At 28.0% G+C, this 53,100-nt stretch overlaps 1 protein-coding gene and 2 long non-coding RNA genes across 6 annotated transcripts; 1 reads left to right on the forward strand and 2 right to left on the reverse strand.

Annotated features, from left to right (window-relative positions):
- The first annotated feature begins 3,995 nt into the window (after positions 1-3,995).
- On the forward strand, positions 3,996-6,084 carry LOC136084090 (uncharacterized). 2 transcript variants are annotated; one of them, XR_010640324.1, is made up of 4 exons: positions 3,996-4,243; positions 5,122-5,145; positions 5,484-5,526; positions 5,903-6,084. It is a non-coding gene; the product is annotated as an uncharacterized LOC136084090 (long non-coding RNA). The 2 variants fall into 2 exon arrangements; XR_010640323.1 differs by lacking the exon at positions 3,996-4,243 and having other exon boundaries at positions 4,250-5,145.
- Positions 6,085-17,425: 11,341 nt separating this feature from the next.
- LOC136084092 (uncharacterized) lies at positions 17,426-46,535 on the reverse strand. 3 transcript variants are annotated; one of them, XR_010640326.1, is made up of 7 exons: positions 46,032-46,535; positions 30,565-30,667; positions 19,266-19,610; positions 19,079-19,135; positions 18,793-18,892; positions 18,239-18,380; positions 17,432-17,748 (listed from the first exon to the last, which is right to left on the reverse strand). It is a non-coding gene; the product is annotated as an uncharacterized LOC136084092 (long non-coding RNA). The 3 variants fall into 3 exon arrangements; XR_010640327.1 differs by lacking the exon at positions 46,032-46,535 and adding an exon at positions 41,095-42,753 and having other exon boundaries at positions 17,426-17,748; positions 18,239-18,892; XR_010640325.1 differs by having other exon boundaries at positions 17,427-17,748; positions 18,239-18,892.
- On the reverse strand, positions 23,931-26,360 carry LOC136084091 (uncharacterized). The gene is made up of 2 exons (XM_065804240.1): positions 25,533-26,360; positions 23,931-25,392 (listed from the first exon to the last, which is right to left on the reverse strand). Exon 2 carries the CDS (start codon positions 25,024-25,026, stop codon positions 24,166-24,168), a length of 861 nt encoding a protein of 286 aa, XP_065660312.1. The 5' UTR covers positions 25,027-25,392; positions 25,533-26,360; the 3' UTR covers positions 23,931-24,165.
- Positions 46,536-53,100: the final 6,565 nt, after the last annotated feature.

A 53,100-nucleotide genomic window follows, 5' to 3' on the forward strand; every position in this document is an offset into this window, starting at 1 on the left:
AAATATAAATGTATATTATAAGTAAATATATTATACATAAATATAGATGTATAATTTTATATTCAATATTAGTCTCTTAAAACTCCATATAAGTCTTGCATTATACAACCATATACAAGTTAGTTAGGTAATTCATGACATATTATTTTAATAAAACTTTTATTTGCATTGCAGTATTAAACTAATAGTATTACACTAATATTGAGTATTTGAAAAGCTTTTTCTTTTTTTTTTGTAGATTTTTAAAATCTTATAACTAAGATTTATTTTATTTAGATCATCTGTAATTAAAATATATATAAACCATAAATGAATTTAAAATTTCTTCGAAGTTATTGTTTTTATGCAATACAAAATATAACTTGAAATTAAATTGTAAATATTGTTCAATATATACGCTGATTAAACTATATTTTTCTGCCTCACTCTACGTCATAAAGGTAAAGTTTGCCCGGCTTCACTTATTTCTGCCTATGCCGTATCTAGTAATTTATATATCTATGCACGAAACACAGTTATAAAATATTACTGTTATGTTCTTTAACACACACAAGGTTAACACACACTAACACACAGTTATAAAATATAACTAATATGTTCTTCAAGACTATTGAGCACTCTATTTGTAAATAAAAACACTAACAGAATCTATATACATATATATATATATATATATATATATATATATATATATATATATATATATATATATATATATATAAGGTTAACACACACTAACACACAGTTATAAAATATAACTAATATGTTCTTCAAGACTATTGAGCACTCTATTTATAAATAAAAACACTAACAGAATCTATATACATATATATATATACATATATATATATATATATATATATATATATATATATACATATATATATATATATATATATATATATATATATATATATATATATATATATATATATATATATATATATATATACAAGGTTAACACACACTAACACACAGTTATAAAATATAGCTAATATGTTCTTCAAGACTATTGAGCACTTTATTTATAAATAAAAACACTAACAGAATCTATATACATATATATATATATATATATATATATATATATATATATATATATATATATATATATATATATATATATATATATATATATATATATTTATATATATATATATATATATATATATATATATATTTATATATATATATATATATATATATATATTTATATATATATATATATATATATATATATATATATATATATATATATATATATATATATATATATATATATATATATATATATATATATATATATATATATATATATATATATATATATATATATATATATATATATATATATAGAACCCTTAGATGTTGTCCGAAAGTTTTTTCGATATTTTGTTGACAAAAAGTAAAAATTAAAATGCAAGACCGGAATTTTTTTTTTTTAATAATGATAGACTGCCTGCCCCAACCAAACCCTCAGTCGATGTAGCAGCACTCCCTTGCGGGTCAGGCTATTTGTCAGTCGATGTAGCAGCACTCCCTTGCGAGTCAGGCTATTTGTCAGTCGATGTAGCAGCACTCCCTTGCGAGTCAGGCTATTTGTCAGTCGATGTAGCAGCACTCCCTTGCGAGTCAGGCTATAAGATAGTCGATGTAGCAACACTCCGCGCATGATTTACAGTAAAAAAAATAAAAATAAAAACATTTTAATAAAAAAAATAAAAATAAAAACATTTATTAAAAAAAATAAAAATAAAAACATTGTTTATATTGTTAAAAACATTCAAAATGTTATAAAAACATTCAGAATGTTTTTAAAAACATTCTGGTCAATTAAATTTGCGTTTTTGTGGTTTTTTTAAAAAACGATTAATTTGTAATTAAATTAATGGTTTTTACTTTCGTCCAACACGGAAATGTTGGACGAAAGTCAAAAGTAATTAAAAGTGACGTATGTGTTGGCGTAAGAATCACTTTTTTCCTTCCGTTCTTCCTAAAGCCAACAAACTATAGAACTATAGGTACGTGGAAATCGCGATTTACGGAACCGATTTTTATGCTAAAATTTTGGTTCTCGTTTTTTTAACTCTTTTTTAGACAGCGTGAGACAGACGTAGTTTTGTGGAGTTTCTCTTTAGAAACACATATACACATAGATACTTTTTGGAAAGAAGAAAAGCTAATCTTGATCTTTTAAATACTTTTATGCATGGTTACTAACTTTTTAATGGGATATTTTGCTCCTGAATATTAGGTTGATGTTCTCTCATGAATTTGTGGTCGAAGAAATGTAGAGTCCGCCTATTTTATTATTAAAATAATTTGCTTCATGCATTTTCTATGCACATGCCAAATTTCAACGAAAAATAATTATAAGCAATTAGTTTAATTAGTGTTATACCAAGTATACCACTTTTTTCAGGTAGCCTTAGGCAAACGGTTTTTTGATGTGGTTCTTTTTAGAAACATATATAAACCTTGACGACTTTTGTAAAGAAGAAAGGTTTGGCTTGATTTTTATATAAATATTGTGTATCGCTACCATACTTTTTTATGGAGTATTTTGCTGAGAATTTTGCATGAAAATTTGGTTGATGTTGTCACTTGGATTTGTGGTCGAAGAAATGTAGAGTCCGCTTTTTTTATTATTAAAATAGTTTGCTTCATGCATTTTCTATAAACATGCCAAATTTCAACGAAAAATAATTATAAGCAATTAGTTTAATTAGTGTTATACCAAGTATACCACTTTTTTCAGGTAGCCTTAGGCAAACGGTTTTTTGATGTGGTTCTTTTTAGAAACATATATAAACCTTGACGACTTTTGTAAAGAAGAAAGGTTTGGCTTGATTTTTATATAAATATTGTGTATCGCTACCATACTTTTTTATGGAGTATTTTGCTGAGAATTTTGCATGAAAATTTGGTTGATGTTGTCACTTGGATTTGTGGTCGAAGAAATGTAGAGTCCGCTTTTTTTATTATTAAAATAGTTTGCTTCATGCATTTTCTATAAACATGCCAAATTTCAACGAAAAATAATTATAAGCAATTAGTCTAATTAGTGTTGGACTTTAGGTACCAAATTTCAGTTTTTCTGTTTGTTTATTTTTTGCTAAGCGAAATCCGGGTGGGACCGAAATCCGGATAAGGGGGCGATTCAAATAAAAATCTTATTTTAAATTATTTTAATTTATGTTATTAGATTTAATTTAATATGAACAAGCTTAATAAAACTGTTTTAGATGCACTAACAGAAATAATAACAGAAGTTCAATTTTTTTTATTCATGATAATAGTATTAATAACTTATTTTCAAATCCAAAATATAATGATTAATGTAAAAAGTTCTTTATGTAACATATAAAAAAAGATTAATGTTTCAGATTAAAACTGCTGGTATTCAATTGCAACAGTTTTAATATTTTAAAACACTAACATTTAATATTTTAAAAACACTAAGAAGTTTTTTGTTAAGATTAAATTAATGAAGTATGTAATATACTTATTTATATGTGGTTTATAATAGCCTATTAAACTATTGAATTGATTGTTAATTGTTAGTACCAGTTGACAATTTTATTAAGATATCACATATAAATAAAAATATTTCATACTTCATTAGTTTAATCTTAACAAAAAACTTCTTCGTGTTTTTAAAATATAACAAAAGATATCATTACTATTGTCTTTTATTATTTTTGGATTATATACTTCTTTATCTTTGGGTTATTGTTTAAATCATTATATAAGCATGTCTAATATTTATTTCTTTTTTAGTAGATCCTACCTGGCTTTTTGTAGATTTTTTGAGATTTCATTAGTATAAATTACATAAATTTTGGGTTTATTCATTAAAAAAACATTAACATAATCACAAAGAGAAAATGGTATACAATGAGTTAATGTTAGTAAAGATTTATAATATCTTTTTTATATAGAAACACTTAAAAAACTTAAGTTAAAGTTTTTTACTTATTGTATACTATCTTTATCTGTGTTTATTGTTTACATAAGTTTATAACTATTCCTAATGTTATCTTGTTGCTTATAAATATATTATCTTTATATTTTAATAGTTATATTTTCATTGCTTATTTTCATTTCATTAGTATAGTTGTTGCACCTTAAGCAGAACAGCTTTGACGATTGTTACATTTGTAACTTACTGTTAATAATTTCAAATTATTTTGTGTACAACTATTTTTGTTACTTTTAATCGAATCTACACAGCATATCGCTGGTAAGTTTGTATCAGTTTGTATATGTTAATGATTATAGAATTTGCTAAAACTTTTTAATCTGTGAATAGATTTTAAAGATTACTAATTTCAAAGTCATTATTTGCAATATTTATTTTTTATTACAAATTTTGAATTTTAATTACATCTTTGTTTTCAACGAATCGTAAGTTTACCAATTATTACTTTTTAATATGTGTATATATTTTCGACAACTGAAATATAAATTTTTTTTTAGTATTTTTTAACCTCAGTTCTTTCTACATCTACTATAAGTGGTATATTTAAAAATTTTTACTTTTTAATATGTTTATGCATATCTTGGCAGTTACAGTATTTATTTTTAATTACAACTTTGAAATCATTAGTTACATCTTCAGCGACTACTATGACTAGTAAGTTTAAAAACTATTATTTGCAAACATGTACACACCTTTCTTATCAATTACAAATTTTTATAAAAACTTTTTTTATCTTTAGTTCCATGTGCACAATCTTCTGCTTGTAAATTTATGATTTAGAAATGTTTCTGAATGATTATTGAATTTATGTTTCTATTTATATACATTATTTAATGCATTAGTATTGTGTTATCCCTCAAAGTGCTGTGGAGTTTTTACTCTCATTAACATTTTTTAAGCTATCATTGATTAATACGTTGTTCATATTATTTATTCAGTCTATCACTTTCACAATTAATTGTTTTATATTAAATTTTATATAAAATTGTTTTATATTAAATTGTTTTATATTAAATTGTTTTATATTAAATTGTTTTATATTACATTTTAAAGCAGAACAGCTTTGACGATTGTTAAATTTGTAACTTACTGTTGACAATTTCAAATTATTTTGTGTACAATTTTTTTGTTATTTTTAGTTGAATCTACACAGCCTATCACTGGTAAGTTTGTATCAGTTTGTATATGTTAATGATTTTAGAATATAGAATATTTCAAATGTCAGTAAATGTGAAGAGTGTTTTGCATACTTATTTACTATTCTTGTTTTAGTTTGTTTAAACTGTTGACTTTGTTAATAGTTATTTGATTTTAAATTAGTTTACCTTATGTTTACAGTTCCTAAAAATTATATTTGCATTATTGATGTTGAAATAATAGTTTGTTTTTTTACATTATTTATAATGTTATTAATTTCTAATCAATTATTATATATTATTTCTTTGTTTAGGCAAATCGAATTGAAATTTTAATATATTAAGTCTTTATATATACTTTTTAGAGACATTTTAGGGTGGATACTCCAACTTGCATCTTGTAATGTGGTGAGATTTGTAAAGTTATTTCTCCCTTTTCAAATAAACACAATTAAAAATTTTTTTTTTAATTTTCATTGACATTTTTTTCAAGTTTGAATAAGAAGGGGGGGGGGGTCATTGGGCGTGGCACACGCCCCTCCTCTAGTAAAATAATTTCGAATACTTATTTCTCTTTTTCAATAAACTCAATTTAAAACCTTTTTTCAAATATCTTACAAATTTTTTTTTTAAGTTGGATAAGACTGGGAGGGGAGGGGGGGGGGTCGTTGGGCGTGGCACATGTCCCACCTCTAATGTCAATTTATACACCACTTGTATATGATGTAAAATAAGAAAATGTAATTTAAACTTTTTAACACAAAATATAATCAATGTTTTTTAGGTTAAAATATTTATCAAAATGTAACATTTCACTACGACGGTGTTTAAACGTAACAAAGACATCCACCCTTTAATCTAAAATAGACCACTGATATTTGGGAATGGAATGGAAGCAAATCAGATAACCTTTTTATGTATAAAGATAACATATTTTATCAGAAAAACACTCTTTCGTGTGAAAAACTTGTATTTTTTTAAAGTTACGATGGTTTTCCGGTACCCCCTCTATCCCTCTAAACACCCCTTTTATCTATAGAGTTATGTGAACTTATAGCCTACTCTTACATCTATCTTTTGATACCAAGGTATAGGCATTTGGATAAGATTTGACAAAGTTATAACAATTTTAGTGGAAAAAAAAATTTTTTGGAACCAGTTTCTTCAATAAATCCATATATCGAAAATTTGCTACTAAAAACGTCATAACTTTTTTTTTAAATTGTTCGTTTTTAATAATATTTTCATCTTTAGAATACTGTACTGAAGGGCTTTCTAATGATATATAACATTCTAGGATATGCTCAATCTAAAAAAATCAGTCCACGTACCTAATATATATATATATATATATATATATATATATATATATATATATATATATATATATATATATATATATATATATATATATATATATATATAAACATAAACTGACCTGCCTAGATTTTATGTAACCTGATATTTGCTGACCATGATGTAGTTGTTTTTTGCAGTATCGGGACAAACTTTTTTCAAGGATATTAAAGTCTATGGCTGTTTTTCGTATAGAATTTCCTTCTAATAAAACAGCATCAACAGCACTTTTTTTTCTCGCATTTTTAGAAGTTATGGCCTCTGTTTTTGCATTTTTAGGAGTATGGCCTCTGTTTTTCGTTTATAGTTTTGCATGTGATCTATGTGATTTATCTATGTAATCGGTTTTAATATAATATTTTAAAAAATTAAAAATAGAAACTTTTGAAATTACGTCCCATCGCAATCGGATTTAGTTGAAATATACGGCCAACTTGCCCCACCAATATTTTGCCAACTAACCCCGACAGCTATTTGGTCTCAAACTCCCCTACTGATCCCTGAAAAAGGTAAATAATAAAAAATGGATGGTTGGACATATTTCACTGAGCCATGCAAGGTATAACTTTAATCAAAGTTACGTTACTTGATGCAATTGCTTTAAAAAATCGAAAAAATAAAGAAGTTGTAAAAGTTACAAAAATGTGGATAAAAAAAACATAAAAATCACAATATCTTTTATGCGCATGCGCAAATCCTTACAATACTTTAGTGAAAGATAAAATAGTCAACTAGGAACGTTTCCTGAGATTATTGGCACTTTCTGATGACTCTCTGATGACTTCTCTTTGCAGATAAACGCATTCATCAACTTACCCCTGCTGCCAACTAGCCCCGCTCTCCCCTAAATACTGAGAACTTCACTTACCTCGTATAATTGCTAAGTCGGACAAAATATATATACCTGTTTTGACTTCGAGTTAACGTGATTTTTCTGTATATATATATATATATATATATATATATATATATATATATATATATATATATATATATATATATATATATATATATATATATATATATATATATATATATATATATATATATATATATATATATATATATATATATATATATATATATATATATATATATATATAAGGTGACTAGATTTGAAAAATACCAAACGCGTCCAAGGAACAAATTTGGTATGTATAAATGCAAATGGTATTTAATTCAGGCCCGTAGCCTGATATAAAGACCATTTCTTTAAGGAAGGGGGGGAGCACTTTTTCAAGAGGCGCTAAAAATAAAATAAAAATAAAGGCGCACTAGAGCAATTTTTTTTAGCGTCTATATTCACCTATTTTTGATCAGATTTTGCATAAGTTTAATAAAATGATTAATTATATTTTTTATATTTTCAAGACGGTTTCGCCTTGCCCTTTTTTCTGTTGTACTAAAATTTTTTGAATATTTGTTTAATTTCAATTTTTTAATGTTTAATTTCAATTTTTTAATGTTTAATTTCAATTTTTTAATGTTTAATTTCAATTTATTAGTAAAAATTTAAGATAAATAAATCTTTACCACAAAACACATTTTTTTAAACTTATAACATTATCTATATGTATTTAATATCTTCATTTGATAAAGTTCTTGTGAAATTTTGCCACAATTTTGAGTTGTTAGGCTTTAGTATTTGCTACAACACAAAGTTTTAAAAAACACTTTTTGTTCTTTTATGTTTAATAAATAATGAATTTGATAATAAATAATGAATTTAATGAAATAATTCTCTTATTATTGTTGCAACAAGGCAACAAGAATAAGAATAACACTTAAAATAACAGAATAACAAGGCAACAATAATAATTCTTCCATAGGTTGTGTAAATTTAATTTTTTTCCATTCTATCATACACTGGAATTTACACCAAGAATAGTACATGTAGCAATCACTTCATTTGTAAAAAAACATTTTTGTGTTCCCTGTAACTGCTTTAATATCAGTAAATAGCGAACTTGATTAATTTACAGCCTCATAAATAGATTTACCTCGTTTCGAAGAAGAATAGTTGAAATATCCTCTATTTTTCTATTTTTTATCTCTATTTTATTCTCTGTTTTTTTATTTTCCTTATTCTATACTCTATTATTTATCCTCTAAAAAAACGATTAGGTAGTTTTTGCTGTATTTTGAAAAAAAAAACGATTTTAAAACCAATTGCATATTGCTATGAGAGTTCGTGAATTTGTAAGCTTAAAAACTCAAGTCCATATGTAAGCTTAGAAACTGTTAATGAGTTATATAGATGAGCAACTGCTGACTACTGTCAAAAATGAATTTCAACTAGAGCTTTTACAATGTTGTAATTAGTATCTTTATTGCATTGGAAACTTTAGTGTTTTAATTTATTTTAAAAATACATTGAAGTTCCGTTAGTTTGAATAACGTTGATTGAAATAGGACTTGTTGTAGAAATTCCATTTTTTGTGTGTGTTTAATTTTATAAAATTAGCTTCTCTATAGGTTTGAAATCGGTCAATTAGTTCTTGAAGAGTAGAAGTTGAAAGACTTAGCAAGATTACATTATCTGTGTTTGCAACCATACTCATAGATATACCATTTACTGTCGATCATACTTTGCGTTCTAAAACTGTTTCATTAAGAAATAAAAACAACAAACATTTTCATTTAGATAATACTGAAGGCAGAATTGATACCATTTTCTAATCCATCTATTGTTACAAAAGTGCTTTTCAGGCAACGGGACCATAGAATATTGTTTAAACCTTCCTTGGCATTTTGGGTTTGTCCATGAAGGAATTTTAATACCAACTTGTCACTTCTGAGTTCTATAAATGTTGGCAACAAAGTTTGAAAACTCTATGATGGTAAATTTATACACTTTTTATAATTGTTAGTCCCATTAATTAAATCATTTTTATATTTGCACCAAGTGGACGATCCAGGTGGACAAAACTGATGTCGAACTTTGTCTCCTTTATCTGTTCCACAGCAATGCCAAATGGTTGAAATACAGCTTTTTTCATAGCGTATAAGATATTTAAATTCTGTCGGATGGCAAGTCAATAAAAGTTTTGTATTGAGTTAATTGTTTCGAAATCTTCGTAAAAAGTTCAAAGGAACAAAAAATAATTTTTTTTTCCTTTGAACTTTTTAGGAAAATTTCGAAGTCTGTTTCCACATTTCTTTGGCACGTGTCCAACACATTCTAGTTTAATTGGATTAATACCATAATCTTTATAAACATTAGAAGCAAAGACTTATTTGTATAAGGATGTGTCTCCATCACCAAGATACTCATCGTAAATAAAGTTGTTTTTTAAAACTGACTGCTGGAAAATCTCCACTGTACCAGTTGACTCCATTGCACCCGATGAACTTTGATGGTTAATTGGACAGTTATGCTTGGAAAGCCAATTTTAGTGTTCTTCAGACCCTTTTTTCTATTCCAAATTTGACACTGCCTGAAATACTTGGTCATTACATAAACATCAATACTCTTGCCATAGTTTATAGTTGTAACGTAACTATTAAGGGATGAAAATCGCCTCTTGTGCCAAGTACCATCTACTGAAACACGACATGTTGTGATGCCTAAATGAGCTTTGTTTTCAGGGTTTAACTTAATCTCGCGAACTGCTTTTACTATGCTATTATTGCAACATTATTATAAGCTTTATACAAATGACTGATTATGTTTCGATAATTGGGTTCAGATAATGACTCCATGTTGAGGCATCTAGCAAAACTTTTTATTGCTGCAAGAACTTTCCCATTTTCTCGAAAAGCAATAGCATTTCAAACATCAATTTTAAATAGATTGCGCCCCTGTGTGGAAATGTTATTTTCATTATAGAAATCAACAGTTATTGGTGCATTTTGAGGACAGGAACAAGTTGGAGATGTATAAAATTCATTGCTCCAATCGCAAAAAAAGCATTTTATTAAAAGTTTGTTTGCAAAACCCATTCTTAGATCAAGTTTATTGAATAAACTCAGCTTTTTTGCATTACACACAGAGCATGTTAAACTACTTATAAGATCTTTAAGAATTTAAAAATTTACGAACAAAAAATAATTATTATCATCTTCTTAAGAAGTCTCATTCGAAGTTTTTGATATTTTGATATGAACTAACTTGTAGCTGTTTCTTATTTGAAAGTTATATCTCTTCCAACAAAAGTCTTACAAAAGTTATTGAATCCATTTCGCCCAAGGCATATGTACAAAAATCTTTAGTTAATAATTCTTACCAAAAACTGAATGATGTCAAGAATTTAATCAAAGGCAATTTTTATAATATTCGCAGTGTTATAAAAATTTTACTCGTATTTTTAAGGTACAACGCGTAAAACCGAAATATGATAAAGCAGGTAAATATGATAAAGAGTTCAATAGTTGCATCAACAGAGTTAATAAGTTGTTTTAACAGAATTATATACAATCGGATTTTTACTTTTAATAAACAATTTAGGTTTGAACAAAGTAGTTCAACTGACCATGCCTCTAATAATATTGTTCACGATATATTCAAAGCATTTGATGAAAATACACGACGTCCGACAAAAGTTGAATAGACGACTGTTAGAACGTGTTTTAGAACGTGCAATGTCCGCTGGGAAGAAAACAATAATGATCATATGAAGAAGGAAAATCTGATTACATAACTATAACTTACGGCTTCCCAAGAATCAAAACATTCTATTAAAACAATATGATCTTTATATTGGCAACCCTAAAATAACTAATTATTTTATCATTGAAATTTATACGTGTGATATTTAAAGAAAATGTGACACGGAGAGAACACTTAAGAACGATAAGAGGTTAAACTTTAAAAAATATTGGCATACTATACAAAGCCAAACATTTATTAAATCAAAACTGCCTAAAAATCCTTTATTTTTCTCTCAAACATTGTTATATAAACTATGCCAATATTGTTTGGTGTAGCCCTCATGTAAGTAAAATAAGAATACTGTTTAAAAGACAAAAACACGGTGCAAAAAATATTTCAGGTTCAAATTGCTTCAAACATTTTAAGGAACTATTCGAAAGTCATCAGATACTCAATAACTTTTATTTAAGCATCAAATTTTTATTTTTATGTACAAGTTTCATAATAAAACAACTTATATAATATTTAATATACTTTTTAAATAACATTATTAACATTTACCTTACAAGATTTTCATAATTGCAAATATGAGCAACAGAAAAATGCGCTATTTAGGCTTGAACAAAATATTCTAATTAAATATAGTTATTATTTATTATGACTTATTATAACTTAAAAACTAATCTTTTTTTTTTTTTTAGTTTATTCCGCTGTTTAACATAAATAAAATTTTTATATACATACATATACAATAAAAAAAATAGCTGGAGCAAGAAAAAGACATAATGTCTTATCACCAAGCACCATTTCTATAAAATCGTAATTTACAAATATTGTATTAAAAAGACGTATATATATATAAACTAGAAGATAATATATCTTATTGTTTTATATATGTTTTAATACATAAAGAAGCAAATAATAATTGCTAAACTGTTTCCATTTTCTAAAGTAGCAAAAAACAAATAAATATTACACACATACACATACCATTCTGAGAGAGAGGTAATATCATTAATAAACTTTGTTATATGGATTTTGATAATAAATTTTTTCTTTTCAATTTATCTTATCAATTTTAAAAGTTTAACTTTATTTAAAAGAAACAATTAAAGTAATACATAATGTAATCCAAAAATAAGAAGAAGCGTTTAGATTCCTTATTAAATAGATCTAGAGAGGTTATCTTTTTATTAGCTATGTATGAGAATGTTTTCTATAGATATGGTCAACGATGCTTAATTGAGAGTGAGCTCAATTTCAAACTATATTTTGGAACAACGAAGTTGTTTTTCAAAAATCGTGCAGCGTATTTTTGACAGATCACACTAAAATAGGATTCAAATATTTTTGGAGACAATCCTAACTTTGTTCTATACATAAAGACTAAAATTTGATGTAAGCTGATTTTATATATATTTAACAATACATATAATTTCAGTATTTCATTTTTAAATAGTACGAAGTGATTTTTTTTATCTTTTAATGTTGTAAAACACACGTTGTGCTTTTTTACAACCATTAAAAGATATTGTCTTCTTTTTGCCCCAGTCATGGTGCCCGGTATCGGTTGCCATAGGTGATAATAGCTAAGTTTTTGGTACTGCTTTTGGAAATTAAAGTAGTTTTGTTGTACCAGGTCTGGTTTCTAGATACCTGGCACTTTGTATGATACCATTTAAGGCTGACTGCCCCATATGTAATGGTTAACATATATAATAGAAACAAAAATAAGTTATGTTTTTATACATTTTTGTTCTAATAGACTACCCATTTATAATTTTAGTACAGTGAATAGACCAACTCAGATTTCAAAAATGTTTTGTGATGTTCTACAGAAGTAAAAAGTCCAGAAATGTAACAAAGCAAGTCTAGGTTGTTTACACATCCTCTGGAGCTCATGGTGAATTAGTATTTAACAATGATAACAAACTAATAACAATTGTTTCTTTACTTTGAAATGATTCAAATTACTTTTTTGTAGATTTTCAAAACTTTTTTCAAAGATTTCTAAGCTGTACCAATTTAAGTGCACACAAGATATTTTTTATTACTATATTTATTCCATACTAAACATTGTTTGAAATAGATTAGTGCAATAAATACAGTTTATACACAACTAATACAAATAATATGAAATTTAACAGTAATGACATATACATTTATATTGCATTTGTATGCAACATCATAATTGTTTTTTTTTTCAACATCGTACTTTTGGTTGGTTTTATTTTCCCACCAACCGTAAAGTTATGATAGAATACGCTTTTTTATTAGCTTTAGTTTGGATTAAGATAATTAGGTAACGAATATACTCATCGGAATTACGTGGAAACTGTATATCTGTAATATCCAGGAGTCATTTTTAAGATTTCGCATTACTAAAAATGCGTTTAAATGTGAAAAAGAGTGGTATAGATATCAGAGAAATATGACCTGATATAAAGAAACTGATGGTATTTTTGGAATCAGCACCCAAAAATTAGAAAAAAGCAGTACCTGGCTTCCGAGATGCTTTTTTTGACCAGTGTAATTGAATAAATAAATCGACAGAGATGATACAAAGCACACAATAAAAAGCTTATCAATTGTTTGTCTGATCCGAATTCTTATGACGAGGTCATGAATATCAGAAGAAGAGTATTGGACAGGTGATGAATATCAGAATATTGGTATAAAAACTATTGAAACACTTTGAGTGGGATTTTAATTCCATCTAATATTAGAAACGAAGATCCCATTTATTTTGTACTTAACACTATTGACTTTAAAAAATACCCTTGAATTCGAACTTCACGTTATAATAGCGTGTAATAATAATAAGTTAATAGTCAAGTTAATAGTCAGTAAGTTAATAATAACAATTTCAATAAAGTTAATAGTCAATAATTGACTAATACTTTATCAAAAAAATTTAGAATCATAGCATAGAATATATGAAAACTAAACGTGGCAAAGCATTCAGATTCAAATTTAAAAAAAAAAAAAAATTGTAACAAATCAACTTCAAAATAAACAGTGGCGAGCCAGAACCAGCGCGAGTAGTTGATTTTTGCTGACCAAAAAAAAATATACCTAGTTTTCCTTTCAAACATGCCTTAATTAATTTAGTGGAAAGTAGAATTATATTTATAAGCCCAAATATGCCCACTAGCTGAACTAAAAGGTTTAAATTTGCTTACTGACTGAACTAAAAATTATTGCTTACCCAGCCTTCAGATAACCCATGTTAAATAAAATTCTTATCATGAGAGAAAATGAACGTGCGTGGGCAGCTTTTAAAACTTTTCTATAGAAAAATGCTCTTAAAGACAACACGTTTAAAGCCTACCGTTGCATCCAGGTCGTCCAACTGACTGAAGGAGCCATTACATTGCGTTGAAAATTGCTCAGGAGATAAATTAATCTGAAATTGGAAATCATGAAACAAATGTAACATAGGATTAAATATTCAAAAGAAAAAGAATAGGCACATGAAGTGACGTATAAAAACATATATGAATTCTTATCTGTCTTTAAACAAACTTTATTTAAAAAGCTCATTGTAACTACACCTATAAATCATGGATAAAACTCGTATCAAAGAAGATAATTTTTGTAAACTTGTGCCAAAAAATATAATTTTGTCCCGGTCACACTGATACCGAGTGCAATTTGATAGTAATTAATGAACATTGTGTCTTAGGTATCAAAGATTGCAGGACTTTGACTACCTTTGATGATTTGGATAGACCATCTCCTTATATTAAAAAAGGAATTATTTTCTTGAGACATTTGTTATTAAAAAAATCAAACGAACAACTTTAAAACCCCATACACAATCTGTCATATATAAAATTAATAGGCATTTAATTTAATAGATAGTTAAATTGCTTTAAATATAAAACTCATATCAGTAACAGCGTTTTAAACAAAACGCATCATTGATATATAATAATAGTAAAATAAAAGTATCAATTTTTAGCCGTTTTGTGATGGTCGGTAAAATATTGGTCAGTGTTTTTTATATTCTCTATATATCTTGGGATTGAGGTATCTAGACGAGTATTTCCAATGACACAGTTTTTGTTTAAGTTCCAAGTTTGTTTTTTTTCTAAATAGCAAGAAACTAAGAAGAAAAAAATATCTTATGTCTTAAATATAATATCTTTGTCAATATTGACAAAGATATATTGCTAAAGATAAATGTGAAAACTTGTTTGACCCTATTTTTTTCTTTTTAGTTTTAGCCTAAAGAACAAGTTTAACACGACTGTGTACACGAAGTACAAAGTGGCGCTCATTACTAATTCAAAATACATCTTAAAGGTATGAGATTTATATCCAACTTTTTTATATTTTTAAAAGTTTGAAGCTTATACATGGTATCGAGAGTAGATAAATAGTTTAAAGGTATTTGGAATACAATATATAAAAATTTATAAAAAGTATCAAAATTGAAAAATCTATTAAAAATTAAAAGTTTAATTCTATTCTTTTTATAATAAAAACTTTTTAAAAAAACACAACTAATAAAAAGTAAAGCAAGTCTTAGACTACATTGTAATCACTAGATTACAGTGTAATCGCAAAAGTAAGAGCACATTTTGCAAAAATAAAATGTTACCTAATAATATTTTTATCTATTATTTTGTCGGCCCAATCTAATTTTTACCGTTGTGTTTACTCTCTCAAACTAATCGAACCATCCCACCCATCTACAATTGGGCGAGAATTGGCAGTCTAGCATTGATCAGAATCGAAAAAGAAACAGCCCGTGAATTAGAATAGACGAAACTATTTTAATAAAACTATATTTTCTTCCTTGCTGCTTGCATGCGTTGTTTGTTATGATGTAACATCTTTCACACCCACGCTATTATTTTATATATTTGAATTGTAGAAAATTGCTAAAGGGATGAGTGTCACACTGCTTTGAGTAACATAGCTTTTTGTTAACTTTAGAATTCCGGTGTGTTTGTATAACTTTTGACTTCCGGTATGATAATAAAATCTACATAAACTGTTTTATATATTGAAATCCTTTTCAAATATAATTTAAAAGCTTTTATATTTAATGTAACTGTTTAACTTAGTTGAGAAAACTAACTTCAGATTGAAGCTGTTACGTGGTGCCTTGGCTATTTCGTTCATAAAATAGGCGTAAAACGTGCCTAAGTTATTTAACGAAGTGCACTGCGAGAAGGTAAGCCGTAGGACTTAACACTCCACCAGTAGAATTTACAACGAAACAAAAAAACTAGATGGACTTCGAAAATCTTATTTTGGTCAAGGACTTAGGTATTGTCCATAATTTACGTGACGTTGAATTTAAATAATAAAAAAAACAAAAAAGATCAAAAGTTTTTCCTCGCAGGGTCTTTAATTAAACCGAAAATAAAACTAGGCGTCCAAGTCCAGTGAAAATCACCCTACAAAAGAGCAAGTGATCTACTACTTCTATTTTTTAAATAAGTTCAGGGTTGCGTAATTTATGGAAGATACGATATGAGTATTGTTTATAATCTATTTCTTTTTTGCTAGAAGTATTATTGTTACCCAATGATTTAAAACTGAATTTACCTAAAGAACTTTAACAACAATGAGTTTTTTTCAGAACTTTTAAACCTAGTTGCCGATTACCTATAAAAACTTTTTTAAATGGTGGCGATGGACAAAAATAGTTGGACTTCTTAAAATCCTCTTTTGGTTAAGGACTTATGAAAAATTTTCGCATTATTAAAAAACCTTGCTAAATATTTTTAAAAAGTTTTATTATTTTAATTTTTCAAAAGCAGTGAAAAAAGATTTTTCTAAAATACTTCCCACAAATCTAATTCAATTTTACCTATAATACTAAAAATATCTAAATATTAAAAACAAATCTACCATATATTTCATAAATCTTAGAAATAAGGAGAATTGAACTAAATTATTAACAACTCTCAAACACGAATTGATCAAAAAAAGTATAGCTTTAATACTTATTTCAAACTACTTAAAAAACTTCAGTAAAACTCATTAGATTTGATAAATTAAAACAGCGTACAACAAATGCAATAAAAAAAGAAAATGAACTAACAAAAATTTAACACAGAATTATAAATATACTCTTTTCTTCTAAAGTAATTTTAAACCATATATTTTAAATTTATAAAACTAACATGTCTGCGCCGAATATAAGGGTTCCTTAAGGGCTAGCCCTGAAGCGACCAAAATTAAAAACCACGCCTTACTACTCAAAAGATGAGTAGTAAAGTGTGGTTATTTTTTAAATTCTTTTTTTCTAAACAAAATATTAAAAAAAAAATAACATAATTTATATAGTTAAATTATTATAATTCTATAAAGTTTGACATCTTTTAAATAGTTTATTTATAAGTGATTTAACAAAAACTTCTTTTTATGGATTTTTATAGTTTGTTATTCATATTGTTTATTTAAAGCATTACAACTTATAATAAAAGTATCCATATAAAAACTTATTTAAAACACAATACTAATAGTTATTTAAAAAGATATTCCTTTTTTTTATTGAGGATCGTTACACTGTCTTCTTCACTACCCTCGTTACTATTGTCATCTTTGTCTTCCTCGATTGAAACATCGGTATTTTTTAGACCTCGCCGCAGTCGACCACCACAGAACAATCTTTGGCATTGTTAAAAAATCGATCCACTTTCAATTCAATTTCTTTAGTCGTGCTACCGGGAAAAAAAATGAATAGTTGACGCTATAAATGTAACAAAACAATCACTTAATATTAATTAAATAAAAAATATAATCATATGTTCAAATACTATAGTTAAATATATGGAATCACACGTATAACAGATTGTTTTATAGAATCATATTGTATATAATATAATTTTTATAATTATATAACTAATGTTTATTATATAAAAAATATATATATTTTATAAATTTTATATTTTATAATAAATAATTTTTAGGTAAATTAGTATACAAGTAAAATAGTTGTTATAATAAAAAATATCACATTTAAAACTTATCACAACAATTTGACAATTGATAACATCTATAGAAGTTTTCATTTTTATTACTCATTATTTTTGTCTTTAAATCAAACTTTTTGTTACTGCCTTTTATCAAACACTATGAGTCAAATTGTTGACTCACTAACAGACTCTTATTTATACAAAAATATTCACAGTAACATTGAATTTAACTCACTTTTGAGCAGATTTTCCAGATTATCAAAAAACTGTGTTCTGCCATGACTTCCAGTCCTGTTGATATTTCAGTGCAGGTCATGTGTCAGCAATTTGTTTAAGACACGAAAAATATGTTCATTGACAGTCATTCCTTCTTCAAGCTTCATTCATGACAATTAAAAATGATCAGGTAACAGTATAAATGTATTATCTTTCATATTAAAATCTTATCATTCATATTAGAATCTTTTAATAAGAGGTGTTCTTTTTTGCAATCAAACACATAAAAAAAACTTTATATTTTTTGGGTGCTTAGCAACATCAGTATATTGCAGTAGAGAGGTAAAAATAGGAAATTGGATATTTGAGGTATTCTTATCAACGAGAACACTGCAAACACGAGCCAAACAATTTTCCCTGTTGTTGTTCCAGGTTATTAAACTTAGACTGGATGTCAATTCACGTAGAATGTAAGCATCCACAAGAAACCGCCCCGTTATGATCACCACAACAAAAATATTTCAATCACTTTTTTTACAAATTACAAATTAAAAAAATTACAAATATTCAAACCTTGTGCACAAACTGGTTCAACGTTAAGACGACTACAAACACCTAGCATACTATCGTGCATCCACAATAAACTTGTATTAGAGAAATCATGAGGACTTGACTAAAGTTAAAATATACAGGAATGAAACAAAACAGGAAATTTTTGAGTTTTAAGTGGTAGCAGAGGCTTTAAAGCAACTGCTTTAGCAGTCGTATCCTCATTATGTGGTGCCTAAAATACTAAAATATTTCTATAGATAAAAGAGTATTAAATAAATTTTTTAAACTGCAATAATTAAAATATTACAATTGACTTATAAGGATCTGTATCAAAATTTGAATCTTCAGAAGCTGTGTGAAGAGACTGAAAAAAACAAAAATTGAAATAATAAACTCTTTTAGAAGGAAGAAAGCTTTAGAAAGCTTAAGACTAAATTAAAGAAAATAATAAAACATATATAAGCCTATTTAAAAACTTTATATTTTATACTTACATAAACTGGAGGCAGTCTTTGTCTGTTTAGGCCACAGACCGGATTGAAATGAGTTTGTATAAAACTTATTGTTTGTTTTTTTCTTAAAATTTCAAATTTTAAAGTTTCCTTTAGTTCCTCATAAATTGTTGCACATTGCAAAACTAACACAATAGATTTACATAAAAAAGCTTTGAATTGTAATTAATCAAATAAACAAAAACTTGATTCAATTTTACATTATTCATACTATCATCATTGTTCACAATTAATTCTACTCTTCTACAAATTTCTAAAAGTTTCTCAAACTCCTCTTGAGTCCAGCTGATGACATCATCTGTATAAAATATATTCCTGGCTAACACACTGTGTAAATAAATAAATATATATATATATATATATATATATATATATATATATATATATATATATATATATACACCAATATATATATATAGGTAAGCAAAAGGTTTTTGAGATATTATAACTCTTTCTATAACCCTAACCCTGCCAAAACTGTCACAATTAGGAAAGCTCTACTGGATCAGATGAAAGTTGAACAAGCAGCTGGAAAATATGCATTTATCTCTTACGATAAGCTGATCGTTTGGGATTGGGCTGCGAACAAAAGTAAAATATTATTTTTGTAACATATTTATATATACTACAATTTTATTTTACTTTCTATATAATACTTTGTCTAATTAATTATTTTAATTTTTAACCGCGTGATACTATTATGGACGAATCTAATTTAAATCTAAGTAAATCTAAGTGAGATAAGGAATGCTTTTAATAGTCTTAAAAGTAATAAAAGTGCGGGCATCGACAAAATTAGTGTAAATGTTGTTAAGTCAGTTTTCGATACCATTGAACTGTCATTATTTCATATTTTTGACCTTTCATTACAACTTGGTGTTGTGCCAAAAAAAACTTAAAGTTGCTGTAATCACTCCAATTTTTAAATCTGGTGACGAAACTAATATTTCAAACTACAGACCTATTTCCGTCTTACCTTGCTTCTAAAAATTATTGGAACAAATTATGTAAAACAGATTTTATAACTATTTGATGTTAAACAGTTTGCTGTACAGTAAACAATTTGGGTTTAAAAAAGATAATTCAACTAGCCATGCAGTAATCAAACTCATTAATCATGTATCAGATGCATTCAATAATGACTATTTTACCTTAAGAGTTTTTATTAATCTATCAAAAGCCTTTGACACTGTTAACCATAAAATACTTATAAAAAAACTGGAACTCTATGGAGTAAAAAATAGAAACTTACTTTAGTTTGAAGATTACCAGGAGAAGAGAACACAATGTATTATTTATAAAAAAATTGAAAAAGAAAAACACATTACATGCGGTGGGCCCCAAGGTTCAATATTAGGACCATTATTATTTTTATTGTATATAAATTATTTGTACTTAGCATCAAATATTTTAAATGTTATATTGTTTGCAGACGACTCCAATCTTTTTTATTCCAACAAAAACATAAAAGTTCTATTTAATATATTTAATTAAGAACTATTAAAAATAAACGAGTGGTTTACAAGTAATAGGCTTTCATTAAACGTAGAAAAAACTAAATTTATTCTATTCTCCAAACCTAGTAAAGGTGATTATGTTCCTCTAAAATTACCTAACCTTTTATTCAATAAAACATTTATTAAAAGGTAACCGATTGTTTATTTTTTAGGAGTATTTCTAAATGAAAATTTGTCATGGAAACCACATATAAAATACATAAAAAAATAAAATCTTGATAAATATTTCCATATTATATAAAACTAAACCATATCTTAACACTGCTTCCTTGAAAAAATATATTTTTCATTTATTCATAGTTTTATCTCTTACTGTAATATTGTATGGGTAGTACTAATTATAGCAAATAAAAAAAACTTTATAGTAAGCAAAAACACGCATGCAGGATTGTATTTGGTGCACACAGAACTTTTCATTGCGAACCTCTTTTAAGGAAACTTGGTGCCCTAAGTATCTATAAACTTAATATACACCAAGTTCTACAATTCATGTTTAAAATAAAACATGGGTTTTCTCCTATTGTATTTCAGTCTTACTTTAATGAAATCTCGCACAAGTATCCTACTAAATTTACAATTAACAACTTTTTTGTACCAAAAACTAATTTAAAACTAAGTTCTCACCAAATCCAATACTGTGGACCGTTTCTACGGAAACACTTTTTAAAATTTATTTAAAAAAATAATAATATTCAAAAGAACTCTTTGGAACAATTCAAAAAAGAATCTAAGAGTCTCTTATTACAAAATGACTTCGATTTAAAATATCTCTTTTAAAATAAATACATAAATAATATAAATTATCTAAAAAAATAGTTATTGACACTACTTCTCTTTTGTTGCAGTTTTATTTTTATTTTATTTTTTGTCGAAAAACTTTAATATTTTTATATTGTTGTTAATCTTTGATATATTGCGTTATATTTCAATACTAATATTTATATTATATTATTATTTATATTTTAACTAGCGTGTGTAAAATTCTTATTATGTACTTAGCTACTTTTCTTTTTTGCGTATTAACTGAGGATTTTTCAATGTAAATGGGGCTCGATGATAAGACAGTTTATGTCTTCTGCTTGCTCCAGCTCTCTTATTTATTAACACAATTTATTTCATTGTAAATTTTAATATACAGCAAATGATAATAATTTAAAAAAAAAAAAAAACTTTCTAATGAAAAAAATACTCAGAAAAAAAATATTTAAAAAGCTTTCATAAGAACTTTATTTACATTTTTAAACCATATTATAAGTTGCATTAAGCTCAGAAAAACTAGAAGATCAACTTACAACTAATATAAACAAATTAGAAATCAAAAAAAAATAAAAATAAATCTCAAACTTATTCTTAAACTGGGCGATTCCACATGAAAACATCCAATTTTTTTTGAAAATGCAACCGAAGTCTCAGAATTTGCTGATTTTTGCACCACCCAAAGACTTTAATAAGTTATAAATATCCCCAAAATTTTATCATCTAATTCCAACCCGTTCCAAAGATATAGCTATTTTAACTTTGACATGAACCATCAAAAATCCGCCATTTTGTAAAATGGTTTTGGACATAGTCTCTGTTAGATGTGAGTTGGAAAGCTGAAAATTTGTACCTATACATATTTTGGGCCAAGAAATCCAATGAAACAACTTAAAATATTTAAAAAAGAACATAACACCTAAAGTTTAAACGATTATCACAATTGTACTGGGGCAAGTCCAATCACAAAAATGCCGATGTAGCTCGATTTTTTTTTTTATTTTTTTTTTTTAGAAGTTATCCTAAATAGTTAAGTTATAGTTATTACAAAGAATTGTAGAGTGGTCTTTTCTAAAACAAAAATAAAAACATGGTCAAATCTACTTAAATTTATTACTTAACAGACAGTTATTTTGATAAATCAAAAGAGATAAAAAATGGTGGTAACTTGACAGTTTTGTAACTGAAACAGTTTTGACTATATCCAACTGTTCATGTAGTTGTTGTTGACTTGTTGTTTCTGTTTCCTTTGTAATTTTTTAAAATCTGATCCTAAAAAATTAAAGTTTAAAAAGGGGGAGAATTATATTAATAAAGATGTATGTTGCAAATTTTTTTTTTTTTAGAAGTTGTATTGAATAGTTTAGTTAAAGTTATTACAAAGTATCTGATTGTGGTCTTTACTAAAACAGAAATAAAAACATCGTCAAATATACTTAAATGTATTAATTATAAAACATTATTTTCATTTTTATCAAACAAAGACAAAAACTTAAAAAGAAATAAAAACTCTAAGACAAATAGAGCACTTAAAAAGAAGGTCAAGAAATAAAAGTAATATGAATATTTAATAACTAAAAACTAAAAAAATTAAAATTTATTAGTTATAGTGTTATAATCAATCACATCAATGTTATATGTTCGCCCTGATCTTGTTGTTGGGACATTGATTACTTCAATTAAACTCGACAATGGTACCCAACAGATATCATCTCTCTGTGGCCAAATGAAGCTTTGAGAAGGCCCGTGAGGGTGCATAAACTTCATTTGAATATCATTTGTTGTAATATCTATCTCTGTAACCATGCCTACCCACCAAAAGGAATCGTACTTGCATGCAACAAAATCATTTAGATTTGGTACAATTACAGCATCAGACATTGCTGCTTTTGACAGTATAAATCTGTCTACACCTTGATGCTCGCTTGTTAGTTTAAAACTAATTTCAAAATTTGAAATGGGAATGTAATGGTGGTAACTTCTGGTCCCTGGAACAGTTTTGCCTGTTTCAAATCGCTCCTTTAGTTGCTGTCGCCTTGCTGATACTGTTTCTTTGGTAATTTTATAAAATATGATTGTGTTTATATTGGCGATGCAAAACTCAAGCATATCATCAACTGTCAATATTTGGTTCTCCAATGGTCTTTGTAAACTTGCTCTTGCTGTTGTCCTTTTAATGGTACCACCTATGCCGTCACAAGGGGATTTTCCATGGCTGGTTGCAAAAAATACTCATTCAGCTGTAATCTCGAAATCTTCCTTATGAAGGCATAGATTTATAAAGTTTTTATAATTTTTATAACGAGCAGAACATCCATCTGAAAAATAATAAATTTTATTAATACCACTAAATATTCTTTAATGTACTCTACAATTTTCTTTTGAAATTCATACACAAAGCATGTATCACGGTCATTGTCATCACCTAAAAAACTGAACGACTTATGCTGAATATTTGGTTTAAAAATTTCCTTAAAATATATAACAACTGGATGTAATGTACATTGTTGTTTATTCCAATGGTAACTTTGTATTTCATCCTGTATTACAAATTGATAGCTCTCAGCAAAATCTGCCAGTATAATACATTCATTTTTACCTAAACTATTTTAAAGCTCTTTCAAATAGCGAGTTTGGCATTTAGCAATATATGAATGTGAAGTTAGTTGATTAATGTGAGAAACAACTAGTTCTTTATATTCAAATAAGCTAGCTGTCAGAGTAACTAATTGTGATCTATCAGTACTTTCCCATTGATTAAATTGAATTTCTTCTTCTTCGTCAATTTCACTTAATTCCTCATCTAAAAATTCCTTTAAGTTATCAAAACCTGGACATTTGGCACATCTATGAATCATGCATTCATTATTGCTTGTGTCACATACTAATTTTGACATTAAATCTTTGTATGTAACATTCCATTGGATAGCATTTACAAGCAGTATTGAGTTTTGATGGTGAATACAAACACATACACAGTGTGTACCGCTTGGTCCCACACTAATACACCATTTTGGACGCGAACTACAAAACTTTGAAAATCCGATTTTAAAATTAGGGTATTTACTTTTAAAATCAATATAAAGTTCATGAAGGTTGCACATCAATAATCTTTTTTGTTGTGGAGGACCACCTTTAACTTTAACACAATCTTTTTTACCAGGCATAATTCTAGAATATTCATCTTGTTGAAAAAAATCTTGAACCAAAGCTGTAAGAAAGTCAGGTATATTATGGCCTATTTTTTTATCAGGTATAGCAAGAATCCCATTTTCACTTTTAAGTTTCCTAGCACGTCGTATAAGATGTTCAGAAACTTCAAAGTATTCTGAAGCATATTTTAAAGACCAAAATTCAGGTGTAAGAGTTAATATTTGAATTTTTCTTTTTAATAGCTCAACTTTAAGTTTTTCTTTCATTAAAGTTGTCAATTGATCAAGATCATTTGCTTTTTTTTTTATCTGTATCATGACAGGAAAAAGTTGAAGCTACACTAAAGTTATCTATATTTAATCCATAAGCCATTGCTACTCCTTCCATTTTTGTGTAGGCTTTGGCTAATTTTCGTTTTGCTGTTACAACTCGTTGATGCTTTGCGACACCATGAACTTTAATTGGTGAGACTCCAATTAATATTAAAGAGTTGTCTAACTGTTGTTTATCATCGTTGACAAATGCTAGATCACCATCAATTTCACACTCCATTGCATTATCAGAAACTTCATCACAATTTGAAAGAAATTTAACACGTGAGCGGCAAAATTTCCATCCTGGTATACAGTCTAGATTTTTAGATTTAAGATTACGAGCCAATTCAAGAGATATGGTTGTTTGACCTAAAATAAAATCATTAATTTTTAATTAACATTCTCTGCTTCTAAATGTAAATATTAGACTATATATATATATATATATATATATATATATATATATATATATATATATATATATATATATATATATATATATCTGTAACCTTCATTTTGTGTCTTTTTAAAACATCGCAACACTTATCATTCTTTAATAGAAATATTGGGCCTAAAACCTGCTCATGATGATAACAAATAGTCTTTATCTCTTTGTATGATGTAGTCTCAAGCAAGCCAGACCTCCAAATATAAGTATCTTGAAAATCTTTTTCTTGATTACAAAAATCTTTAAAACCTTTTTTTCGTACAAAATATATTTTGTGGCAGTCATTATTTAAAGCTTTTCCGAATCCACAAGATTCCATTTTATCAATATTCTATTATTTATTATCCCTAAAAAAAAATTATAATTTATTCAATTCATGCATGTGGTCAAGGTTGTTCAGGATTAGAAAAGTTTACATCTTAATGAACATTCATATTTATAAACATTCCTAAATTTAAATTCCTAAAAAATTATAAAACTACTAAGGAAACAGAAACAACAAGTCAAAAATAACTACATGAACAGTTGGATATAACCAAAACTGTTTCAGTTACAAAACTGTCAAGTTACCACCTTTTTTATCTCTTTTGATTTATCAAAATAACTGTCTTTTAAGTAATAAATTTAAGTAGATTTGACCATGTTTTTATTTTTTGTTTTAGAAAAGACCACTCTACAATTCTTTGTAATAACTATAACTTAACTATTTAGGATAACTTCTAAAAAAAAAAAAAAAAAAAAAAAAATCGAGCTACATCGGCATTTTTGTGATTGGACTCGCCCCAGTGCAATTGAGATAAACGTTTGAATTTTAGGTGTTATGTTCTTTTTAAAATATTTTAAGTTATTTCATTGGATTCCTTGGCCCAAAATATGTATAGGTACAAATTTTCAGCTTTCCAACTCACATCTAACAGAGACTATGACCAAAACCATTTTACCAAATAGGGGATTTTTGACGGTTCATGTCAAAGTTAAAATAGCTATACCTTTGGAACGGGTTGGAATTAGATGATAAAATTTTGGGGATGTTCATAACTTATTAAAATCTTTGAGTGGTGCAAAAATCAGCAAATTCTGAGACTTAGGGTTGCATGCCCTGGATGTTTTCACGTGGAATTGCTTAACTAAGAAATAATTAGTGATATCAGCACTTCTACTTTCAAGATTACTGAAAATTATTATTGAAAACATTTCGTTAAGAAAAAAAATACTAACCTTTCATAATTTAGACAAACAAACAAAACAATTTTATATGTTAAATACATATTAAAGAGCATTTAACTTCTTTATTAAAAAAAGATCTCAATATCTAACGATCAAAATAAAAATTATTGAATAATTAGGATGTCCACTTTTACAAAAACCAAAAAATCTTTAGATTATTTTAAAGTCCTTAATAAATGTACATAACCTCAGCTGATAACTTCGAAAATTTACTATCCGAACTATATACTTTAACATTTAACTTGTATTGTATAAATTTACTTTTCTAAACTTTATTAATTTCTATACTTTATTAATTTCTACTTTTATAACTACGAACAAAAATGTAAAACTTTTAAAAGTTTTATTAACAAATATTGCATTTCTGCTATTTGAATCATTAAGCGCAATAGGCTGGGTGAATAAAAAAAAAGCAATTGATTTTACTCAGATTGTTGGAGTAAACTGCTCAGCTTTACGTGAATAAAAATTTGAGTAAAATCGTTTAAATAAATATTGTATAGATAATTAAATAATTATATGTAAAGTTGAACAATTTACTCTAAAACTACAGTAGTTTCTCAGCTTTATGTGAATAAAAATCTGAGCAAAATTGCTAAAGTTTTTATTCATGTAAAGTTGAGCAATTACTCCAAAAACTCAGAGTAAAAGGAATTGCTTTTTTTTTATTTGCCAGGCCTATTAAATATACGTTCTTGCCTAGTAACAAAGTTTTTTATTCAGATATTTTAGACAAATATTATGCTAGAATTTTACTATACTATACCTTTTACTATACTACAATCACGAGCAGTGAATTGTACACAGCAATAAATTTCTATGTTTTTATTTCTTTGTACCTGAATTTATATAAGTTTTAATAATTTGCATTATTACTTGAAATATATTGCAGAATTTTCTCCTCTTCGTTATGGATTAGTAATGAAATAAAAAATATAGAATATTTAACCATTGAATTACAAGACGAAAAGATAAAAAGTAACCAAAATTACTGCTGTGTACAACTCACTGCTCGCGACTGCATACCTTGTTTTTTCTTTTTATCTCCTTAGTAGATAAAACACAATTATTTAAGTCCTATAAATTTTAAGAATGATAAAATTGATAATAAAACAGTGTTATATAATATATATATATATATATATATATATATATATATATATATATATATATATATATATATATATATATATATATAACACTGTTTTATTATCACTTTATATATATATATATATATATATATAACACTGTTTTATATATATATATATATATATATATATATATATATATATATATATATATATATATATATATATATAAATATATAACACTGTTTTATATATATATATATATATATATATATATATATATAAATTCCCACTAGCTCGCACTCTTCAGCACAATCAAATGCCCCCATTGTGAGATCGAACAATACTCCTCTTTTTTTGATCCACGCCGTTTCGTTATTGAAAATTAGGGATTTTCTTGCATGTTTTATTAAAGCTTTATCTTCGCTTTTTGTAATGACATGATGTTCAGCAAAAATCAAAGCATTGTTTAAAGTGTTTTGGTTTATTGACGGATAAAAATCGTTTACATCAAAAACTAGAAACTTGTGTAAATGTTTACGATTTTTTTAAACCAATCGATTACATTTTTTGTACTTTGCCATTGATTTAAATAAAGCTTACTTTTAAGTTCACAGGAGTTGACACAAGAGACTAGTAAACTATAACAGCTTCTTGTTTCGTTTTTATTCAGATTTGTTTATCACGTCTGAATCCGTTCTACGGTATTTAATTTTAAGTTTTTTTAAACGGTTTTTTGACGTTTTTTGTTTGTATTCACGGCTGATGATTGCCTTCGGACATGAAACTTTAAGTCCCGCTATTTAGTTGTTTTTATTCATTTAATTACATAAAGTATAAATTGCTCTATTATTTTATTTTATAATATTGAGCACTGTCATACGAACAAGAGTATTTGTATTTTACACCGCAATACTAACCTCACTTATATATATATATATATATATATATATATATATATATATATATATATATATATATATATATATATATATATATATATATATATATATATATATATATATATAATATAAATAAAAAATAACAATAATAATACTAGTCCAAATAAGCTCATGCTGATTTATTATAAATAAAATTTTATTTTATGTGTTATGCTAATTATAACACATTATGCTAATGTTTGCTAATCTTAATTACCTTGCAAACTATTTTTTAGCCGTAAAACAAGGATTACTTATTTCTTTTTAGGCCTAAACATTTATCTTTGTCATGCAGTAGCTTACAATATCTAATTTTATTCCTTTCAGTTTAACAAAATAGATACTTTACAGCAATTATTTGTATTACAAATAGTTGCTTTTATTAAAATTATTTAATTAATTAAAAAAACCTCTTTAAGCTCAGATGATTAACTTGTATACAGTGAAAAGAACTAAAACAAAAAAAAATTTAAAATCATATTTATTTAATACAAATCTTTGTAACTTTTATATAGTTCCATATATTTGTCACACTAAGAAAATTGTTTTTGACAATAAGTGATAATTTGTTCAATGAGAGAAAATCTAAAGTGGTCAAAACATTTTTCACTTTTATTATGAATAGCTTCTATAATTTTCTCAATCAAAAAAGGGGCCTAGCAACCTGTGAATTTTGAAGGATCGACTAAATTATCAGCAAAATATAACTCAGGTCAAAATATACTTAAGGTAGTGTAAAAATATGACTTTAATTAAAAAAAAAACATAAAAAGAGAAAACTTGCCATAGATGATATAAGTATTTGAATTTTCTGCAAAGGCTTCAATAAAAAAAAGTACCAAAAACTTTATGCAATAAACTTATAAATCTTCTCAGAAAAATAATTTTTGTAAATATACATTACATTAAAATTAAGTCATTTTTCATACTATTTCTGATTGATTTTTATAACTAACTAATAATCTGTCCTCGTAGATTTGCATGAATCTCTGCCATTGTAAATGGTTGCTTTGCCCAAATTAATTTTTTTATACAAGCTATGATAATGATTTTTTAGACAAGCTATGATTTTTTTTAATTTCAAAAACAATAAGCATTTTAGCTTTTTACTTATATAAAAAGTTTTAATAGTTAAAAAATTTAATTACTAGTTTTCTTCAATTTTGACTCGAAGTGCCTCCATGATTGTAACTTAGCCCCATATCTTTGGGAATATCTATTTTTGCATATATAGATGGGGCATACCATTAACAATACACTTCTTGGGTTGACAATTCGATAACTTATTTGGGGAGTCATCTTGCTATACATATTGAATGTGTACTTAATGACATATCTGACAATGTGCAACTATTTTTGAAGTTTGTTAAAATCTCTTGGTCATTAAATACAGTTTATTGAAACAAATTTGGTTATCAGGTTAAATGTGGCCCAAATAATAAAATAATAGTAAAAAATAAATGAATAATAAAATTAAAATATAAATATAAATAACTGGTTATAATTAGTAGCTCATATTCTTTTTGTTCCAGCAAACATCAAATATAAAACATCCTTTGTTATCTTCGAAATAACTTATTTTTTGGACTTCTTTTCTAGTTATTAACTCCCCCTTATATTCTAATAATGGATCCCCAGCCTTAAAATCTCTTTTGCTAAAAACCCCATAGCCTAAACAAGAAACCATAATCATAATATGTAATAAAATTGAAATAAGCTAGTATTAACTTATATTTTTACAATTTTATTGAAAAATAAAGTTAAAAGTTAAGTATCATAATCTTCTTTAGTCAGCACTCCATAATTATACCAGTAAAATCTAAATTAAACAACCAACCTATTACATTATCAATAAACACTTTTTTAAACTCATTTTCCTGGTTGCATGCAGCAATATACTTCAACTCATCTGTTACAATGTTGAGTTGCTGTTTTCTCCTCTATAAAGAATAATGATAAACAAAAAAATAATATTTCTCATATAAATTTTTATTCAGATTAAAAAGATAACTAAGTTTTGTCACTTAGCGCTTCTTTTTTTTTAGTCCATTGAAAAATTATTATTCAATAATATTCACTATTTTGTGGTTTCGTTGACTAGTAGCCTACGTCATCATTTTCTATGCGTATTAGGGTGTGTCATTTAAAAAAAAATTGATTTAAAAAAAGTTATATTGAAAAAATATTAGGATTTTATATATAATTAAGAAATGTAACCTTCCGTTTTGTTGAATTTTAGCGCTAGCTACATTTTTTTTAATTTTTAGTTTTACTGTTTATTGCTATTCTGTATACTACTCAGTGAGCACACACCAAAAAATGGTTGGCTGTTTTGAATTATTTTTTTCTGCCTAGAGTCGAACAGTTTTCTTTTTAATATTTCTAAGTATTCCATTTATTGTGGTTAAACAAAAAAAATTACAAAATTTTGCTTAAAATAGTGTAAAATATGTAACAATATCCTTATAAAAACCAAAATATTGTGTTACAAAATACATTTTAGGGCTTCTTACACTTAGGGTGGTTTTGTGCTCTATTGTTAAATATCCCTATAATTTGTGTTATCCTTATAAAATGTGCTTTCTCATAAAATAAAATAATTTTAGAAAAAGGCTATATATTTTTGTCTCTAAAAATATAATTTGTTATGTTATGACAACTAATAATATTAAAAAACACTACTATATTATAAAAATAATAAGCAATCTATTTAATATTAAATGTTCATTAAATATAAACATATATGTTAAATATTAAAACAACAACATATTGTTATATATTTTTTGAGCTCAACAAAAAATAAAAAAATAAAAATCACTTTAACTATAGTTTAGAAGTTCCATCATGTCTTTCTTGCTCCTATTAGCAGACATCAACTCTCTGCTAATGAATTGGGCTCTTATGTAAGCTTCTCTTCTTTCTGATGTGTGGACATGTCCTGCAGCTTCTGTGACCATCTTTACACACCTCTCAACTGATTGTGTATGTGAATTCCATTGGGGAACAACCATGGGGTTATCAATTAAGTCTTTAATATCCGAAGATGTAAAATTGCATGTCAAAGATGGTTCTGTTATATTATTGCTCCAGTCTATCAGACTAAAAAGATTTTTAGCATCAATGTTAATATCAGGTGTTCTTCGATGTCTATGGCTATAACCACCAGTATTAGACTGCTCATGATATTTTTCACGGAGTTTAAGAATAATTTCCACAGTTGACCTCTTTCTACTTTACTGTCACTGCATATCATAGCTTGTAAAATAGCTTCTGAATGTGCATACCAAGCTGATCTTTTAATTGTGGGCATTACAATATCAAGAACCGGTTCCCTCTGGCTTCTGAGGAGTTCTAATTTGTATAAAATATGTCTTGATCCCTCAACCCAACATGATTTAACTTTTATTTTAAACCAGTTTGGAATATAAACACCTACAATATATTCAACAATCCATGTAAGATTTTGAAGATTGATACCATATAGGCCATGCTGAGAAACTCATATCCTGCAAAATTTTAATGCCGTAGTGAGCCATCTGCTATGGCAAACAGGTCCTATTTCTAGCATTGCTAACTGCTGAGGTAAATCACCAGACTTTATTGCTTTTGTTATTCGGTAAGCATAGCTTTGATCAGTACTTAAACCATTTATAACTTCAGGGCTAAGAACTATTAATGCAGGCCCAATATCAATTTTTGTAAATCTGGGATTAATTTCAAGACTTGTTGCTGAATTTAACATCTTTCCCAGTATTCCTGACCACTTATTTCCACATTTTGTTGGGCCGTCTAAGCTTATATTAAATGTCTTAAACCTAACTCATTTGTGTGAAGATCACAGACAATCCATACTAATCTCTTTCTCAATTTTCTTTCCACCCATTGCATCACACCACCTTCCCAACCAGTATTTAAATTAGTGCTGTCTCCTCCTATTGCTTTTAGTTGTGTTCCTAAATTTCTTTCCATCAACCAGTTAACCAAGTGGTCTGCAATTACCTCAGCATGTTTTCTGTGATCAGTCTTATTAGGAACAAAATGAAATAGATATTTTCTACTTGGTTTAGTAACGACAGAATAATGCTCTTCCTTGAGAAGACCAGGGAAATGCGTACTATCAAATTCTGTTAATATATTTGTATTATCTTTCCTGCCATCAAAAAAAAATACAGGAAACCACATTATTTTCAAGGTCTTTATTAAATCTTTATTAAATTTATTAGCTAATTCAATAGCTAACTTCTCTTGGGCCCTTTTAACCTTGCTGTGATCAATAATCATCAATGTATTATTCTTTGTTATAATTTTTGAATCTATAAGTGCTGCTGTCGCTATTTCTGCAGTTTCTCGTAAGCTAGTGTGATGCCTCATACTAGCCATTGCAATGTTTGTTATGTCCATTCTATTATAAACTTTTACAATACTATTGGAAGGTTCTGGTTCTCTAGAAAAATCCGGTTCTGATTCAACTTTATTTGTTTTTTCAATCTGAAAAAAATAAATACAAGACTTAAACTTTTTGTTATTAACATTAAGTTACTGGTTTATAAAAAATCTGAAAAAAAAAGATATTGAGATATTTTTATAAACAATCACTATATCAACATTTCATTTCTCCAAAAAAAGTTATATTAATTACTAAAAAACATATTTTATTATTACCTGAATAATCTGTGCTAAGCAATTATAATCTTCTGGAATCATTTGCAGGGCCGTCTTAAGGCCATCGGGGGCCCTAGGCTAGACTTAATTTGGGGGCCCCCTTTTTCCTTAGTAAAAAAATTAAATCAAATACTAAAATAGGAAACATTTATTAAAGCAATGATAAAATTTACATGTGACGTTTACGTGATTTTTTTCTTGAAAATTCTTTAATAATATCATCAAAATCAATGGTTAAAAGAACATCTGATTCAATTGACATTAACGACAAACAGTTCAATCTTTCTTGCAGCATGGTTGAGCGGAGTTCATTTTTTATAAGTTTTAGTTTTGAAAATGATCGCTCGCCAGTGCAATTTGAGACCATCATTGACAGAAAAATTCTAAGGGAAATTTCAATATTTGGAAAAGTTGATTCCAAGTGGTCTCTTTTTAATGTTGAGTAAAATTCTGTAAATGAATGTTCATCTTTTGAAATGTAATATTTAAATTGCTGGCACTCAAAAAAAAGTTCATTTTCATTTATGTCCTTCTTATAAATTTGTGCTAGGTTTGAACAATGGTCTTTTAGTTCAACATTGGCAATTGTTTGAATGTTTACTAGAAATCCGAAATTGTCATTGATCTTCTCATATGCTGATGTTCTTTTTTCTAAATTTGATGTTAGTGAATCAATAACAGGAAGGTATGTTTCAATTTTGAATTTATAACTTCCCTGAAATTCCAATTCTTCAGCCTCACCATCAAAGAAGGCCATACGTCGGCTTCTTTTTTTTGTTCTTTTTGAAGAATCTCTGTAGTCAGTGTTTGGAAGCAAGATTTTGGCTTTTTCCTGGTAATTCTCAAATTGACTCCTCAAATCTTTAATGAAATGCAACAATGACTTTAGAATCCGAACTGCAACATCCAGGTTTAAATTTTCTTTCTGTAAAATCTTCGATGTTTCATTAAAATGACAAAGAATAACATTCCAGAAAATTGTCAAAAAAACAATCTCAAAAGTGTTCATTTTCGTGATGAGATTTTGAGCATCATTTTGAGTTTCTTTTGACTGACTTATGTCCTTGATCAAAAATTCAAGTGCTTTTTTAATCTCATCATAACTGTCATGCAGACAAGTCACAGCATCTGCACGTGCTGACCATCGAGTTCCAGAAAGCTGTTTGACAATTTTATTGCCTTTGCCAACAAAAGACAGAAGCACTTGCCAACGATGAGTTGATGCAGAAAAAAAGTTGTAGAGGCATTGAACAAAGTCAAAAAAAAATAATTGCTTCTAAACAACATCCGGCTGCACTGTTGCCAACCAGATTTAAAGAATGTCCAGCACAAGGAATAAACAATGCTGATTCACTTTTGTCTTTAATCCTCTTTTGTAGGCCTGAGTACTGTCCTGCCATATTTGATGCATTATCGTATGACTGCCCACGACAGTCAGATATTGAAATTTCATTTTCTTGTAAAAAATTAAAAACCACTGTTTCTAAATGGGTATTTAAGGGGTATTTAAGGAGTATTTAAGGGGTAAACAGGGGTATTTAAGGGGTAAACAGATTCTATCTGTTGACCAGCCTCGCACCCCTTCTTCATCTATTAGGCTGGCGCAGATGTATTTTTAATACAATACTTCCAGTTTAGGATGTTGAATGCTGGATCTTCTTGACTCAATGCATGAGTTTGCTTGTGTTACTGTTTTTATGACTAAGCAACTCATTCTATTATCTCCTTATGAGGGTACAGCTCTAAAACTCAGTTTTATGGTTCTGAGGCCGGCTGGTAGTCAGGTTTCCCGAACTCTGTGGTAGCTCTCAGAGAGGCTGATTCCATCAACAGCTGAAAAATATCAAAGTACTAACAGTGCCATGTTGCGCATGGATGGTGTCCCTGTTTGTACTTTTGGTGTGCATTGCGGAGGCCACATTTGGAGCCCTTTGTTACGGCTTAGGGTTTATTAGAAGTAATGAGGCAATTGCTTGGGCTATTAAACGGTGTTCTGAGTACTATCTATGCTTTGAGTCAAGTTCTTCAATCTAATTTAAAAATGAATAAAGTACCAAAAACTATAAAACACAAAAAACCATCATCATCACCAAGTCCTCTAAACCTATCATTCACTAATATTCGTGGTCTTCGAAGTAACTTTTCTTCTGTTGAGTCTTATCTCTTGCAAAGTTCACCAGACCTACTTGCTCTTTGTGAGACTAATTTAAGTTCAGCTGTCTCATCTTGTGATCTTAGTGTTCTTAGTCACATAAGATCTTGTGATCTTAGTCACATGCTTGGCCTGGGCATTTACATTCGTAAGAATTCACCTGTTTGTCGTGAAACTAGGTTTGAATCCACAGACTATTCTTTCATGTGCTTTCGTTTAGCACCACTTCACTCTATTGCCTTTCTCTTTGTTCTATATCGCTCTCCTTCATCTCAAGACTGCACTCTTTTTGATGTTATTTCTGATCATATTGACCAAGCCCTCTCTCTTTTTCCATCAGCTAATATAGTTGTTGTCGGTGACTTTAATGCTCACCACTCTGAATGGCTTGGCTCTAGTGTCAGTGACTCTGCAGGCATTAAAGCCCACAACTTTTGCCTTTCTCAATCCCTAACTCAAATAGTCAACTTTCCAACTCGCTTTCCTGACAACCCTAATCATTTACCTTCTCTACTCGACTTATGTCTTGTTTCTGATCCTAGTCAGTGCTCAGTTTCTCCGCATTCACCCTTAGGTTCTTCTGATCACAGTTTGATCTCTCTAAAACTAATATCTCATTCTTCTTCATCACCTGAATCCCCCTATTACCGAACCTCTTTCAACTACAGTAAAGCTGACTGGGATTCTTTCCGTGACTTTCTTCGTGATGGCCCTTGGGTAGAAATCTTACAACTTCCTGTCGACAAATGTGCTTCTTACATAACTTCGTGGATTCAGGCTGGCATGGAATCTTTTATTCCCTCTCGACGATTCCAGGTCAAGCCTCACTCTCCTCCATGGTTTTCTTCACACTGTGCTGCTGCGATTGCCAATCGAAACCGTTACTTCCATATTTATCAGCAAAACAATTCTCCAGAAAACAGACGTCTGTTTATTACTGCTAGAAACAACTGTAAAAAGGTTTTGTCTAACGCCAAAACCCGCTATACTCAGGTCATGAAATCTCGTATCTTAACTTCTGGAGAATCTTTAATAATATCAATAATAAGGGCAAATCTATAATTCCACCTCTCTTGTATGGTTCAGACTTTGTCACCTCACCTAAAGACAAAGCCGAACTGTTTGCTAAAAACTTTTCATCAATATCATCTCTTGATTCCACTAATTGCGTTCTACCTGATATTGCCAACAAACAGGTTGATCCATTGTTTGACATTCATATCACTCCAGCATCTGTATCTAAAGTGATTTCCTGCCTAGACTCTTCTACAGCTTGTGGCCCAGACAACATACCTGTTATTGTCTTGCAGAAGTGTTCTCCGGAGCTGTCGTCTATACTCTCAAAACTATTCAACAAGTGCTTATCAGAGTCTTGTTTTCCAGCCTGCTGGAAAGCCGCATCTGTTATCCCTATCTTCAAAAATTCTGGAGAGCGATCTGATTCGTCTAACTACCGTCCCATAAGTCTTCTTCCTATCATAAGCAAGGTTTTTGAATCTTTAATTAACAAACACTTAATTTCTCATCTTGAATCTAATAACTTACTTTCTGACCATCAATATGGATTTCGATCTTCTCGTTCTACAGCTGATTTGCTAACAGTAATAACTGACAGGTTTTATCGTGCATTAGATGAAGGTGGAGAGGTTAAGGCCATTGCTCTTGACATTTCAAAAGCGTTTGATAAAGTTTGGCATGCTGGTCTTCTCCATAAGCTTTCTTCTTATGGTGTATCCGGCAACATCTTTAAGATCATTGAATCCTTCCTTTTCAACCGTAGCATAAAAGTTGTCCTCGATGGACAACACTCTTCTTCTTATTCTGTATCTTCAGGGGTTCCTCAAGGTTCTATCCTTGGCCCTATACTCTTTTTAATTTACATTAACGATCTTCCAGATATTCTCACATCTAAGGTGGCATTGTTTGCTGATGATACTACCATTTATTCTTGTCGTGATAAGAAACCAACACCCTCTGATTGCTTGGAGGGGGCATTTGAACTTGAAAAGGACCTCACTTCTGCTACAGCATGGGGCTCACAGTGGCTGGTGAACTTTAATTCAGATAAAACTCAATTTTTTTCAGCCAATCGTTATCGCAATAATTTAGATCTTCCTATATTTATGAACGGTGATGTACTCGATGAGTCACCTACTCTTCATCTTCTAGAATTAACTCTTACTTCCAATCTTTCTTGGAAACCATATATCAAATCAGTTGCAAAATTAGCATCTGCTAAGGTTGCATCTCTTTATCGAGCTCGCCACTTTCTTACTCTGGATTCTATTCTCTATCTCTATAAATCTCAAATCCGGCCTTGTATGGAATACTGTTGCCATATCTGGGGCGGATCTTCTAATGATGCCCTTTCTCTTTTAGACAAGGTGTAAAAACGCATTGTAAACATAGTTGGACCTGCTCTTGCAGCCAACCTTCAACCATTATCACATCGTCGTAATGTTGCTTCTCTTTCTCTTTTCTACAAATACTATAATGGGCACTGCTCTATAGAGCTAGCGTCTCTTGTGCCATCTACTAAAATTCATTCTCGTGTTACTCGTCATTCAATTAAGTGTCATCCTTTTTCTGTGACTGTTCCTAAGTGCTCCAAAAACGCTTATTCTTCTAGTTTTTTTCCTCGAACATCAGTTCTTTGGAATTCGCTTCCTTCATCTTGCTTTCCTGATTCGTATAATTTGCAATCTTTTAAATCGTCTGTCAATCGTTATCTTGCTCTACAATCTTCATCTTTTCTCTTACAGTAACTTCCAACTTTAATTAGTGGCTGCTTGCAGCCTTGTTGGAAGCGAAGATGTTTAAAAAAAAAAAAAAAAAAAAAATGTTCAGCTCCATGCCCGTGAATGGGAACAAATTTCAAAAAACGCTCAACTGGTGCCAAGTCTTTAACATATCGAACTGTAAAAGTTAATTGATCTACATGTGACAAGTCTGGAGTTGAGTCAACGCTGATTGAGTAGTATTTTGCTTTTTTTAATTCAGAAATTATTTCGCTCAAAACTTTATTTCCCATTAGGCATATAAACTCCTCACAGATATTGGCGGAGAGGTATGAAGTATTACCTTTTCCAGAATTTCCATGTTTTTTCATGTGTTTATGTAGGAATGGGTCAAACTGGCTAAGTAACTCAAGAGTTCCTAAATAATTACCATTTTGCTCTGAACCAATGGTTTCATTGTTTCCACGAAATGGCAATCCTCTTGATGACAAGAACTTTACAACTGCAACAATTCTTTTCAGCACATTTTGCCAGTACAATTGTTCGTTATGTAACTGTTTTAATAATACAGAGTCAAGCTGGCCACTTTCTCTCTGCCGACTGGAGTAAGTAAGCATATTTTTGTGATGTTCAGAACCATTCTCGTGTCCAGATATACATTTTAAGGCATTTTTCCAGTCATCAAATCCAGTTGTGGAAAAATTAGAGTGTTTGCTGGAGAATAAGGTACAAGCAAAGCAAAAAACAGAACCTGTTGAAGGTGAGTATAATAGCCATTCACAATTGACAAATTCGCCATTGTGTAGTTCACGTCTAAAGTAAGATTTTGATAAGTACCTTTTTTGTCCGCAACTCAACCTTTCCGAATTTTTGAAGCTCCCAACATTGTTCTGGCACATGGACGGGCCATTAGAAATCCAAAATGATTGAGCTTCTTGGGATAACTGATGCCACAATGCTGGGTCAGTTTCTTGAGTAGTTTTTGTTGTTGCGTTTGGATAAGTTTTAATTTGATTTGATTCTGGCTCCTGTGCTGGTTCTGGCTCCTGTACTGGTTCTGGCACCTGTGCTGGTTCTGACTCTTGCTCTGGTTCTGGCTCCTGCTCTGGTTCTGGCTCCTGTTCTGGTTCCAGTTCCTGTTGAATTTCTAGAGTTTCATTTGGCAACAAAGCACTATCAATGCTTACGAAATTTGAAGTTGGACAAAGAAATACATCTTCGGACACAACAGGCTTTGACTTTTGTACCAAAAGAAATGATGTCAAAGGAAGATATTTTGAAATGTCTTCTTTTGCTTTAGCAGCTTTTTTCCTCTTTGCAGCACCACTTTGATAAGTCCGATTAGACATGTTAAATGACTTTTTTTCAAAACAGATGTTTTAAGTTGATCACAGCAATTTCAAATTCAATCTAATGGGATATTTTAAGTGCTTGTATTTAACAATTCTTATCGGAAAATTTATGTTTATTTTCGGACGCATGCATGCATTTTTGCTTATCAAGAAAAAAAAAATTTCCTAGGGGGCCCCCAAACTGAAAAACTGATACTTTTCTAAAAATAATTAAAAAAAATCTTATCAAGAAAAAAATTATTCCCGAGGGGCCCCCAAACTATGATTTCTTCAGAAAATTTAGAAATATAATTTTTTATTTATATAAATTTGAAAAAAAATCCAGACACATTTTGGGGGCCCCTAAAAATCGGGGGCCCTAGGCTGCAGCCTACCTAGCCTATGCGTTAAGACGGCACTGATCATTTGGTTGACTTTTTCTTCTTTTTTAATTCTTTTATCTCTCTTTTCTAATTGCAGCTGATACTTTTCTCTTTATAACTTGTTTTATTTTTGTTGATTCTAGAGTGTCAACTCCACCAATGTAGTAATGTGCAAAACTTCCAACTTTGTCTCTCTGTGACTTGATAAAGCTGAGTTCTATAACAGGAATTTTACTTTCACGTACACATGTACATTTAATATGTGCCTGCTTTTTACAGTCTTGGTCACAACCATACTCTGAACAAAACATTATTAAACATTTACAGGACAAAATATCGAAGAGTTTGTCCATTTTTGGAATAAGAGTATCCTTTATTGATTTTTTTGCATTTCCTAGGCTAACTTTAACTGCAGTTTCCCACAGATACTTTAGTTTAGCTTTAATACTACATTCTTTAATAATTACTGGATGTAAAAACTTGCAATTAGCTTTTTTCCATTGAGCAGATAAAGCTAGAGTCATATCATTAACTAGTTTATCAAAGGTATAGTTTCTTTTGTTAAGGTCACTGGTCTCTCTCAAAAATATTCCACAGCGTAAAATATCCCTTGCAGTAGGGAGCTCAGATGGTAAAAGAAGTTTTCCTTTTCCAACATATCTACTTAAGTGAGTAGCTGATAAATTTCTTGTGATTTTTGGTGCCATTTGTTTTATTAAAACTTAATTTTTCAATAATCAAAGTAATTTTATTTTAAATTTATTTATATCAGGCAAAGCGTAAAGTTTTGAAAAATATCTCCTAATAGGTCCGAAATAAATTTCTTCCACTCAAAGTATAATTTTTAAACAGAAAAACGAAATACGTCATTGCTTTAATGATTTTCAAAATATTCGCAAACAGAATACATAAAAACCCAAAAAAATGTAGCTACTACTTAATTTATTTTATTTTTAAAAGTATTACTCCATTTCATTTATGAAATCCTAATATTTTTTTCATATAATTTTTTTGTTGCTGGAAATATAGGGTTTTAGTTGTCTAATTGACACACCCTAATGCGTATAATCATTGTGTAATTTTTTAAGTTTTTATTCGTACCTCAAGTAAACGTTTAATTCTATAATAACCACAAATGATTTATATTGGTTTGAATTCGATCAGAAGCAAATATATTCTACAAAAAAAATTAGATGGTCTCCAAATTTCGAGCAGAAAACCAACTAATAACAATAATTATTAATAACATTATAATTAATAAATTATAATATGGCATCAAGTCAGAGAATATATGCAGCTGGTCGAAAACAGGAATCTGCTGTATCCCATACTGCAGATTCCTGTTTTAAGCAAGATATTGTTTCTAACATTTCCAAATGCAAAGTTGTTACAGAAGGTGGAACTGTATGCGGTCGTATTTTTTCCGGTAGAAATTTAACGAATGCGAAAGTTCATTTGAAATCTTACTGTAATACTTAAATTTTGTTTGGTGTCATAAGGAATTGTTATCGTTGCCAACAATTGCCCATTATACTCTTCTCGTAGCACAGTAGTGACATTACATGTACCATAGCACTATATTATATAGTATTTTTGTTTGATGCATGTAGTTTCAGTCGTTTTCAGTCTTTTGTATATTTTTATCTTGATTGATTATTAGATAAGCAATGAGGATTTGAGAAACACATTTACAATTTTAAAATCTTTTCAGTTTTCAATCTGTTGCATTAACTTTGAGATTTGTTTCTTTATTCCACATAAAATTAATACAAAAAATTCAATAACTGATATAAAACAGAAATACTTGTAAAACAAAATTGAAACTGAAATACTTGCCTAATTGAAATTGAAATTCAAACGGAAATACATTGAAATACATCGCCAATAACGGAATTGAAATTGAAACAGAAATATATCTACTAACGGAAACAACACTGCCATAGACTTACTTAAGGGGGAAAACCACAGTTTATTTTTTTTTTATTTACAAAATTAGCAGTGGTTGTTTGCCCCTCAGGTTGCCAATGTCTGACTACTAAATTGTGCCCTACATTTTATACAAAATAGTAAATATAATTACCCTACAAATTTAGTATTTACAATTTTAATACAAAGGGGTAATTCCGCATCAAATCACCCAAAATTTAGTAAATTTTGAACCATGGAACTTTAAATTTTTTAAAAACTTCTTTGGCTGTTTCATCATAAAAGGAAAAGTTAACACATAAAATTTCAGCTAAAAATGTTGAGCGGTTGACAAGATACTGCAATTTTAATATTGACCTGGTTTCCCAAAATGACCCGGTTTTCATAACATTCTGAAAAAAAAAATTTTTTAATAAAATAAGAAATAAAAATGGCAAAAATATGCATATATAATGTTTTTTTCATACTGAATTCAGTAAATGTACTTAAAAGGCAGAAATATAAAAGGAACATGAATAAAAGTTAATAAAATAACTAGTTTCTATAAACCAACTTTGGGGCCTAATATCTCAAAACATCCCCGTCAAATTTTTTTTTTTTTTGCTGTTAATATTTTCAGCTGCTTATAATCTTACTAGGCACAAAAAATCTAACTGGAAAAACGATTGAAGCTTAGGGAACTTTATTTTCAAAGTTATATCAAATTTTCAACAAATTACTTTAAAAAACTTGCAAATAGAATTCTGTAAAATATTAAATTTAGTTTATAGACTCCTTAAAAAACAAAAAAACAATTTTGTTATATTTAAGGAAGGCTTAATTATATGATAGCTTAGTTATTTGATTTTAACAACTGAAAAAAACTGTTTTGTTTTTATATAGAAACTGATTAAGTGTAATATTGATGTGATTTGTTTTTAAAATTTTGACAATATATTATAAGTTATTCTATAGATATAAAATATTTATTTTTATGATATAAACAACTCTTTCTCTCTCAATAAATAAATAAATAAATATATATTTATATATATATATATATATATATATATATATATAAAAATATAGAGATTTTCTTTTCTTCACCAAACCGCGCTAAGTCATAAAATTTTGAAAACTGACATAAATATTGATCAACATGAACTTTAAGGCTAAAAGTTCAATTGAAGCGTTATTTTGGCTTAAAAATGCCTCAGTATATACTCAAAAAATTCTATAGAAAATTGCTTCCTATCTAAGACTTTTTATTTTTTCAGAATGCATTTAACTTAAACTAACTTTCACGCCAAAGAGAGGTTACTTACAAGATAAAAACATGTAGTTTTTAAAATTTTAACTTTTTTTACAAATTTTTTTATATTTCTATTATAAATTTGTGTAAAAGATGATTTATAAAATCTCACATTGAAATAAAATCTTAGATAAAATTGTACAATGAAAAATGAGTAATAAAAATTAAAATGAGTAATAAAATCGAAGAAGAAAATTGAAAAAAACAGGACAAAAAAACTCTTAAATTTTTTCAAACGATAGAATTATAAAGCAGTACTTGATAGGTTTTATTCGAATCAAAATAAATCAACTTAAGATTCAAACTTCATCATTAATGACATTTTTAAAACCAAAAAGAAGACTAAGTTAACAATTTAAAACAAAAGAACTTACAATAATTTGTTAGACTAATATATAACATGAAATAGTAAAAACTTAATAAAAGTTTGTAAGAAAACATTCTGTTCAATATTTTAAATCAAAAGAACTAAAGTACCAAATATTTTGTAAAAGTTTGTAATAACTAGTTTATAAAAGGTTCAGTTATAGAACAGCATTTATTGGTAAAATTTTATTCAAATTTTAACAAATAACAGTTTGATATATATAGATTGTATATATATAAATATATCTATAAAGAAAATTAACAATATCAATTAGTGTAATAAATTATACAACAGAGGGATTCTGAAAAGGTTTAAATTATTTCTATATTAAAAAATTATTTTTTTTTTACTAAAAATTAAGTAGAAAAGAAGAATTCTCTTTTTTTTAGGAAATACATTCATACTAAGTAATTTATTATAAGATGTATTCTATTGTCTTAATGACATCAGATGCATGTAAAGGCCAACAAGATGTTATTGAAACTTTAAGCAATAAAGAAAAAATAACTATATCATTACACTGTAACATTGAACTATCAAACTTAAAAATATTAGGTAATGATATAAGACATACTACAAAATATTTGAAAATGTATCCTATATGGCAGAAATCATACTGTGACCCATTCAATAAACATACAAAGAAAAACACAAGTAAGTAAAAGTGGAATTTAAATATTTTAATATATATACTTTTTTAATTTGTATTTTCCAAAACATAAACAATGTTTTGAACATTGTTTTAAACAATTGTGCAGATAAGCTTTATATAATTCAATTAATTTTAGAAAATCTTAGAGTAGTTACGATAAATGAGTCGCGTAATGAGAAGTAGTTTAAATATTGCTCCTGGGAAGAAATTTTGCAAACCTTGTAAGCAAAAGATTGCCAGAAAAGCAGATCTTAAAGAAGGGAACCAAAGTCAGGGTGAACAAGATAAGGATTTTCTAATATCATCATTCAAATCAAAAAAACAGGAGATCAATGAAGAACTCGGAAATTTTAATATATCTCCTCTAAAATCTCATCAAAAAGTCATCAAAACATATGCTCTCAGAAGAAAAGCGAAAAGTTGCGCGCATTAACGAAATGGTAAGTAACCTTACTAGAAAAATTGAAAGTCAATTCAATGTTCCCTCAAAACTGTGTTACAAAACAAATAACATGAAAAAGAAGGCTGAAAACTTTGATGAAATTATGAGCTTGATAAAAGAAAAAATTCTATGTTCTAACAAAAGGACTATTGTTCAACTTCTAACACTGGCACCCCAAAGTTGGTCAATGTTAAAAGTACAAAATAACTTTGCAACTACAGAATGCCAAGCAAAATTGGCTAGACAAAATTTCAATAAAAAGGGAATGTTAGCTATCTCTCCGTTGTATAAAGGTAAAGTCTTACACAAAGAAATAGAAGATTCTTTTAAATTTTTATGTAGAACCATGCCTGGAAAAAAAGATTATGTTTAGTATTCAAAAGAACGTCCATAAACAAAAAAAAACTGCTTTTGTGTAATTTAAAGGAAATATATTTATTATACAAAGAAAACAATCCAGAAATACAAATAAGTTACTCAAAATTTGCTTCATTTAAACCAAAGTGGTGCGTTTTGCCAGGTGCAAGTGGTACACATTCTATTGCTACATTTAAAAGAATAATAAAAAAACACTTACTAAATTTAAACATTACTTACATTCTCTCATTTTTTTTTAAAAAAATCGAAATAATTTTGTATTTTTAATTTTTTATGCACTTTATTTAATTTTAATATTGTATTGAATATGTATATGCATATGAAGCGAATTAAATTTTTTTTTTTTTTGTTTATTGTCTTTAATATGTATACGAATATTTACAGATTTGTAAATTTTTATTTGTTATTTTATATTTTAACTTTATTTTAAATTTCTTCTTTTTTTAACATTAAGTTCTTTTTTTAACTTTAAGTTCTTTTTTAACTTTCTAAAATTTCTAACCAAATTTTTTTTTTTTTTTTTTTAAAATTATTAATTTCACTCTTTTATGTAATATTGGAAGATGTAAAATTTAATTGTATTTTTTTTATATTTCACAAAGGGGCTTGATGATAAGTCATTTTGACTTCTACTTGCCCCAGTCAGCTTGTAATTATATATATTTGTTTAAATTTATAGATAACATTGTAAAATGTGTAAAATGATGAAAATAAATAGAAATTCTTCTATTTATATGTTCTAGTATAAAAGATAGTTGTCACCAGTTTGGTGGGAAAAAAAAAGTGATACCAGTTTGGTGGGCAAAAAAATCGCTTATATTCCTATGCAAAGTTTTTAATGAGCAAAACTATAAGCGCCATAAAAACAATAACATGCCTTTAGTTTATAAATAAAACATATATACAGATAAAATAAATAATATATAGGTAATATAGATAAAAAATCACGGATAAAGTGCACAGATAAAAAAATACTTCTTACCTTCTCATAGAATTCGTGTTAATAAGATAATACCAATAAGTAAGCAAATAAAAATATTTCACAACAGGTAATCTACTGTTATAGCCCTTAAATCAAAAAGTTATCAAATTGTGTGCAATCAAACAAAAATGATTGAAGTTATTGTTAATGAGGCCCCAGACATGGCGAATCAAGGAATACCGTCAATAACAACGTGTTTGACAAAAACAATAAAAACAAATTGGTAAAAATGATCAAATTAACATTAATGGTGTTCATAGCCGAGATCAAACAACAGCACAATAAAGAATACAATCTTCGCAACAAAATCAATGGAATAACCAAAAAAGTAACAAAAAAAAACATTATTCTTATCTCAAAATGGAAACTTTCACAAGGAGGAAGCGTTCAAAGAAGTATACACTTGAAAAATCAAATTGTAACAGAGCGAGTTTTTAAAAACAGAGTGCCAATTCACAAAACATTTTTAAGCGTAAGTTTGGCGTAAATCTGGCTTAAGTTCTAAACGTGCCAATTTTGTATTTAAAAAACTTGCACTGTTGCTTAATACAAAGCTTACGATTTTTTTGTCATAAGCTCAACCCTCAAATATTGGTATCCACAAAACATCTTCAGAAAATGCTCAGCATGATTTAAGAAAGAAAAGTTACATTAGATAAAAGCTACCTTGACTTTTTGTGTAACTTTAAAATATTTGCACAGCTCACATAAATTGACTTTTTTTGTGAAGATTTGTTAAAAGAATTTTTAAATTTTGCGATATATATAAAGTATATCTCTCTATAAATTATTGTTTAGTTTATAGATTAAACTAACTTTTTTTAAATTTTAATAAAAAGTAGTTTTTGAAATTATAACTAATCTATTCATAAAGGAGGTGGATATAGATTAAGTTATTACTGCAAAAGGAATCCTTTGTATACAGGGTTGGACTAGTCTACCGCGACACCGGGAAATTTCCCGGTAGGCCAGGCAACTTTTGTGGCTCTGGCCGCCGGCTTCCGCCTGTTACTGTACTTAGTAAAAAAAAGTATTTTTTCCACTTGAAATTCCATCATATCTTATTAATAATAAACATAAAACAGTACAACAGTATAATTTTATGACGTGTTACGAGTACCGTAAAACTGGTAGATAAAACTAAAGCATCATCACTAAAGCATCATCACTAAAGCATCAACACTAAAGTATCAACACTAAAGCATCAACAAAGTATATTTTTGAAAATACGTCTTGTTATCGAAATTGTATTTTTTTGCGGATATATTTTCGGCTCTTAAAATGCTATTTGTATATTTTTAAAATTAAGCATATCGTTATCCGGTTTCCTGTTATGCAATAGTTACTATAATTATTACTACACACATTTTAGTTCATTAAGGCATACATTTAGTTATAACTTTTAACTTATACATTCTGTCAGTTAATTAAATCATCAGAAATAAGTTAACAAACTCATAATAAATGGAGCACTCTAATAAAAGAAAACTTTGTGGAGGAAAAACAAAGAGAGCGTGACAAAATAACATTGATTAACAGAGCAAAAAAATGTCCCAAAATTGATGCGATGTTTAAAACATTAAGTTCACCTATTCAATATGTCGAGGCAATTAATTGTTTGAAATACCCTTGGTTGTTATAACTTATAAGTTATGATTTTCCTACATATTTATATTTTTTAATTAATGACAGCAAAATACCTATTTGATTCTAAATAGGTTTATGACCTATAGGTTTTCTATTTTAATTCTAAGAAGGTTAATGACCTATTTGATTCAAATAAGTTCAAATCTACTTCAATTTTATTCATAAATTGTTATCATTATTAGGTTACCATGGAATGTATAAAAACTATAATTCCATTTGGCTCAAACGCAATCACTTACAATTATCATATGTTTAAAAAACCTACATCAAATGAAATCATTAGATTTTTTGAATTTCATCCTGTTCAAGATTTGAATAAATCTGAAACACAACTATTCAATCACAAACGAGCTTTTTATTGACCAGATGTTGGTTTATGTTATTGATTATATTTTTATTGCTCAGTATGTTTGGCTTTAGCTAAAAGTACTGATGAAAGTAAGTTTATCAATGGAATGTATGATTTCAAACATCTATATTGTTGAATTAATGAGCAAGAAAATAGTAAAAACCACTTTTATTTTGCTGATACATACAAGATGCAAATAAAAATCAATTATCTAAAAGAGTACAAGAAGTTGAATATCGTAGAATGATCTTTAAACGAATTATAGATGTTATCAAGTTAATCGGGAAACGTGGCTTAAGCTCCCGAGGTGCATACGAACCAGCTAAAGACTAAGCCAATGTAAATGTTAGTCATGGAAATTTTATAGATATATTATTACTGTTGGCTAAATATGATGAACATATAAAGTCAGTTATAAAAATGACAAATAAGATGTAAAAAATGTATTGGTTCTTCCACAGATGGGTCATCAAATATGATTGAACAATATAATGGTTTTTCTAAATGGTTAGAAAGTCAACTTTATGTGTGGTGTTATGCATATTGCTTTAATTTGATTGTCATGGAAGCTACGGCGGTTTCAACTCCAGCTGTATCTTTGTTTGGTCTGTTAAATAGTTGGCTGTATTTTTTAGAGATTCACACAAACGAATAGACTTATGGCGTGATATAGCAACAGATTGTCAAGTGTTAAACCTAATTGGACAAACAAGATGGTGGGCTAAAGATCATGATCAGATGTTATTACTGCCTCTTATAAAATTTGAAACAATTTTACTGCACAGTTATATCTGAAAATATTTCAGCAAACAACACCTTTATCTCAATACTTGCAGACGGACAGCATATTTTGCTATTTCAACAGATGGTAAAATCGACGATAGAGTGTCTAAGAAGTGAAGCCAGAAATTTTGAAGATGTTTTAATAGCTGCTAAAAGTTTTTTCCTTTGGCTAGTGATTTGATTAAAATTGAAAATGGTATTGATGTTGTTATTCAAGATTCTCTTCCAAATGCACATGTACGTAAAAGGAAAACAATGGATGGTGAAAATAGTAACAATAATGCAAATTATACAGCTATTGACTTATACAAATTTAATGTTCATAACACAGGTATGGATAAAGTTATTTCTAAATTTGAGCAACCTTTTGCCAAACGTTTAGAAATATGCTCAGATTTTTCTTGTTTAAATCCTCGTCAATTTTTCGTAAAAATTACCAAAAAATGCTCTATTAAAAATTAGTAAAGTACTTGGGTTTCAAAATTCTACGATTTTTAGAGATGAATTTAAAGATTTTATTAAAAAATGGGATAAACTTAAATATCACTGTCAGGTTAGATTATCATGCAACTGGTAACATGTAACCCAGTATAATCTGCTTCATGTCCTGCTGCCTTGTAGGCATATATATATAAATGTATATATATTAGGGTAGGCCACAGTCCAACATACGTTTTTCAAAGTATCAATTTTTCTAGTAGCTGCATAAAATATTGTTCCTTTTACTATAAAAATCATTTTTTGTTATGAAAGTGTTTATGTAGCTCATCTCTAAGTGCTGCCGAATTTCATTTTAAGTTTCAGTTATATGAATAAATCCAAAACACAAAACTTCCATTACTTCTGTTCCGTTTTTTAATTTGTTCGGCATAATATTTACTAATGACGACATATTTCTATTGTATTTCATGTAAACAAACAATACACGTGACGCATTCTTGTTTATTTAAAAATAATGTAAGCAACATAATCTACTGCAGCATGCAGCAGTGTTTTATCTATTTTAACTAATTTGTTGTATTTTGATTCGAATTATTTATTTTTTTTCTAAATATTTTGCATAAGTAACAGCCGCTAAATCATAAAGTTTACGTACAAAAAGAAATGTAATTAAAATTCTTTTTTATACAATTAAATACCATGAAATTTTACGATACTTAAAGATTTTTGATTTAAAATAAAATAACTTGTTATTTTCAAACAACATAGTTAGCTTAGATGTGTTTAAAGATAATTTAAAAAACAAGGTTAATAAAAAAAACGAAGAAGCACGAATCATAAAGCTAATATATTTTTTAAGAAAGCAACTAAATTTATTAATTCTATAATTATATTCATCATTCCATTCGTTTTTAAGAAATGAAGATGTTTTACGTCTTATTATTTTTCTAGCAGTCATAAAATTTAATTTATTTTAACATTTTAACATGGTATCGCATACACAAAAAAGAAAAGAGAATTTGTCTGTAAAAAATAATTTGACCGAGTCAATTAAAAAGAAATACTCAAAAGTATTGAAATCGACAAATGAAATATGGTTGGTTGGATATCCGCTGGCAGATATTAATACCAGTTCTCTGCCTACTACTAGAGATGTCTTCAGATTTTTTAGGTTTATACTATTTAAAGATTTTTATAACTTAAATTTTTTATTTTCAAAAATAACTTTATTTTGATTTTTTATTTCCAAAAATAACTTTATTTTGATTTTTTCCAAAAATAACTTTAATTTGAAAATAAACTTAAATTTATCTTCTGTTTTGCTTGTTAAGGTATCAATTAAAAATGATGAACAATTCGATTCAAGTGTTTTCTAAATGTACAAAAGAATTAGGTACTAAAAGCAACATTTCAAAATTAAAATTAGCTGCAAAATTAACAATGAAAACCGTAAAAGTTTTTTGGGATAAAGCTGATATTCCTTGCAAGCAGGAAAAGTATATTATTGAAAGTATTATTAAGTTACATGATAAATGGAAAAGTCTTGCAAAGTCTAAACATAAATGTTTTTCAAAAAAAGATTTACTTATTCAAGGCTTTAGAAAAACAATGGATAATTTTTTTGATATTAGTTCTCCAAATTGGAAAGAATATGTTAAAAAAACCAGATCAAATTTAAATCCAGAAGAAGATATTCTCTGGTTTTCAACACTCAAAAGTGGAGTAAAAACCGGAGCTCTAGGTGGAAAAGATAATTTGTTAAAATTGAGTGTCAAAAGAAAAATAGAGAAGGAGGAAAAAGAAAAATTAAGAATCGATAAAGAAAAGAAAAGAAAATTAAATGATAAAGAAAATGATTTCAGCTTTTATAAAAGTGATAGTGACTCAACTGAAGAATCATGTTTTGCTGCGTCTAGAGGTTCTATGTACTCAGATTCTCAGAGCTCTTCTAAAATAGATTATGAAGTAAATAATTTTGAATCTTCTGCAGGTGTAATGGAAAATGTTGTATCAGATAATATCAATTTAATTTTGCCAAGAAACTTTGTTTGTCATCCAATGATAACAGCAACTGCTGATAGATCTAAACTATCAAACGCACAGCTTATGATGAATGTTTCAGCAATCCTGTTTTTAGGTTACTTTTTGATTGATATTTAAATTACTAATCAGTTTCATGAGTTTTTTATTAGTGTGATTAGTTGATAAGAAAAATTATATTCTGTATTTTTTAGGCGGTGTTAAAGCTAATGATGTAGATATTTCACTAAACACAATTAGAAGAGCACGTAAGCAAAATAGACAAATTATGGCAAGAAATATAATGGCAGAATTTAAAAAAAAAGTTAGATTAGATTATTTAACTCTTCACTGGGATGGGAAACTTATGAAGCAAATATCTGGTAAAAAGTTTGACTATTTAACTGTTTTAGTAAGTGGTTTTCCTAACTGCGAGGAAGGTAAAATTTTATCTATTAAACCTATTCAGTCAGGCACAGGTCATTCTATATGTAAAGGAATCATAGAAAATTTAGAAAAATGGGATCTTAAAGATAATATTGTTGCCCAAGTTTTCGATACAACGGCTTGTAATACATGAGTAAGAAACGGAGCGGCAACTCTTCTTGAAGAATGCAAATCTATAAAAACGCTTCTCTGGCTTGCATGTCGTCATCATGTTTTAGAATTAATCCTAGGGTCGTTTTGGAAAGCTTTATTTCAAAAAGAGACATCATCTGATGATAATATAGAGTTTAATAATTTTCAAAAAGAATGGCTTCACTCTAAAAAAATTCCTCTCAAACTTTCAAATAGATCCCTTGATCTTGAAAATTCATTCTTAAAACAAAAAGCAAATGAAACTCGCAATTTCTTAGAGAAAGTATTGCACTCTAAGCATCACCCAAGAGACGATTACAAAGAGGCTGCAGAACTAGCAGTTTTTCTATTAGGTGGAGAAGAGCCCAAGAAATGGAAAATATGTGGTGCTTACCATCATGCAAGATGGATGGCGCATTTGCTGTATGCACCAAAGATGTTAATATTTAAAAAAGATTTACCCGAATCTGATTTAAAAAACCTTAAAATCTTTTTGACTTTTAGCTCAGCCGTTTACATTAAAGCTTGGTTAGAAGCGTCAAAGGCTTGCGATGCACCAATTAATGATATAGAATTATTTAATGATCTAGAAGCACTTAAAGGTATATTAAACTTCGGTGTACCTGCTGAAAAAGCCCAATATGTTTTAAGCAGACACTCTTGGTATCTAACCGAGCAGGTGTCTGTATTAAGTTTGTTTTCAAATAAACTTTCTCTAAATGATAAAGATAAAATTGCAAAAAAAATGCTAGAATACGGAAAACCACTTGGTATCAATTGCGGTAAACCAACTCTTCCAGTGATTAGAAAAAGTTCCGATATTTTATCTTATATTGGGAACAAGTGTTGGTTTATTTTTTATAGTTTAAAAGATGATGGAAAATGGCTTAAAATTCCTTTTTCAGAATGGGACGACAATGCCTATTATTTGAAAGTAAAGCTGTTTATCAAAACTCTAAAAGTGACTAATGACGCAGCTTATTATTAAAATTTACTGATTCCGCTATAACAATTCTTATTATAGCGGAATCAGTAAATTTTTAGCAAAAAATTACTTAGAGATTTATCTTTTTTAACAATAATAGCACTGCGCATAAAAGAGGGGGCGGGGGAGGAGTTGATAAACAAGTAACACAAAATTATACATAGTCCAGAAAGGTTCAAAAACGTGTTGCCTATTAAATAAACAGCCTCAAATAACAAATATTTCCCATAGATATAAAAATTTTAATCTTTTTTCACTTTCCTATA

Source organism: Hydra vulgaris, chromosome 08, assembly GCF_038396675.1.
Source record: "Hydra vulgaris chromosome 08, alternate assembly HydraT2T_AEP".
NCBI classification, from domain to species: Eukaryota; Metazoa; Cnidaria; class Hydrozoa; order Anthoathecata; family Hydridae; genus Hydra; species Hydra vulgaris.

What these genes read in the sequence shown, in the direction of transcription:
- LOC136084091 (XM_065804240.1), bottom strand. Translation starts at nt 25,026, where the DNA reads ATGATACAGATAAAAAAAAAAGCAAATGATCTTGATCAATTGACAACT.